The sequence below is a fragment of the Pyrus communis genome, chromosome 6 (genome assembly GCF_963583255.1).
Source record: "Pyrus communis chromosome 6, drPyrComm1.1, whole genome shotgun sequence".
Classification (NCBI taxonomy): domain Eukaryota; kingdom Viridiplantae; phylum Streptophyta; class Magnoliopsida; order Rosales; family Rosaceae; genus Pyrus; species Pyrus communis.
In genome coordinates, this window is record NC_084808.1 from 11,059,420 (window position 1) to 11,131,508 (window position 72,089).

At 37.2% G+C, this 72,089-nt stretch overlaps 6 protein-coding genes, 1 long non-coding RNA gene, 1 other non-coding gene and 1 pseudogene across 8 annotated transcripts; 4 read left to right on the top strand and 5 right to left on the bottom strand.

The window, feature by feature from the left end:
- The first annotated feature begins 7,438 nt into the window (after nt 1–7,438).
- LOC137738339 (peptidyl-prolyl cis-trans isomerase FKBP17-1, chloroplastic) lies at nt 7,439–9,175 on the top strand. The gene is made up of 4 exons (XM_068477976.1): nt 7,439–7,720; nt 8,047–8,169; nt 8,491–8,607; nt 8,940–9,175. Exons 1-4 carry the CDS (start codon nt 7,439–7,441, stop codon nt 9,060–9,062), a joined length of 645 nt encoding a protein of 214 aa, XP_068334077.1. The 3' UTR covers nt 9,063–9,175.
- An 8,299-nt stretch (nt 9,176–17,474) lies between these two features.
- Nucleotides 17,475–17,569, top strand: LOC137738533 (small nucleolar RNA R24). Its single transcript, XR_011068976.1, has one exon. It is a non-coding gene; the product is annotated as a small nucleolar RNA R24 (small nucleolar RNA).
- Nucleotides 17,570–21,131: 3,562 nt separating this feature from the next.
- On the top strand, nt 21,132–22,522 carry LOC137736026 (uncharacterized). The gene is made up of 3 exons (XM_068475372.1): nt 21,132–21,203; nt 21,440–21,791; nt 21,987–22,522. Exons 1-3 carry the CDS (start codon nt 21,132–21,134, stop codon nt 22,520–22,522), a joined length of 960 nt encoding a protein of 319 aa, XP_068331473.1.
- Nucleotides 22,523–24,775: 2,253 nt separating this feature from the next.
- Nucleotides 24,776–26,015, top strand: LOC137736457 (beta-1,3-galactosyltransferase pvg3). The gene has a single exon (XM_068475722.1). The coding sequence runs from the start codon at nt 24,880–24,882 to the stop codon at nt 25,834–25,836; it is 957 nt and encodes a 318-aa protein (XP_068331823.1). The 5' UTR covers nt 24,776–24,879; the 3' UTR covers nt 25,837–26,015.
- A 6,923-nt stretch (nt 26,016–32,938) lies between these two features.
- Nucleotides 32,939–33,562, bottom strand: LOC137736027 (secreted RxLR effector protein 161-like). The gene has a single exon (XM_068475373.1). It carries the CDS (start codon nt 33,560–33,562, stop codon nt 32,939–32,941), a length of 624 nt encoding a protein of 207 aa, XP_068331474.1.
- A 5,496-nt stretch (nt 33,563–39,058) lies between these two features.
- Nucleotides 39,059–40,801, bottom strand: LOC137736439 (uncharacterized). Its single transcript, XR_011068748.1, has 3 exons — nt 40,632–40,801; nt 39,768–39,944; nt 39,059–39,686 (listed from the first exon to the last, which is right to left on the bottom strand). It is a non-coding gene; the product is annotated as an uncharacterized lncRNA (long non-coding RNA).
- Nucleotides 40,802–42,028: 1,227 nt separating this feature from the next.
- On the bottom strand, nt 42,029–45,366 carry LOC137737759 (uncharacterized). Its single transcript, XM_068477313.1, has 3 exons — nt 44,946–45,366; nt 44,362–44,459; nt 42,029–42,533 (listed from the first exon to the last, which is right to left on the bottom strand). The coding sequence occupies exons 1-3, from the start codon at nt 45,226–45,228 to the stop codon at nt 42,480–42,482; spliced, it is 435 nt and encodes a 144-aa protein (XP_068333414.1). The 5' UTR covers nt 45,229–45,366; the 3' UTR covers nt 42,029–42,479.
- A 4,718-nt stretch (nt 45,367–50,084) lies between these two features.
- On the bottom strand, nt 50,085–56,012 carry LOC137737013 (adagio protein 1-like). The gene is made up of 2 exons (XM_068476355.1): nt 55,557–56,012; nt 50,085–52,129 (listed from the first exon to the last, which is right to left on the bottom strand). Exons 1-2 carry the CDS (start codon nt 55,805–55,807, stop codon nt 50,518–50,520), a joined length of 1,863 nt encoding a protein of 620 aa, XP_068332456.1. The 5' UTR covers nt 55,808–56,012; the 3' UTR covers nt 50,085–50,517.
- A 1,067-nt stretch (nt 56,013–57,079) lies between these two features.
- LOC137737690 (pentatricopeptide repeat-containing protein At2g18940, chloroplastic-like) lies at nt 57,080–59,849 on the bottom strand (annotated as a pseudogene).
- Between the last annotated feature and the right edge of the window lie 12,240 nt (nt 59,850–72,089).

Genomic DNA, 72,089 nt, shown 5'->3' on the forward strand with positions numbered 1-72,089 from the left:
TCGCCTTAGTCAAAGTGTCAATGCCGTGCTCCAATTTGTATTATTATCTTAACATATTAATTGGAAAGATAATTAATTGGAAAGACAGTTCACTTCCCAAAACAATCACCTTACTTTTTGTAAGAATCCGTATCCCCCACATGTTGCAAATGCCTATCCAATTTGCAATTCCAATTCATCCCATCTGCAAGTTACCCATGCATACATGAAGACCACGTATCCCAATTCTGATCAAATTGTATTGCCACCTTATCACCACCACGTGTAAAATCTTTTCCCATTGTTCCACGTGGCTTTGTACGCAAGTCCATTCAACCATAGACCCCATGCAACATACTAGATACCAAGCTCACATCCATCACCTAACCTTATTAGGTTGCCTATTCGCCATTATCTTCGGCTTGCAGATCCATGTTAGGCCACCTGGTGTCCAAGAATCTGTATAATTTATTTTGTATAAGAAGATTAAGATAATTTATTAAAAGATAATTATTATGATTAAGAACCATGCTTACTCAACGGCCTCGATCGCTTGAGCCGATGGTGTAAAATCAGGTCCAAACACATGCACAAAGTGTTGAAATTGTTTTTGTATTTTTTTTTTTCCTTTAACTAGTTTTCTAATTTTTTTTAGTTATATTTTCCTTGAAATCAATTCTTCATTTTTCAAGGGGAAGCGACTTTGAGCCATCAAACAACCTCAAGTCAAGAAGAACAGGAGTAGACGTTGTACACAACTCGATTTGGAGCTCCTACTCTGGCTAGTCCTATTTACCTCACTTCGGAGGGAGAGCACTTATTCGACGTAGACTAATAAGCCTCACTTTTTGATTTCATAAACAATTACGAAGATTTGAAATAACTTCATCCAACTTGTCGTCAAGTGACGTAATGAGAATGGCAAGTAACTCGATTTTTAGGAAAACTTTTCTTTCTAACTAAAAGGGGCATTGAGATCACTATGCATCTCTTTGGGACTATTGTGAAGAGCTAAAGAAATAAAAGCTAGGGATAATAGTTTTGGTTAAGTGTTCATGCCCTAAAAATGAGTCAAATGCGTCGCTAATTAATGACGCCAAAGTTCGAATCCTCGCTCCAATAGGATTTTAATCGAGAGCCCCACTCTCAGAGAAAGTGTCGGCAGGACAGAATCCATGAGGGATAGAACTTTAGTTGGAAGAGTCAAGATCTCTGTCCGATAAGCTTGTGTTTAGTTAGGCAAACTTACGTCTTTACCAATATTATCTCTGACGCCAAACCCAAAAACCAAGATCGAGAGCTTCACAGTAATTTGGACAGCCTTGTCTTCAGGCCATAGAACTCAAGGGTGAGAGGTTCCTTCCTCGGCTGCAGTCGTTTGTTTTGAAGTTTACTGCAACGCAAACCTACATCACACTATACGATATGCATGCACTTCAAATGCGAAGTGCCAAACATAAATGGTTTGTTCTTCTTAGATTTGGTAGTCCGTGTAAAATGGAAATGACAACTTAAATAGACAAAATATATTACCTAATGTAGTCAACTAATACAATGTATTAGCTACGGATTCAATTTCTTTCTCTACAAAAAATCTCCAACCAAGGTAAAGAAAGCCAAGGAAATGACCCAGTTACTTGCATGTAGCTTTCGTTTTGCTCTTCCTCGACTTTTGTCCATCAGTTGAAAACCTTGGGAGACTATGGAAGCCAAGAAGACCAGAGGCAGGCAAAAGACTGAGATAAAGGGGATAGAAAAGGAAGATGATTGTCTAGTTGTCTTTTCAAAACGCCGATCAGGAATATACAAGAAAGGCTACTGAGTTAGGGACGTTATGCGGTGCACAAGTAGCAATTCTAGTGTTTTCGCCAACGGCAAAACCTCATTCCTTCGGTAATCCCTCTATTGATTATGTATTGAACCGGTTTTTACATAACCAGCAGGAACCTATTCTGGAGGCTTACCGGCGGGAAAAAATCCTCCAGGCCATCGAGAACTATAATGAGTTGGTGGAGCACCTTGAGGTAGTGAAAGAGTGCTGCAAGGCACTCCGACAATCGGAATGACAAAGGGGAAGGGGCGAACAGAAAGTCTGGTGGAAAGCTCCTATAAAGGATCTTGACTTGCAAGGACTCAAGCAAAAGCATGATTCTTTTAAGCGTGTCGCGGATCATGTGTGCAGTAATCTCAGGTTCACACAGAGGCACGGTAGTCGCTTTGACAGCGGCACTGCCACCACTTCTGCAGCAGCCGTATCCACTGCCACCACTTCTGCAGCAGCCGTATCCACTCCCAATCCCAATCAATCCCATTAAGCGCGATTTAAGACTTGGTGCAACACAGTGTTTGTAGTGATAGCAGCCAATATTAATAAGGGAGCTTTAATGAAAGGGACTTGAGTCAACAAATTTTAAATCAAAAACCATCGTAAAGTGTTATTTAGTCAAAAGGGCTCAAAGTTTAATAAAAAATCATCCAAAATTATTGTCTACCTTTTTCGTGGCCTTATCCTCATCTTCCTCATCATCGTCCTCATCCTCATCCTCTCTTATCTGCACCACGAACAATTTATAATGTAAGTATCTTATTCCAATCAGATCCAATAAGGACCTACGATCCCGGTGATGTACGTACATATCAGACGTTTGTAAATAGGAAAAAAAAAAAAAAACCAAAACATAAAACTGTTTCTGGATAACCCAAAACATAACACTGTTTCTGGAAAAAAAAAATCAGATACAGTGTTTGTTTTTTCTATGCACAAACAAACACTGTATCTGGAATCTAAGTCACTGTTATGTTTTAACCTTCGATTGTTTCTTTTCTTTCCCACATCAGTTGATTATATTTAAGAAACAGGATACTTATTTTGCTTTGAATCCAAATACAATGAATTTCACTATTTCTTTTCTAGCTTACATTTAAGAAACAGTGTGTCTATTTCATTTGAATCCAGAAACAGTGACTTAGATTCTAGAAATAGTTTATTTTTACAGTCCAGAAACAGTGACCCGTCATTATTATTGAATAACATGCATATCTCAAATTTATTTTCTGGAGAAACAAACGATAAACTCCACTAACGAAGAAAAATTGAAAAACAGTACCTTGAATATTTTATGAATAATAACGACGATCACATTTCAACGAAATAATACAAAATATAAATTAAATAGCATGAGGATCTTTTTTTTTTCTTTTCAAAGAATTACCCCAATTGTACTGTGTACTTAATTGATCTTTTCTAGTGGGGCTTATGTTTAGCAAAGAGTCCGTGGTATTTTCAGGTTCTTGGATGTTGAATTTTTCAGTTAAATTAGTATCGACCTGTCCAGTAATGGTTTCAGATTAATTAATCAAAACACTTTCTGCAAGATAAATTCATCTGAGCTCCAATTTGTGAAAATAATTAAGGTTGTAATTACATTGATAATCTACCTTATATCCAAATTTACAAATTTCTCCAAAACATGAACAAAAACTATAATGACAAAGTATATATATAGCTAAAAGATAAAGACAATTTACAAAACAATCCCGAATGTCATCCCCTAAACAATGCCTTGGAAAATTTCTCCTACTTTCAAAGAATAAATATTACAAAGAATCAAAATATAGTAACATAAGTTTACATAATTAAAAGTATTAAAAAAATAAATAAATAAAAAATAAATAAATTAAAAAAAAAAAACAAACAAACAAACAAACAAACAAACCCCTATGATGATCATAAAATTTCAATGGAGACCTTCTTGAAAAATAAAAAAAATAAAAAATTCACTGCCTAGCTTCACCATCAACACCAATCAAAGTGATCAAGGAGACTTCAATTGTATTGTATTTTTTTTTTTTTTTTTTTTTTTACATTCATGCTCCTACAATAATTATTATTAATTTTACACTCAAATAAAAAAAATACTATTCATGAAATTTGGAGGGTTTTCAAAATCTAAACGACCATCCAACCACAGTCTAAGCATAAAGGATGCATTCACGAGCATTTATATATGATTTCATGACACACCCTGACCTAAATCGAGGCATGCTGGTCGTCATGTGATGGTGACGTAGCCATGTGCACAGTGCAGAAGTGACAGTGATATGAAGATGTGATAAATCAAAAACCAATTAACTAATGCACACAAGACAAGTAATAAGTGTGGGAAGAAATGTTAAAGTGTAGATACACATAGTCAGAGCGTAGGTGTCAAGGTGCAGTCCAGCAAGCTAAATACTAATTATACAGGGTATGAAAGAAAACCCTACATTGATGGATGTCTATCAGAACCGTCATAGAGTCCTCTTGAGCCACTAACACGCACTTCTATCTAGAACCTGGAGGGGCGGAAAACAAAAAACGTGAGTGGGCAAAAACAAAGCTTTTCAAAACCATTTCTCTTTCCAAAAGTAATAACCCATCACCGTAAAACCCATATAGTTTCCCAGAAAATAAAAATACATATGTATATAAAAATCATGCTCGAGAGTAGTGACAATCAAATATATGCCATATCAAGTATCCCAGTATGGAAATAAGTAGCCAGGTGAAATAAATCAATGTAAAATGATATGTCAGTCAGAGTCACCTAATGTGACATGTACAGCTGAACCTATAGTTCAACAGATATGCCTGCACACGAGTCGGAACCACCTATTGTGGTTTGTACGACAAGGCTGGATGCAAATAAGTACGCTCAAGTGATACAATCACGTGACGGCTGTGTAAATAATCGTAGGTCACCTACGAGTCGGAACCACCTAATGTGGCCTGTAAGACAGGGCTGTGCACCAAACTTGGATCCAAAGTAAGCATGCGGTGCGGGAGGTGAACATCACGTGAAGGACTGTGCCCTGGCCACGTGCGGGAGCACTAGGACTAAGGTGCAGGATAATGAGCTCTAAATGCATCTAGGTATAATCACAAACAATGCATCCACTATCATCAATATCTACTCACCTAAAAATTACCTAGGTGTTCACATCATCAAGCAACAATATGCATATCTATACTAATGCATACTCTAAAGCATAATGGAATTGACATGGCATTTAAAACGTAATTTCATTTAAAACAAATTTTTGGGAAAACGCAACGCATATATATGTATCTATAGAAAACCAAAAGCCCACTCACTGGTCTGTAGCTAGATCGTAACCCCCGAGTCTTGCCTGACAACGCTCGTCCTCCGAAAACATCCCACCTATATGTGAAATCACTATTTTAACATTAATTTTAAGTACATAACCAAAATCATGTAATAACTTCTCATATGTTACTCAATTGGGGTGTTTGAATATACCATCGTGGCCTACTCAACACCACGAGCATATCCCCATATTTTTAGAATAATTTTCCAACGTCCCACGCACCCTCACCCGCCGGCCAAGCACGTGCCTGGGACACGGACGAAATTTTAAACGCCGTTAGAGAATATTCCGCTAAATAATAGAATATTCTGTTAATTTTACCTGACGCCTTTAGTATATTCCGTCAAAGTTGACGGAATATTCCCCTTCCTTCTCCGGTGGTTCGCCAGATTCCGGCGCTGATCGACGCTGCGTCGTCGGAAACCGGAAAAATTTCAAATTTAAATATCTCACTCAAATCTCAACCAAACTTCACAAACTTTACATGGATTTGAAGCCCTGAACAAGTATAACATTTCTTACTACTTCAAAGTCCTAAAACCGACAGGAAATAGTCAGAAAATCCTTCGATATTCTGGTCAAAACTGCAACTCGAGGAACTGACCTATCCCGACGTCCAAAACCTTCCAAAACTTCTCTATGATCTATGTGAAGTTGTTTTAAGACTCCCTTGAGTCCTAAAACTCCGTGAAACGTCCACGATCACGATGGAGTAGCAGAGCACCTTGCCAGAGCTCGCAAGTTCCTGGATTTCCGAGGTTCTTTCACAAAACTAAGGGTATGATTAGGTTCCTAACCTTGCAAGGAACTCAAAAGTGACCTCAACTAGTTCAATCTGTGCAAGATGAAGATGGTTGGGTGTGTGTGGACTGTACGGACGAAGGAAAGATCAAGAGAAAGGATGAGGGTATGTACGTGTGTGTGAGTGTGTGCTTGTGGTCCGAATTGGGCATAGATAAAAGGGATCTTAAGCCCTTATTGGGCTGTATGTTTAGGGCTAACAATTGACCCCAAAACAAACCTAAAATTCTAATTGGACCCAAGAAAGTAGGAGGTGTGGTGATTGGTCCATTTCCTTAGCCCAATTACACAATCGTTTATTCGTAACATTTTCGTTACGAACCCAACTCGGCCCTAGATCACGTCAACACTCTCGTGACATTGAGTATGATTTAATTATGTCAACAGGAAAATAATTTAAAACCATATACGTACATTCACGTCACTACGACTCGAGGGTATAATCGTCATTTTCACACATTCGAGGATAAAATATTTAATTCGGGACGGGTCGTCACATTTCACATTTTTCAAACTTGTTAATGATTATGAATTTTATTTATTTTGAACTTCCTTCAAAATACTATTCATGACAGCATGTATGTTTTTATTTCTAATGTACTTTATAATTTTTTAATCTCACTCTTTGCCTATAGTATACTTATAAAAATAAATAAATAAAACTTAAATTTTTTAATTTGTATAGGATAATAATACAATAATATATATTAAATATACAATATATACATATACACTATAGCTATTGTATTTTATAGTAAGTTTTTTTAGTAGTTTGAAAAATTAAAATCATCAAAATAACTTTTTTCTTAATGCGTCAAAACGGGTTACCCGCGTGTCACCTTTGTGTAAACCTGTTTAGGTCCTGTCATTAACAGGTTCTTATCGAGTGACCCGATAACAACCCATTTAGTTATCGTATTGACTCAAAATCCATTATTTTCGTATCATGTAAACAGAACGTATAAAAAATTGTCAGGTCTAATAATATGAAGAATGGATGATTTTCTTAATATTTTATGTTTCCTCTGATTAATTTAGCAATTCAATTTGAACTCTCAACTTCCTAGTTGATTTGTTCCTAGTCTGACTAAGAATTTGGTTGACGAAACTTTAAAACGGGCCCGGCCTAGTCCCTTTAAATTTGAATCCGACTCGGCCGTGCCCCGTAGTTACCATTAAAGTTGGTTATAAATAAATCGCTATATTGAAAGAAAAGTTATATATAAATTGTCACTTAATAGTACGGTTTAGTGGTATTCCTCTTCATTTATAAGAGGTTTTAAGTTCGAGTCGCACCAAAGATGAATTTGAACCATATTATTACTAATCTATTTTGAGATTAAGCCCACTCTAATAGCCTTGGTGTACATAATACTATTTATTAAAAATAAAAAAATGGCTGAGGGCATAAATGTATTTGTATCATTCACAAAAACACCAACACTTTGCAAACAAAACCATAAAATAAAGACGATCCCCATACCATACATCTGAAATCTGAACAAGAAATATGATTCTCAAGTGCTTCGCGCCACTACAATGCTTCCATGTTCCCCACCATCCAACCGTTCGTTTAGTTCATCCCAACGTCACCTCTCCAACCCCATCCTCGTTAATCACAACTAGAAGGGGAGCATTATCCACTACTTTAATCTCCACCACATTATTCACGCTGACACCTCCTTCAAAGTCCGCCACCAGAACCGAATTCTCAGAGCTTCCAAACTCCGGCGGGGTCAAGGCTCTGGACCTTCGCCTTGGTGATGGTCAAGTACCCGCCGATGGCGACCAGGTTATTTTTCTCTCCCTTGTCCATAATATGTGTATGTGTGAATATGTGTGTATATTATACTTATAAGGTTATAACACTGAGATAAGGGGATGTTGCGTATGTGGCTGTATGGCAATGACAACCTGCACGTTTTGTCTTTAAATATTTCTTATTTGGGCTATAATCGTAGCAATATTTCCCTATACCACAAATTTAGTTTTAGTCAATGTAGTCTAATAATAGTTGTTCTTGTCCTCGAATTATGTTCTGTGCTGCACTTGTGGTCCTTTTCACAAGTTTTGGATTGGATACTAGGATATCTAAATGTTTACAATTTGATTGTGAAGGTTTCTGTTCATTACTATGGAAGATTGGCAGCAAAACAAGGATGGCGATTTGATTCGACATATGATCATAAAGATGAAAATGGTGAACCGATTCCTTTTGTGTTCGTGATTGGGTCCGGCAAAGTAAGTCCTCGTCATGTCAATATGATATCCTTGTGTTAGTATTACTACCACCTTTGGATTATATTCATCTGTAAGATTAATCTCACTGTGATCTTGACAATTAATAGAGTTGTTTCAGTGCTGCAGCTTATATTCATTCATGTAATTTGATATTTCATATAAGATTAAAATAAGTAGGTCTCTTGAATTTGGGAAATCCTGTAAATCAGGAAGCCCGAAGGGAAGTTTCGTTGACATATTCTATTGGATATTGTACTGTGATTCAGTTTCTACTATATACTTGTGCAGATAAATGTGTTGATCTTTGAAAAGCATGTTCAGGTCATTTCAGGGATTGAAACAGCAGTTAAATCTATGAAGGTGGGTGGTGTTCGTCGGGTTGTTATACCGCCATCCCAAGGGTATCTGAGCACGTCACAAGAACCTATACCACCTAATGTAATTCCTCTGCATCTTCAAGATTATTTCCTTTAGTCTGTTCTCTTGGTAAATTTGTTCTTAAACAGGTGTATATACATCTTAGTCAAACAAAATAAAGACTACTTACGCAACTCAGAAGACCTTATGCTTGTTTGTTTTGATAGTCTGCTATCTGTGTGTGTGTGTGATATACTTGACGCATCATATATATACGTGTTACTTTGAATGAGTAGATGGATAGATAAACAACGACTTGACTACTTTGTACTGCGATTAAAATCCAACGATTCCAACCTAATTCCGCCCTTGTTACTCAATTCTGAGGGTTTGTTTTTTTTGTCTTTCCTCAGTTTTTTGACAGACAGAGACTGTTTACAACCATTTTTAATCCAACTCGTCTTGCTAATGGAGAAGGATCAACATTGGGGACTCTCGTGTTCGATATTGAGTTAGTCAGCCTGAGGCATCAGTGAGATCAACCTTTTATTCCGAGCAGTACAAATAGAATTTTACGGCTTAATTCTTATGTATTGCATAATTTGATATATAAGTACATATAGTCCTTAGCTTCTCCAAGGAAACAAAAAAGGACACAAAGAAATATCCTTCCTAATAAAGGACTCTAATATTTACACAATATTTACATTCCCATTTCCCTAAAGATTACTCACGATAATACTCCCTCTAAAGTTGGAGCATAGATGTCACACATGCCCAACTTGATAAGTGAGTTACCAAAAACCCTATTACAAACGGCATGAGTGAGAATATTTGCAAGTTGTTCTTCTGAGTTCACAAACAGTAGTGACACAATCTTCTTCTCCAAATTTTCCTTAATGAAGTGTTGATCAACCTCCACATGCTTCCTTCTGTCATGCCGGATTCTCTGCGATCTCTCTTGTCGACCTATTGTCACAGTACAGATTCATTGCCTCTTTTGGTTTGAAACCAAGACCCCAAAGCAACTTATGCAACCAAAGGACTTCACACACTCCATGCGCCATGCCTCTAAACTCGGCATCCGCAGAAGACCTAGACACCACCTTTTGTTTCTTTCTCCACCAAGTAACTAAATTTCCTCTAATGAACGTAAAGTATCCAGATGTATAACGCTTATCAGTCACATCACCTGCCTAATCAACATCAGTAAACCCCTCAATTCTTAGATGACGATGATTCTTGTACAAAATTCCCTTCCCTAGAGAAGACTTTAAATATGCTAAAATCCGCACAACCGCAACCATATGATCCACACTCGGTGAGTGCATAAATTGACTCACCACACTTACTGCATAGGCTATATCTAGACAAGTGTGAGCTAAATAAATTAGTTTCCCTACCAATCTCTGATATTTGCCTTTATCCATTGGTTCCTAATCCGGATAAATTCGTAAGTGATGTTTCTCCACAATAGGAGTATTCACAAGCTTACACCCAAGCATACATGTTTCCTTTAACAAATCTAGAACATATTTTCATTGAAACAAGAAAATACCTTTGGATGAACGAGCAACCTCGACTCCAAGAAAATATTTTAAAATCACCTAAATTCTTCATCTCAAACTCGGCAACAAGGTTTTTTTCCAGTTTGACAATCTCATCTGAATCATCACTCTTGTTATTATCATATCATTCACATAAATAATTAAGGTTGTTTCTTTACCCTTTCTCCATTTCACAAATAACGTATGATTAGAATAACTTTGATAATACCCATTCTTTCTCATGGCCTAAGTGAATCTTCCAAACCATGCATGAGGTGACTGCTTAAGTCCATAAAGCAACTTTTGCAATCGGCACACTCCATTTTCCCCCCAACATTATACCCCAGAGGAAAATCCATATACACTTCCTGCTCCAGATGTCCATGAAGAAAAGCATTTTTTACATCAAACTGTTTTAATGGCCAATCCAGATTTCTAGCTAATGAGATAAGAACTCGTACCGTATTCATCTTAGCCACCGGAGAAAAAGTTTCGTAATAATCAACACCATACGTTTGAGTATATCCTTTTGTTACCAACCTTACTTTGTACATGTCCAGTGATCCGTCAACCTTGTATTTAACTGTATAAACCCATCAGCACCTAACTGGTTTTTTTCCCTTTGGCAGTTCCACTACTTCCCATGTATTATTTTTCTGTAGTGCCATCATCTCTTCGTCCATTACTTCAGTCCATTTTTTATTCTTCAAAGCATCCTCCACACAAGTTGGTATTTGAATTGCCTCCACATTGTTCACCCAAGCTTGACGTTCAGGTGAAAGATTTTTACATGACACATAATTGGCCATTGGATACTTCACTTTTCCTTCTGGAGAAAACCTATCAGGAAGTACACCACGATTTTGCCTTGGTGGCAACTTATATGTACTTATAGCATCATTAGTTACATGAGCATCAATAGTACTTACCTCAGGGATATTCAGAGAAGACGTATTAGATTACGACACTATTGAGCTATAAAGAGAGGGGAAAACAGGCTTGGCAAGAGTCTCAGTAGTACCAGTACTAGGCTCGACAGCAACCTGTTGTGGAGTTGTTTCCTCTTTGGCAGAAGCTAGCTAAATGCCAGCACATTCTTCATTGGCAGACAGCTGTTGAACATCTGCAGCAGTCTAGGCAGATGGCTACTGAACACCTATAGCGGTCTCTGCAGGAATGAACCAAGGCTCTGTTGCACCAATTTACACGGGTTTGTCACGGTTTACTCCCCTGAAGCGATTATCACGTCATCCTGGACATCCAACTGTTAAAGGAAAAGAAATTACACGATTTAATTGAGAGTGATTGTAGCTTCTGAAATTGTCAACTCGTGGGATAGAGTGATTATAGGAGTAATTAGCTTTATTATAGGATCTGTTTACTTAGAATAACACATAAGTTCTATATAAAATCTTACCTTGTGTACCAATATTCATATCAATGCAATATACAAATTCTCAATTTAAGTTGGCATCAAAGCACCGATCTTAGTGACTTTATCATGCTTCCGCCACCATAACCACCATACCCTTCCATAACCACCACAAATCTCTCACAAACACCATTGCCAACACCATGACAGAACCAACCAAAAACATGAAACCAAATGAGAATCCCATGGAATTCTCAGACCCATACACCATACACTACTCAGATCATACTGGGTTCATTGAACAAGATTGGGTTCATTGATGGAACCATTAAAGCTCCATCACTCTTGGACGCAAAATATGCAGCTTGAAAAAGATGCAATGACATGGTAACACTGTGGATTTTGAACTCAGTCCACTCAAACATTGCTGATAGCATCATGTACACTGAAACTGCTGCTGCAATTTGGAACGATCTCAAGGACAGATTTTCAAATAGCAGTGACTCAAGGATCTACCAAATTCGAGAAGAAATTGTCGAAAATCATTAAGGGCAACTCTTGGTTTCTGCCTATTACACCAAGATGAAAGCCTTGTGGGACGAGTTAGTGTCCTACCATGATCTACTTACTTGCACTTATGTAGGCTTGAGAAGACTCGCTGAATGGGAAGAAAAAGAAAGAGTTATGCAGTTTCTGATGGGATTGAACGACTCTTACTCAACTATACGAGGCTCGATTCTGATGATGAGTCCATTCCTTGACACACACCGAGTCCATGGCCTTATTCTCCAACATAAACGGCATATGGATGTGGCTAGTCGCCGAGATATGGAGACGAACTCTCACGCAATGCAGGTCCAGCGAACCCAAGCACTGCCATCAACCAACACGAAGCCTTCTAACACATCTTGATGTAAGTCACTTAAATGTACCTACTGCGACAGAGATGAAAACTTAGTGGACCGTTGCTACTACATTGTTGGGTTTTCAGAAGGACACAGATGGCATGGCAAGTACGTGAAGCCCAAGAATAAGATATCAATAGTCAACAATGCCGAGGTTATCAACTCTGATGCAACCACCAAGCTTAATGTTTCTAACAGTCCTATGTTCACTACCGAGGAGTATAATTAGATCATTGCCATGCTCTGCAATGGTAATGGACAACCACTTGCAAACGTAATAGGTATTTTCTTGCCTAAATACAATATAGCACAAACAGATCCACACTCAACTCTATATTGGATTATTGATAGCGGAGCAACCGACTATGAATCACATTTACCACCAACACACAACATCGTTAATGCTCAGCATGACTCCGTTGGTTTACCAGATAGAAGGCAAGTGGAAATCAAAAACATTGGCTCTATAAAATTGAAACATGATCTATCTCTTGATAAAGTTCTTTATGTACCAAAGTTTTGTGTCAATTTGTTGTCTGTTAGTGAATTGACAAAAGCTTTGCGCTGTATAGTGACATTCTATCCGGATTTTTGTGTTGTGCAGGACATGGATACGAGGAGGGTGATTGGCCTGGGCAAGCATTTTGATGGGCTCTACTATCTTACACCAAGACAAAACCCTCACCTCACCAACCACATCCATCATACCAATAGCCTATGGCATCGGCACCTTGGGCACCCATCATCCGCACCTTTACTTTCATTAGCCAAGAATAATGTTGAAATAATGTTTGATTCCAAACACATTTGTGAAGTTTGCCCTTTAGCAAAGCAAACTCGTTTACCCTTTCATCATAGTGAAATTAAAACTTCCGCACCTTTTGAATTTATTCATTGTGTTATTTAGGGACCTCACAGAAATCAAACACACTCTAGGGCACAATATTTTCTTATTATTATGGATGATTTCACTCGTTTTACTTGGGTGCATCTTATGAATTTCAAACCCGACACACAAACAATTTTGAAATCCTTTTTCTCTTGGGTCAAAACATAATTTCAACATGACATTAAAGCTCTTTGTGCGGATAATGGTAGTGAATTTCTTTCCATGCGTTCTTACCTAGACTCATGTGGCACCTCGTTCCAACATTCTTATCCTTACACACCACAACAAAACGGGGTGGTTGAACGTAAACATAGGCACCTTTTAAATGTTGGCCGTGCTTTTAGGTTTCAGGCCAACTTACCTTTAAAATTTTGGGGGGAAAAGTATCCAAATTGCTTGTTACCTTATTAATCATCTACCTACACCCTTGCTCTCTCATAAGTCTCCATACTAACTTTTGCATAACACACCACCAACTTATACGCACTTACGTGTTTTTGGATGCCTTAGTTATGCTACCAACCTCACACCCACCACTAAGTTTGATATTCGTGCTCGTCGTTGTGTTTTCCTTGGTTATCTTCCTGGCCAAAAAGGTTAAGGTATATGATCTAGCCGCACATAAATTTTTTACCTCACGTGATGTTATCTTTCATGAGCATATCTTTCCTTACACTTCCTCACCACCTATAGACCAAACCGACAAGCATGTTACTCCCATTATCCATCCAACACATGGCTCCAATACCCATGACCACACCAACTTCAACCTTGCCCACATCAAACGGTGCTTGATTCACCACACACCAAGATCCCCATTTCCCCGACCGACCTCGAGCCTTCGTCACCACTTCCACCAAATATTATCTCTTCCACCCTCTAGCCTTCCTCACACACCTCAAGCCTTCTCATGGCACCTGCCACCGCCGACACACCACCTGAACCCATCACTTCTAACACCTTTCTTCCTCAACCATCAAGATCACAAATACTAGCATTCTCCCCTTGTGATCTGAAGGTGATGATACCAGAGTATAAAAATATTCTGATTTAGAAAAGGTAACATCCATTGTCACATACATGTGTTGAGTTTCAAGGTGGTAGCATTTATAACCTTTTTTTTTGGGATGCAAATCCAATGAAGATACACCTAATAGCACATGGATCCAATTTACTACAATGAATCTTGTGAATATGAACATACGCTACACATCCAAACACACTAGGAGTTAGGGTATTGATGTGAAATATTCTAACACTCAAATTAAAACCCTATGATTGTAGTATATGAAAGTAGGGATCTTTTTAGGCCGGGGATTAGAAGGGATGCTAATCAACACAATTAAGACTCAAAAATACTAAACTAGACTCTATAGACTCTAAACTAACTTAAAACACTCAAAACAGCAACAAACACTCAAAAAGACTCAATTTTAGACCTAATAAGTGTTTTGGACGAAAATAAACCTTAACATGACTCAAAAGACTCAATGAAAAAAAATTTTGACTCAAATAACAAGACTAAATGAAAGGGGGATTGCTTTTTGATGAATTTAAAACTTAAAACAAAAACTTTGTAGAAAACACTTTGTAAAAATGAAATTAGGTGAATTACATGGGTGTAAGGCTAGTTAGAGGGTCCTTCTCCACACATGATATATGCATATAAACCAATTTCCAGTTATTTTTCCTTTAGACTATGAATGACAACACCCCAAGTTAGTTACATCGCACAACTAACCATCAGATTTTCCTTATTTCATTGAATTAGATGGAATACGCATCTAAACCAAATTATCTTTCTCAAGTTCCCTATATGAAATGCATGATAGAGATACATGTCAAAAGTCATTAAGTTCTATGAAAATCATAAGCATTGACAAGGCATTCATCACTATGAAATGCATGAGACTCATACCAAGGATTTACTTAACACGATTGTGACTAGCAACCTCCACTACTTGTGAATATAAGTGAATAACTATTACGTGAGACTCCCTTATACTCTAGCATCAAATTCATGCATGCAAATTAAGTGTCGACCCTTAACCAACATACATCAACAAGTTTTAATAACTTAGATAAGCAAATCACATTCATGCCTTAAAAAAACAATAACTGGATGGAATCAATTCATATAAAACATATAATCATGGCTTCGAATTCACCTCCAACTAAAAAGAAATTAGTTCCACATGTTCGCAAAACAAAGATAATTAAACTTAAACATTAAAAACAAAGATAGAATACACCTAGAAACACTCCAGGTGGCTCCTCCTTCCTTCCTTGCTGCCAACAATGGGGATTTGTGTGAATTTAGGCTCTTGAGTTGTGGTGGATGGTGTGGTGTGAATTTGGGGTAAAGGGTGGTGGTTTATGAGTGTTGTGACATCATGTATTTATAGGGTGAAGGGAAGGCACGAATTTGGGCTGAAAAGGAGAGGAATTAGGACTCCAAATCACCAAAGAACAAGGATACTTTCAATCAGATTCCAAGGAGGACAAGGCTTGTGGCAGATTCTAGAATTTCTAGAAGGGTTACATGTGGCATAAACTTAATGCACGAAAATAGGGCTTCTAGAACTTGATATTTAGGTGATTTAATGTGAAAATGAGTTCTCTTTGAAGTTGGAATTAAGGTAGGAAAAGATTAGGATAGGATAAAATAAGATAAGGTTGGATAAGGTTTGGATAAGATAAGGAGATTTGGATAAGGTTCCTTATTTCTTGCTCTTTCCTTATCTTCTTTGCATTTGGACTTCTTTCTCCAGATTTTTAGCCTTTCCTAGCATCTCTTGACTTCAATTTCGTCCATCCACATTGCTCCATAGTTAAGCTATCCAATCCATGCCCAAAACTGCTCCAAATAGCCTCAAAATGCACTTTCTTGCTCCTTTTGCCAGTAGGACCTAAAAACATACGAAAATAGCTTAAAAGACTAAAATAGATAGTAATTAAGTAACTAAATGCAAGGAAACAACATAACTAAATAGCATAAATATGCTCCTATCAGGTATTGGTGACGGGAACATGTTCTGTCAATACTTGAAGAGGTGTACGGAAGTCCATAACCTGAGATGGCATATGGTTAATCACATACACATCATAGGTAATGGCTTCAAGCCAAAAATGTTTATTCACAAATGCACCAATAAGCAAGGCATGAGCAGTTTCCAAGATATGACGATTCTTTCTGTCAGCAACCCCATTTTGTCGCAGAGTATACGGACATGTAGTTTGATGAATAATTCCACGATCTTATAGAAACCAGGATAACTTAGAATTTATGTACTCTTTACCATTGTCAAAACACAAAACTTTAATATCAGAGGAATACTGAATTTTAATCATCTGTTGAAGCAGAAGAAACACATCATAAGCCTCACTTTTATTTTTCAACACATACAACCACGTCATACGAGTGCAATCATCCACGAAAGTAACAAACCACCTAATTCCGGAAGTAGTACTAATAGGGGAAGGCCCCCGCACATCTGAGTGTACTAGCACAAATGGAGAAGATCTTCTATTCATACTTGGATGGAATGAAGTAGGATGACTTTTGGCTAAAATACATACTTCACATTTCAATTATAAGTCTTCAATACCACTGAACAAATCAGGTGATATATGTTTCAAATAACCAAGTGATGCATGCCCCAAACGACGAGGCATCAAATTAGCTCTTCCAGGAACCATGTCATCCAAATAATATAGCCCATCTCTTAGTGCCACGCCCACTGATCTCCTTTGTCTAAATATCCTGGAGCAAGGAAAATGAAGGATACATAAATATAACACAATCCAATTGTTCAGTGACTTGAGGTACAGACAATAAGTGATGGGATAATGACGGAACCAATAAACAATTATGTAAAGGAAGAGAGGGTGTAAGAGACATTATTCCCACTCTAACAATAGCAGCAGTAGTACCATTTCATGAACTGAAACAAAGTTCTATCATACGTCATATGAGCCATTGCATCGGAATCTAAAATCCAACCTGTATTCTCCATAACTCACGGGACAGTAATACACGACAATCACAACACCACACTAATTACAGAACCACACACTACGAGGAACACAAGCTTCAGCAACGTGTCACGCTGTTATTCAGGTTGTTGGATCGACACAAAAACAGTGGATTGTAGACTTTTTGCACGGACTGTAGCAGTAAGTATACACGGCACAAACCAGCAGCAAAAAAAGACCTCACGCAATAAACAGCAATCCAAGCAGTGATGAAAAGCTAACACGTAAGAAAATATCCCAATTTGTTTGGGAATTCTTAAAGCAATACAATTGTTTTGCTTAACATTTGAGCACTCACTTTTTGCCCAATAATATACAATGCACTAGGCAGCAATTGCAATTACCCAAAAAGAATCCATTGCACAACAGCAGCAACAGGGTACAGGTTGCACAACAACCATTACTCAACATATGACATAGATAAAATTCACCCACAGCAACACGGTATAGGCTTCACAGCAGGCACTACTTAATACATGGGCATAGAGAAAAATTCACCCACAGCTATAAGTTGATCGAACCATCTGATACCAAATAGAATTTAACGACTTAATTCTCATGTATTGCATAATTTGATATATAAGTACTTACAGTCCTTGTTCTCCAAGGGAACAAAAAAGGACAAAGAAATATCCTTCCTAATAAAGGACTATAATATTTACACTATATTTACATTCCTATTTCCCTAAAGATTACTCACGCCAATAGTATTGTGCCTCCCATGCCAAAATATAGCTGTAGAAGAGTTCTTATTCATCTCGAGGAACTATCACTTCAACGGTCTTATGCATCTCGCAAGAACTGCTCTTCTACTGTCGATGTGAATATGTCGTACAAATGTATACTTCATCTGTTATACAAAGACCAAATGATTGCTGACGCCAAAATTTGATACGTGAGAAAACTTTTGTTCTGATATTGTTATTGTTAATTGTAAATGCGTACAATTCTCTTACTTTTGTATTCCTTCTCTATTTATGGTCTTCTGACATGTTGGGTGATTGGAGTGCATGATATGAGATTAACCTAAAGGTTCATAAGTTCTGCAATTTATGCCCTTCTCAATCCCGCAGCGGAGAAGAACATAAGTGAAGGCTTATGTGACGTGGCGGAGTTAGGATTTAACCTAACAAGGGTGTGTGATAAAAAATAAAAAAAAGTTCTCAATTTTTATTAGTAGCTATCCGCATGATTGTTCATGTTTTTTACACTAGTCCATTCACCAAATTCTCATTTTACTTGCGGGTCTACCTTGGTCATTGTGCACTGTTGATGCAACCCTTAATTACTTGCAAGGAAAAAACCAATTGAACATTACTTTCTATTTCTCTAGATATCTTTTCGGATCAAGGGTGATAATAGTAAGTAAAATTATGAGATTATTGGGTTCAAATACAGACATTGCTCCCACCTTGAGTCGGCTCCCAGTTTGTTGTCCCCTTCTGTGTGTCTCTTCTGTGTCTCCTTACTAATATTTTGACAGATATCCTCTAACTTAACTTGTCTCTAACTCTATTAAGTTTTTATTTAACATTTAAAAGTAAAAAATAATCCAAAATAATCTGACTATTGGGTTAACGAGGTATGGAAATCCAAAATAGAATTCTTACCGTGGCTGTTGGGTTACCAGCGTGAGCAAACTTCTTCCCAATTTTTCTCCATCGTTGTACAGCTTCATCAATTCTTTCGAGGCAAGCTTTGGATGATCTTGGATTTTGTCCAGTTGAAACTTAAAACAAGGTGCGGAAAACCCCAAATCAGGCCGTCGTTCGATGACATGGCAGCCAATGGATAGGGTCGAATGCAGGAATTGAATGGAGTTTAATGAAGATGGAAATGATTCGCAGCAGTGGGACTACTGGTTACTGGGTGAAGAGTTGAGTAAGCGAACAGAGGGCTTTATTAATTATCGATTGTATTTATGTTGTTGTTGCTATTGTTGTGCAAAAAAAAATTTAGTTTGAGGTGACTAATGTGGAGCCAAAAATAATCACAAGGCGACACGTGGATTTTTAGATTAAGAAGACAAAAATACCCTTGGGGTGTATCAGGATTCCTATGCGTGAGTAGCAAGCAATCATCCTCAACCAAGTCAGAAATGCCCATAAAAGGTAACAATTCAAAAATTCATCTCATCAAATCCTTCTACAAGGCAATTCCTAAAATTTATTTCACCCCATATATATTTACCTAAATTCCCTTTTTTAGCTAAATCAATTAGCTAATTATTACATAACCTAATTATCTATTTACTCTAAATATTTTGTAACCACCAAAACATTCCCCTTAAGTTTAATTAGCCAATTAATAACTATTAAAATTGGCTAATTAAACCAAAAATTAAACCTAAAAATCCATCTAATGGCCGGCCACTCTTTCTCCAAAGAGGACCGGCCTATCCCTATAAATAGGCTCCCATTTCCACCAAAAGATGATTCCAACACAATTATAAAAATCTCAAATACTCTCTAAACACTTTTTCTCTCCAAATTCTAACTTTGGCATCGGAGGTTCTTCGGACAAACCCCCCCCCCCAAATTCATCGTGGGTGCGTGAGGCTCTTGACCTTGACCCTAAGGTGTTAATTGTTTTGTAGGTGCAATTTTGTCTAAGATCAAGGAGGAAGAAATTTGCATCCACAAATTGGTGCTTTCATTGAGAGCTTGAGATCCATACTTGTAAAAGCCTCTCGCATAAAAAGGTTTTTCTCTATTTGATAAAATGTATAAGAAAAATATAACGGCTAGAAATTTAGAAAATTCCACAAGAGAAAATTTCAATACTCAAGAAATGGGACCGCGAAGATCCACGAGGCAAAATGCGGTCGTAAGCGGAGTGACACCACCACTACAAGGTTCCACCATGGCCCAAGCCGTGCCATCCAAGATTACACGGGCCCGAGCCCAAGCCTCGCATTCGCATGCATCACGCACTGAGCAGCCTACGCCCGTAGCCCAGCCTGTTCCCGTGATCCAGCCTGCTCCCATAGCCCAACCTGCTCCTGTAGCCTAGCTTGCTCTCATGGCCCCCTAAGTAACCCAAGTCGACCCAAGACTATCTCAACCATCTGGACCAATCATTGAGCCGAAGGTATTTTCACCATGTTTCTCCATGGATTTGACATTTCCCAACTCAAATCTCGTGCCCAGGGCCCACCATCTTTCCACTGCCCAAGGAGGTACATTCCATCCAAGCTTTTCCGATCCAAATGGCAAACAAAACTTGTCCCGACAAGTCATAGAATTGACGAGCGCCCTTGCACAACAGACGGCCTTAGTAAATCAACTTTTGCAATGCACCGAGATCCAACGTGCCCCAGATGGGGTGTCCTGAAATAGGACAAGGGCAGACGAGGAACCTCTCAAGCAGCCACTCAACCAAACACAGGTCGAGCACTTGGGCAGTGTACACTCCCAATTGGGCCCCCGAAACAGCATACACACTCGTCTTAGTGGGCGGAGGAGCACACGCTCTCGACTAGGCCCACAGACAAGTATACATTCACGGTCCGATAATCAACATAAGCAGCCTTCTAGGCAAAACGTTCATTCGCGGTTAGGTCAGCGAGAAATATTATCCACATCACATCGGAGAATGCAGCATGACAACCGGAGAGTAATGATCACTCAATTCAGTTCAAGTACAACCAGCAGCTTGCGAAGAAACCCTTCGCCTGCTAAGAATCTATCTCATATACCGCAGTCGCGACATAGACAAGCCGAGCATGTAAAAAGGCAGCCTGGACCAGCAGATCAAGACTTGGGCAGATGAGAACTCTACTACCCCAACAAAGGCAAATCCAAAAAGAGGTAGAAAGACTTTTCAATGAACGATTACGTGAATTCCGACGTAACGAAATGGCTGATGAAGCGCTAAGGCGAGATATGACCAACATAAGCAAGTCACCTTTCGTGGATGAGATTGAGCAGGCAGAGCCTTAACGCAAGTTTAGCATGCCGCACTTCACGTCTTTCAAAGGAGATGGAGATCCAGAAAGGCACTTGAAGCACTACCGAAGCGCGATGGTCCTTTATCAGAACAATGATGCCCTTATGTGCAAAATATTCGCCACCACTCTACAAGGCGAGGCACAAGATTGGTTTCACACCTTGCCACCATGATCCATCCAGAATTTTGATGATCTTTCTTTGGTTTTCACCAAAAGTACTCATCTTACCGCTCGATCAAGAAAAAGTCCGATCACTTGTTCAACATAAAGAAAAACCCAAAGAAGTCACTCCGCGACTACGTGAAGAGGTTCAAAGCAGAGAAGGCGAAGATAATCGGATATGATGACTCAATAGCAAATGCAGTCTTCCAAAAAGGACTCCCAGCAAACCACCCACTGTTCAGAGAAATGATCATGAAAGAAGACCTAACTTTAGCAGATGCCTTCGCCCTAGCAGAGAAACATGCACTTTGGGACGAGGCTCTGCGAGCAGAAAAGGCACCAGAGCAGCCTCAAAAAGAGTCGACAGCTGCTCAGAAGAAGGAGGATAGGAAGTCGCCTAGCAAGGGTAAACAGGAGGTCAAGCACAGGGCCTAACCCACAATTAAAGAAGGCCTGATAACCAAAAACTATTCTAAGTTCTCAATCTCAATCCATCAAATCCTTCGTGATATCAAGAAAGAGCCGTTGTTCAAGCTGCGAAAACAATCAAAAGGAGATACTTCCAAGTTGGACCATACCAAGTATTGCGCATTCCACTGAGGTCCCAGTCACACAACCGACGTTTGCTACACTTGGAAGAACTACCTAGAGAAGCTCGTGAAAGAAGGCAAAGTCGATAGATACTTGGACAAGCCGGATGCGCAGCCAAAGAGGAATGCAAACAAGGAAGAGGAGCCTCCAACCAAGATGATTCGAATCAATGGCATTTTCGCCGAATCCGAACACTTGGGGGCCACCAATAACTCCAAAAAGAGGAACCTCCAGCAGGCTTTACTAATCTCACAAGTCCAAGCAGTCAATACCCAACCTAGACCTATTATTGGCTTCACTAAGCAGGATAAAGAAGGCGTCGATTTCCCGCATGATGATGCACTAGTAGTATCTATCCAACTAGCCCATGCTATAGTTGATAGAATGATGGTTGACAATGGAAGTGCAGTCAACCTACTACAACTCTTAGTTATTCAAAAGATGGACCTGGAAAGCACAATCATACGCCAAGCGGAGGTACTTACCGGATTCAACAGACACACCTTAACTGCCATCGGCCACAACACACTTGACATGAAAACATAGCCAGTCGTCTCAAAAAAAATGTTCACAATCGTAACCGACCCATCTCCATACAATGGGATTCTTGGGAGACCTTGGTTAATAAAGCTGGATGCCGTCACTTCCATCAAATATCAAAAAATCCGATTTCACATCCCGGGATGAGGAGTCGGAGAGATCAAGTCTGACCAGGCCTCATCACGACGATGCACTGTGCAAATGTTGAAAGAAACAAAGAAAAATACCTTTAGCCCCGTAGAGGCTACTGAAGTCCAAAAAGGAGAAGAAGCTACCAAATAGCGATTACAGCAGGCGGATCAAAAAGATGGCTCCCATATCATTATCATGAGTCTTCGTGGTGCTTGTCATTTGAGAGCTCATCAAAGCCTAATCCTTCTTTGGTGCTTTTCATATGCTTTTGTTCCATTGGCTTCATGAGATTCAAAACAGAGTAAGAAAATTATAAATGATTCAAAAAATATACAGACAAATGTGTGTGTGTGTGTGTATATATATATATATCCAATACCTGATTACCTGATTGGATGCTCAACTTCTCAAGGATAAACTATAGAGAAAAAGCAGTACAATGAGAAAACGAACTCCTATAAGAGCTTTCTTCTAGAAAAAGCAGTACAACGATGGAGAATTATATTTTGGATTTGCAGACCTCGTTAACCCAACAATCAGATTATTTTGGATTTCTTTTTTAATTTTGAATGTTAACTAAAAACTTAACAGAGTTAGAGACTAGATTAAGTTAGAGGACGTGTATCAAAATATTAGCAAGGAGACATAAAGGAGACACACAGAAGGGGACAGTAGACCTAAATTCCCTTAACTCTCTGTTAGTACTCCTTGCTATATAGCAGGTTGAGCGACAAACACCGTCCATCAAAATGTGTCATGTTTTATAAGAGTTTAATTTGATTTATAATTAAAATTCTACAACACAAAACAATATTTGCTCTGGTCCATTAACCAAATGTGGATCTATGTTGGTCCTAGCACTGTTGATGCAACCCTTAATTACTTGCAAGAAAAAAACCAATTGAACATTACTTTCTATTTTTTTGAATATCTTTTCGGATCAAGAGTGATAATAGTAAGTAAAAAATTGCGATTGTTGGGTTCAAATGCAGACATTGCTCCCACCTTGATACTGCTAGTACTTGTGCTAAGTGGCAGGTCAAGCGACTAACGCTGTCTATCAAAACATGTCACGATTTATAAGATAAGTTGATTTATAATTAAACAACTTAATCTGTCACGTGGTCAAGAAGTCCCTACCAAAAAAAAAAATCCACAAATGCGATGGCATAATATTAGTTAATAGTACCAATAATTAAAATTGCTTGATTTATACCAATATTGAATGCACTTGACACTCGTTTTTTCTTCAATTCTAGTATAATATAATACTCCATTTCGTTCTTGGATCACTACAAAGCACTTTTGAGGGTAAGCTAAATTGGGAATCATAATTTTGGAGTTCCCTTGACATTTTTTGGGTTGCTTGAAATTCAAGCATATATGGCGAGAGCATTGAAGCCGATCGATACCGTGTACATGCAAGAATACCTAATTATGAAAAGTTGACCAAAATCACTTTTCCCCATGTGCAAGTGCAATTTCAACCTAAAGATTCATGGAAAGCGACTGATACTAATTTTAGGCTCAACTCCACCATCCTGCTCGGTGCCAATAGACCATATTTATTACTAAATTTCCTTGATGCCAGCCTTCTATTGGGGAACTACAAAGCCAACCAAGAAAGACCAAAGCACCATAAGTGGTGGGTTGCCTTGATAGATATGATATTTTTCTTAAACTCATTGGTTTCGAGTTTAAATCCTCTCATTTTCATAGTATAGATAAATTTATTTATTTATTTTTCTTTTTTGAATAAACGATATTATCTATACTAAAGGAGAGGGGGATAGACTAAAACTCACAATGGGTCAATTCGTAATGTGGTTCAAATTTGCCTTTAGCGAGAATCAAACTAAGACTTCTTACTTACAAGTGAAGAGAAATAGACAAATTTAGTTTAGATTACTTTATCAATTTGTCATATAAGATAAAAAACCGAAAAAACCCCTCCACTACCAAGATGAAACACACCATGTTGCTTCTATGTGAAGGACCAAAATCGTAAACTAGTTATTATAACGCTTTTGCCTTTTATCACGATTCACGTTCCTTGCAGCCAGTAAAGTCAAAGTTTTAGTCTCATTTGCACGAAAAATGACAAGTCATGCGTTTAATCTAAGAAAACTTTGAATTTATTAGTATAACTTTCCATTGAGAACCTCTCCATACATGCATTACAACCCTCCATCACAGGCGTCAACACCGTCTCTCTGCCCTCCGCAAGGACAATGAAGACCTCAAGGCCGGACCGGCGTCGTTTCATCATTTATTCCTTCTTCTTCATTTGTTTCCTCTGTGCCCTAGCTTCCATCAACGAGGTTCGATTTGATAGTCTTTTGAAATTCGGTTGCTCTGCTCTTTCCAACATCAACGCTCCCAACAGTACTTCAACAGCAAATGTTTTGCTCGCCCAGAACTCTTCCTCGGACGATGAGATTCGTATACTTTTCGGCATTCTAACACTTCCTGACCAATACCACCGCCGCCACTTCCTGCGTATGATCTACGGCACGCAAACTCCGGTAGGGGCAACAGTGGACGTGAAGTTTGTGTTCTGCAACCTCACGAAGGAAGACCAGAAAGTACTTGTGGCATTAGAAATATTGCGTTACGATGACATTATCATTCTCAATTGCAAAGAGAATATGAACAAGGGTAAGACTTACACCTATTTTTCGAGCTTGCCAGAGATGTTCAACGATACGAAGGGGCCAAATCGGCCTTACCATTATGTAATGAAAACAGACGATGATGCGTATTTTAGGCTGCAAAGCTTGGTGGACTCGTTGAAGCCATTACCAAGACAGGACTTGTACTATGGTTATGTTATTCCATGCCCAAGTATGGATCCATTTGTGCATTACATGTCTGGAATGGGGTATTTGATTTCTTGGGACATAGTGGAGTGGATTAGAGAGTCCGACATCCCCAAGAACCATTTGGAAGGGCCGGAGGATAAAATTTTCGGGGATTGGATTAGAGAAGGGCATCGCGCGAAAAACAGGTACAATGCTAAGTGGTCTATGTACAATTTTCCGGAGCCGCCCACAAGATGCACACATGAGCTTTGGCCAGACACGATCGCAGTTCATTTGTTGAAGAATCAAGAAAAATGGATTACGACGTTGAAGTATTTCAACGTCACTGATAATCTCAAGCCTTCGAAATTGTACCATATACCTTAACTAGGTAATATATATATATACCTGAACAGTTTTCATTTTAATTATTTTCCAATTATTTGCTGAATTCAGATGATCCAATCTGATTTTGATCATTCATTCTTGCTGTAATCTTGTGTTTTTCTTATCTTGATGTGCTCTGTACTACTTAATTGATTTGAAATTCAAATGGGTGATTGACCTCCTACGAAATTGAATGCATGCCAACTGCCTTCAAAATTATTCAGTTGATCAATCAATGTTGCTACATTTTCCCAGCTTCTCCTTTAGAGGAGTGATTGAAATGGGAAGCTATTGTAATTTTTTTTAATTGCTAATAATTTAGTTACCTTAAAGGGTTTATATCACAAATGGTCCCTGAAATCGACCTTTATCATCAAGATAGTTCCTAAAATTGAAAATCGATCAATGTAATCCCTAAAAATAGGTGTCACAAATCAATGTAGTCCTTCTGTCACAATTCTGTCAAATTTTTGTTATGTGTTGATGTGGCACATAAATAGAGCCCACAAGATGTAAGAGTTTTTATCACAAATGGTCCTTAAAATTAACCCACACGATCAAAATGTTTCCTCAGATTGAAAATCGATTAACGTAGTCCCTGAAAATAAGTATCACAAATTAATGTGCTCATTCTGTCATAAACTATCAAAAATTTTGTTTTGTTTTGATGTGGGCCTTAATTAATTAAAAAAGTTGTCAAAACAACTTTTTGCAAAGTGAGATTATTTCAAGGCAAAGCTTGCCATTCTTCATGTCACCAAGATCACAAGGGGAGCGCCCAACAAGCTCTCCAAGATTAAGGTTGTGAGATTGTTGATTGCCCAAATGTTGACGGTGGAGTCACAAAAGTCGTCACCAAAGGTGATCTCAATCCTAGTCCAATTTGATGAAGTGTCGAAGTGTGTAAAGATGGGTTGGGATTAGAGGTAATTGCATGACCAAGTTTCTGGGTTGACAATTTTTTAATTAATTATTAAATTATTAGACCTATTGCTAATTTATTTGTTATTTAGTTTGACTTGTGGGTCCATTTATGTGCACATCAGTAACAAATTTTTTATAGAATTACAACAGAAGGACCATATTGATTTGAGACATCTATTTTAGGACTACATTGATCGATTTTCAATTTCATGGACCATCTTGATGGTGTAAGTCAATTTCAGGGACCACCATTTCTATGCCACATCAACAGATAACATAAATTTTGACAGAATTGTAACAAAATGACCACATTGATTTGCGACACCTATTTTCAAGAACTACATTGATCGATTTTCAATTTTAGAGACCATCTTGATAGTATGAGTTAATTTTAAGGACCATTTGTTATATAAATCCTTACTTTAATTGTTAATAAGACAATGTTTAGTAGAGCATTAAATTAGGATCAAATAGTTGGAATCAGTTAGAATGAGAAGGCTTGGAATCAATCTAGATGTAATGTTCAATCAGAGAACTCACTTTGTAATTTGTTCTAGAATGTCATGAATCAGTTTAAGAATTGTGTTCTAGTTTAATACATCTTGTCTGGTGCTCAAAGTTGTTCAAATCTATCCAGCAAGCAGCTAGTAGCTTAGTTGAATAAGAGGATTTACCTTTTTTATCATAGGACAAGTCTCAACAAGCCTTATCACGTGTGGCAACATTTTAACATGTACTACTGGCTCAAAAACCAGAGTCTGCTCTCCTAATAATAATTGTTAATGTGTACGAGGGAGATGCCGAATTTTGTTTGAACTTGCTTTTCCAATGTATCAACTCAATACATCCATCTAACTCGGTCTTGTCTGATAAAGTTGGCGGACTGTTTTTAAGGGGCCTCACGCGAACAATGTGTAATTTTGTTTATTAAACTAAACCTTTAGGTCGGTTTGTTTCGTTTCTTCCTATAACTCGTTTCGGTTGGCAGTCTTGTATATTTCTGTTCAATACTTACATGTTGTGTGTGTGTTTCACACACACACATATATATGTATTCAAATAATCCTTTCGGTTGGCAGTCTTGTATTTTTCTGTTCAATAATAACTTGGTATATATTTTCAAATTATCCTTTCGCTTGGCAGTCTTGTATTTTTCTGTTCAATAACAACTTGGTGTGTGTATATATATGTGTGTGTGTTTTCAAATTATCCTTTCGCTTGGCATTCTTGTATTTTTCTGTTCAATAATAACTTGGTGTGTGTATATATATGGGATAGGATCAAGAGACAAATATTTTGACAAATATTTTTACACTTTTTTTTAAAACCTTTAGATTACAGAACATCCAAGGGTTCATATTCATTCATTAAATGACATGGATACTTAAGTGGATTTTAACTAATATTAAACATAAAAATAAAATTCAAAACGCATAAAATATGGAAGGTAATTAAAAACAAAATTAAAAAGGAAGAAACCCTAATTTTAAGCATGCAAACAAGAAAGGAGGTAGAACTCCATTGATTTGAAGTATTGTAACCTACATCTCCCTCTTTGCCAATAAGGTCTGCAACCTTCATAGGATTGATATGAAATTTGATGCCTTCTACAACGAATCAAGCTATTAGTCTCTTGAATCTTCATTACATAAGCAAAATGTACAAAAATCCTAAACCGTATATTATTGTTCATATATGTAGGGTGATTGCAAAATCTTTATAGTTTTGTCGATTTAGGTCATTGATGATTTTTCTACTTTTTTTAGCTTTCCGAATCAAACAAACAACTTGATTTCATTCGTCTGCGCTTTTATTCTTTTTTTTTTATATATATATATATAGCAATTTCGTTTCGGCTGAATATTAATCCAATCCCTGGTATCACCTTTTTCTTAATCATTCCTTTTTTGTTATTTATTAGGGTTCATTTTTTATAAAATGAAAGAGGAGATTTCATCCAATCCAAGTCATTTAATGTTTAAAACTCTCCACATCACTCTAAATCTAGACCGTTAAATGTTATAAAATCTAAAGGCTACAAGGAAGTGTACAAATGTTTGTCAAAATATTAGTCCCTTGATCCTATCCCTATATATATATGTACACACACACTTATATGCCCACATGCAAATTGTGTGTGAAATTTTTTACTTTTAGTTTTAAAATTGAAGAGAAAGAAAGAGAGTGAGAGAGGATTTTTTATTTTATTTTATTTTAATTTTTTATTTATTTTTAAATTATTGGTGATTAAATCACCAGTAGGTAAGGCTTAAAAAAGACAAGCAAAATTTTGTTTTGTGAAATTATGTTACTTTCATTAACCTTTTTTATTGTGATAGAAGACAAAAATTAAGAGGAAGAATAATGTACTTTTCTTACAAAACAAAAGATGTATTCGATTTGGACACTTATTAACGTACTAAAATTTCAATTACACCCACCAGATTTTATTGTTCTCTCAATATTCTTGTAATGAATACCTTCAGCTCATTGATGAACCCTAAAATGTATATCAAAAAAGCATGAAAAAAAAGAGAAAGAGCTCCAGAACTAGTCTATATACAGAAGGATTGACTAAGTACAGCAGTAACACGCAAAGCATACGACCACAGAACATCTCGCTAATTGCAAGATTTTGTTTTTTTTTTTATCAAATAGTGTCCAAATCTTCGCATGTATGATGCATCCAACAGCTACCATTACATCTTGGATTAACCAAAACATGGAATTATTTTATCTATCAAGCGCCGATTAACAGGTCATGAACCCATTAAATAACAGTTGGTTTTGAGTAGTAGCACTATTGAGGCTCAAAAATGTCATATGAAAGCCCAACCATGTCTCGAGGTTCAATTGTCATGCGAGCCTCAAGTCAAACCCAAAAACATGCAAAGCTGCAGGATCAAGAAAGGAATATATTCACAACCATGACACACTACGATAATTGAGTCGGATATTTAATGAAGAGAGAGGCTTATTTTACCCCCATTGTAGTCCACATAGGCAAGCATTGAGAGTGAATAGACTTAGCTTACTCTCTTTCCTAGCAAACTAACCAATCCAATTAGAAAGGAACCAAATCATTGCTCTAAGGTCACGTGAAAGCCCAGCAAAACAAACATTTAATGAAGAGAGAGGCTGATTTTCCATTCCCAGCTCACGCAGAAGTCCAACGCGTGAAAGCCATGAGGCAAACTACCAGAAATAGCACCTATGGAAAGCTGACCCAAGAAGGCAGCGCCTTAGGTAGAAGGCATGATGTAGGCTTCACAGGGTGGCAACAGCTAGCCATCTTGCATCAAAATGGGGGTAGCAGAAGAACTAGGGAGAAAGGGGAAAATCAAGCCACAATTAGAGATTCCTTGAGAATGAATCATTCAACTACTAATAGGTCAAGAGCTTTAGGGGAGGGATCCATGATAACACATAGCGGCACAAAGCCTAGAAAGTATCACTCTGTAACCTTAGTATCTTTTCCATAACTCCCTTTGAGCATTCCAACCATCAGAAAATTTGTTACCATCCTAGGAAACCCAGATTATCCAACCGAGAACACCATACAACCATGCGAACTCTCTCTTTTCCATGCTAAATGGATGAACTTCTAGCTTCCACACCATGATTCTCTTCATCAAGTTATTATTTGCCCAATCATGCTATCTTCGAGTCATTGATCTAAGTGGGATATTTCCTAAGACATGCTAATTCTTTCGAGGTACTTGGTACGAAACCGAACTAAGGAAGATAAGAGGACATTCTCAAAGCCCAAGTCCACCTTGTCCTAAAAGTCCCGCAACAACCCCAAAAACTGTTCGAATCTGCCAACATAGAACGCCATTTTCCCAACAATATAGCAATATAGGATCAGTGGTGAAACTAGGAATTGTCAAGAGAATGACAGAATTTAAAAGGGTAAAAGGTCCCCAAAAAATGTAGACAACCATTCAAGGTCTAAGTCCAAAGTCTGCAAGAAAATTAACTAATATTTCATCCAACTCATGACCTTACTTTAATATGAACTATCCAGAATAGTCGAAAGATCTTTTGGACTAGCTAATGTATAAAAATCTTGACAAATTTTCTTTAGTAATTTGTTGAATTTGATGATAAAAGATGAAAAGTGATTCTGAGTTTGTAGTACTTTACAGAATATTTTTTAAAGCTCGTAAGAATTTATAATGAATTTTAAGAAATAATGGTGTATAATACATGGCTTAAAAAACATTTGCAAAGTGGCAAATTGATTGGAGAATAATTAAAAAAAAAAAACAAATCCTATATATAGTCCTTTACTAGCAAGCTAGGTGGCGCAAATTGATTGGACAATAATTAAAAAGAAAACAAATTGTGTGAAATTTAGAGGCCATATGGGGTGGGATCGTAGGAATATGGGAGAGAGAAACTCTCTTCTTTTTCCTCTCTCTTCTACATTGGAACCAAAAACTGCAGAATTGCAGTTCTCCATTCCTTCTTTATCTGGTGAAAAAAAAAAAAAAAAAATTTGATTTCCAATCGTAAAATAATCAGAGTGAAATAATAATGGGCGCACGCAGCATAGCAACGATAACAGCAGCCTTCATTCAAGTATTTTGTCGAACACCTTCCGTGCAAGTTCAGAGGGGCGAATTCCTCGCTCTTCATGGGATTTCTCACAAAAGGAGTGACGATCGCACCTCCTTCCGCCTCTGTGGCTTTGCCATGACATGTGGTCACACTTATTTTCCTTCATCCCACTCCTCCTTGTACTAAACGTCATCCTCGTCATGATGTTGTAGATTACCCCAAATTCTTCAATTTTGTAGTCAACGATACACAGAGCAATAGAACTACGAGGATTCTGGACAATTTTTAGATTGCGAAGAAAGTTGGAGCTTCACCATAAAATCAATTGGCAATATAGGGAGTAGCCTAACTACTTATAAATACATGCAAAGTCCCTTCTTTATCCGATATGGGATTGACACTCTAAACACGCCCCCTCACTTATGAGGAATTTTCAAGCTTAACACGTGAATAACACAAATCAAATATGTAATATGGTTAATAGCGGAAATAAGCAAATCACAAATACAATTAACCACTAACCTTGTGCAGCCATTACAATAGAAAATCTAGAGCTCTTCTACATTTAACACTACTGTATACAATTAACAAGCAATGGGGCTTGTTCTCTCTGTTTTGCGTAATCAGTGTGAATGCAGGGACCTCTATTATATATCCATAGTGGTGGTGTTTGATTAGGTTACTTCCCATCATGTAATCCTAATCAAATTGTATAAACAAATATCATTATCACCACAAACCAAAGTTATCATATCAGAATAGTTAAACCTATTCATACCAAGATTACTTCCAGCTTTATATTCGATCAAATACATTCCCTGATAGCTTTACAAGTCTAGTCTATCTCAATCTCTTAAGACTTCAATCCCTTAAGCACGTGATTAACTAAGTGTGCAGCTCTAATTAGATTACATTCTCCCACTAGAGCCAACACTTGTTTTCACACATGCCACCATATAAGAAATCATACTTCAATGGCCATGAGAATAGGAACATCAAAATCCCAGTAACAAGTTTCTGTCATATGCCAGCATTCACGAAGAACTAAAAGGAGTCATGTCTTTAAAACATAAACACTATCCCCTGAATCACTATCATGAAACTATCATACACATGAAACTCTAACAAGACATGAAAAATTAATACAACATGCATGCTTGAATGTTTCCGTAATGCACTTTGTATTATAGTCCACCTTTAATAAAACTAGTAAACTAGTCTTCTTCATTGTCTCACATTGAGACCTTTAAGTTGCCTTCTGTAATAACAATTAAATATAAATTGTTTTCCAAATAACACATTAAAAAATGTATTGTATCATAACTATAAACTGCAAACATGGGAAACTTCTGCAACCAATAGTTTATTACACGTTATTAGCTAAGATAAACTGTAAACTTTAATGCATGTATCAAATAACTAAGGTTGAAAACAACAACATAATGTAATCAAACCATAGAATCCCACTAGTCCACGATATCAAGGCTTTCTAGAACCCCCCCATCTTGTGTATGTGCTTCTTAAAGACCACCACTAGAATTGGCTTGGTTAATGGATCATCAATCATGGAAGATGTTTCCATGTAATCTATTTTAACCAAGCCCTCTACCACCTTCTAACGAGTAACAAGGAACTTAATATCCAAATTTCTGGTAGCATTGGACCTTTTGTTATTCTTGGTAAAGAATATGGCTGCATTGTTGTCACAATAAAGTTGTATTGGCCTTGAGATCGAGTCAACTATTCTGAGACCTGTGATAAAATTCTTCAACCAGACTCCTTGATTAATTGCTTCATAACATGACAAGTACTCAGCCACCATTGTTGACGGTGCCACTATATCTTGTTTAACACTCCTCCAAGAGATAGCTCCACCACCCATCATGAACACATAACCAGAAGTTGACTTCAAATCATCGGGACAACCTGCAAAATCTGCGTCACTATATCCTTCTAGAACCAGTTGATCATCAATTCTTTTGTAGACTAACATGTGTGATTTAGTCCTCTGAAGGTATCTCAATACTATCTTACCTGCATTCCAATGTGCCTCACCAGCGTTGGACTGAAACCTCCCCAAAACACTAATTGTAAAAGCAAGATCAGGTCTTGTACAACCTTGTGCATACATTAGGCTCCCAACTAGTGATGCATATGGCTTGTCTTGCATGGCTTCTTTCTCTAAGTTATTTGTAGGACACTGTTCATTACTCAATTTGTCTCCCTTGGATATCGGCATTTCTGTAGTTCCACACATTGACATATTAAATCTCTTCAACACTTTTTCTATATATCCCTTCTGCGACAACCCTAGTAACCCTCTCTTCCTCTCCCTTTAATCTCGATACCCAAAACATATGCAGCCTCACCCAAATCCTTCATTTCAAAATGGTTTTGCATGAAAGACTTGGTGTCATCTAAGAGACTCATACTGTTCGTGGCCAATAAAATGTCATCTACGTAGAGCACCAAAATAATAAAGTCGCTCCACTAATTTTCAAGTAAATGCATGCATCAAAGGAATTCTCAACAAAACCATGCTCCCTTATAACTCAATGGAATTTTAAGTACCACTGCCTCGACACTTGCTTTGATCCATAAATAGATTTTTTCAATTTATAAACTAAGTGTTCTTTCCCTTCCTCCATAAAACCCTCTGGCCGAGCCATGTATATGTCTTCTTCTAAATCACCATTCAAGAAGGCTATTTTTACATCCATTTAATGTAAAAGCAAGTCAAAATGCACCACCATTGCCATAATAACTCTGAATGCATCCTTCGTTGATACCAGACTAAACGTGTCTTTATAATCAACCCCTTCTCTTTGAGTAAATCCCTTTGCAACTAGACTCGCTTTATGCCTTTTGATGCTTCCTTTCGAATCTCTTTTTGTCTTAAGCACCCACTTACAACCTATCGGTTTGATGCCCTTAAATGGTTCTACTAATTCCCAAATATTGTTGCTTTCCATGGAACTCAATTAATTTTTCATTGCCTCAATCCACTTGTTGGAGTTGCCACTAGTCATGGCTTCCTTGAATGAAATAGGGTCTTCGAATTCTGACAAGTGTGATTCACTTTCAGCAAAATAAACAAAATCTTTTAGAGTGTTAGACTTTCTTACCCTAGTTGATTTTCTCAATGGAACAATAGGTTGTTGCATTAATGTTTATGCTTGTTGTATGATTGGTTGTGCATGCTGCATGATTGGTTGTGCTTCATTAGTGACATCTGCATGCACTTCAATCTCATTTTGAACCTCTCCATTTTCACCTTCTTCATAATTATTGTGTAGCTGATCTTCATGGTTGTCATCAACATCAATATTAGTCATTTGCCCAGGAATATCAACCATGGTAGTCACTTTATTATAATCTTCAATCTCTGCCCCATTCTCGATAACCGCATCTTCACCTTCCTCGAACACGAACTTGTTTGGTTTGCAAGAAAAGTCATCATTACCTTGAGTGTGTTCCAAGAAGATTGCCCTTGCAGTCTCAACGATTTTCATGCTGTAATTAGGGCAATAAAATCTATAGCCCTTGGATCTGTCTGCATAACCCACGAAGTAACAGCTGATGGTCTTGGAATCTAATTTCTTACCATTAGGATTGTAGACCTTTGCCTCTACGTGGCAACCCCAGACATGAATGTGTTTCAAACTAGGATTTCTCCTAGCCCATCACTCGAAAGGAGACCCTTCCACAGCTTTGCTAGGAACCCCATTAAGAATGTAACTCGCTGTCTTCAGGGCCTCTCCCCACAAAAAATCTGGGAGTTTTACCTTGCTTATCATGCTTCGAACCATGTGAAGAAGTGTTCTATTTCTTCTTTCTGCCACCCCATTTTGCTCGGGAGTTCCTGGAGTGGTATATTGAACAACAATACCATGATTTTGCAAGAAAGAAGCAAAAGGACCTGGATGTCTACCTGTTTGATCATACTTTCCATAGTACTCACCTCCCCTATCAGACCTTACAACCTTAATTTTTCTTTCCAATTGGTTTTCAACTTCCTTTTTGTAAATTTCAAAAACTTCTTGGGCTTTAGATTTTTCAGAAATTAAATAAACATAACAAAATCTTAAAAATCATCAATGAAGGTGATAAAATATTTATTTCCTTCAATAGTTTGTGTGGGAAAAGGACCACAAATGTCCGTATGAATGAGTTCCAAAAGTTGTTTGCTTCGTGTGGAACCTTCCTTCCTAAACTTAGTTAATTTTCCTTTGATGCACTCCACACAAAAATCAAAATCATTAAAATTTTATGGAGGCAAGATTTCATCTTTCACTAAGAGTTTCATCCTTGGTTTTGAAATATGATAAAGCCTTTTATGCCGTAAGTTTAACGACTGAAGTGACTTTGTTTCTTTGCTCTCCGTATTAAAGATAACTTGATTATTCTTAAGTGAAAACTAAAACATGCCATCAACCAAAAATCCGGTACCAATATGGGAAGAAATATAAAAAAAAATATTGAAGCCAATCTTATTCATAGTAAAATAAAACCCTAACAAAACTAATCTTCAAACTGAAACAAGTTTCCCTCTCATTGAAGGTACATAAACGACATTTTCCAAATCTAATTGAAAACCAAAATCCAAATTAAGCCTAACTGTGCCTAGAGCCTTGACTTCAACCCTTCTCCCATTGCCAACGGATACCTTGACATCATCTTTATTTGGAATTCTCTTTGTTATGAAGTCCTGCAATGAGTTCGTAACATGAACAGAAGAGCCAGAGTCAAGCCACCAAGCACTACTAGGTATATCAATCAAATTACTTTCAAAACAAGCAAAAACCTTTTTACCTTTTTTAGCTTCTTGTTTAGCAAGCCATGCTTTATATTTAGGACAACTCCTCTTCATATGGCCGGCCTTTTTACAAAAGTAACATTTGACAACTCCTCTTCATCCTTTTGGAGAGAAGGATGCTCAACCAAATGAAAGCCCAAATTTAAAACAGCAACTGAATGAGAATCTAACGTTATAAAATCTAATTTAAAAAGTCTCTCACACATTTACATAAAACATGTGAAGGTGTTGACCCTAAAAATTACAAAGCCTACGTGGCGCGCAGGCCGAGTAATTAATAAGCTAACTACGTCCTTCGGTCGAATGCGGGGCGTGCCAACTCGTCGGCCGAGCTCGGCCGAGGAGTAAAATTTGTTGATGTTGCGTTGAGCGCGTCGGTGACTTCTTTATCTTGCGATTGCGGCCGAGGAAGGAACAAATCTCGGCCTTTGGATTCTCGAGCCTGAAGACAAGGCTGCTAGTTCTACGAAGTTTAATATCAAATTCGGCTTTTATGGTGCCGAATGTAGTAACCTGGTAACACCTCACTTCGCCGAGAAGGCTAATGAGATGACCTCTGCCAATAAGGATTTGAAAATCCTTCTTGACCGAGACTTGGATAGATAACCAGTCGGCCTCGACGCAGTGCTGTTTATCCAAACTGAAGGTGCTTCGGGAACGGCTGATTCTACGGCAACAGTGCTGTTTATCCAAACTGAAGATGTTCGCCGGTTGCCTTCACAGTGCTGTTTATCCAAACTGAAGATGTGTCGGCGGAAAAAGAAAATAAAAAATCTCAAGATGTTTGAGAGGTTTTGCGCAGGGCAGTTGGGTGTTGAATTGGAGGTCCTCTGAATGGTGTTCGCAGCCTTGTATTTATAGAAGCAGATGTGTGGTGTGGCTTCACTTGTGTAGAAATTGATTTTAATTCAAACTCATCAGCTAGAGTCTAGGTCAAAGACTTCTCAAGGTAAGCAACAACCTATCTTTTAGATATCAAACTTATCTCAACCACTTTATCATCCAACGGTCTAGAACTTTACTCATCTAACGGCCTTGATTGTATGGGCCGATAGCGTAAATTTAGGTCCAAACAGAAGGACAATCAATTTAGAGTTTCAAAATATAAAATACTAAAATGTCCATAAAAGTATTGGGAAACAAAGTTGGCATCTCACCTTCCACAATAGGTCGACAAATCCTTTGATTACGCCTTAGCTTCTTGTTTACCTGAAAACACAAATTCAATGTTCAGAATATCATAATTTCATGAAATGGTTCACCTTTGAATCAAGAAGAACTCCTTTGTTTTATGTATGGTATTGATAACCAACTCATAATATTGGATCTCAATTTATTTCAAACTTTTATGCATTTTTTACTATTCTAGGATCCATTTAGGCAATCTCTTGGACCATTAGTTTGCTCCCTTTGACTAAAGTAAAAAACAGCACATCCGCTTGCTGCTTAGTGACTTGATAAGTCAGTCACAAAGATAACATGTAGAATGCAAATATGGATCAGGAAAAACCAACAGCTATAGAATTGATTATATAGAAGAAGAATACATACTTATTGTGAGGTTATCCCAGCTATCCACTATGACCTAGTATATATAGCAAGTAAAAACTACAGCAGCAAAGATCTCACGTATACAAATCTTACATAAACTTTGTTTTTGTACAGTGTCTACTCCCTTCAATGACAGCTTGTTTCTTATCCAGAAAAATAAAATGAGCAGGTTAATGATACTCACATTTGCAAAATGATAATCCTATGGTCTAAAGTTAACTGAGCTTTTTAGTGTAAAATCCCTAATTTCCAAGTTTCTAAAAAAGGCTAGGCGCTAGTCGAGCGGCGGGCTAACGCCTAACACCAGGCGGCTAGGCGGGCTCTAGGCGGATTTAGGTAAGTTTGTTATATATCTTGTAAATAAGTGCATATTGACACTTACAAAAAATTTTACTTGTATGAAATCCATAAACAAGATAATCAAGGTTCTAAAAAATGTTAGGAGCTAGTCGAGCAACAGACTGGGGTCTAGCACCTAGGCGGAAGCCTAGACGGATTTAATTAAATTTTACTATATATTATATAAATAAACATCAAATAATACTTATATTATTTTTTGCAAGGAAATAACACAATATTTATATCATGTGAGAGTTTAATTTAAAGTGAATATGGTGGAGTCTTAAAATAGAAAATAGAATAAAGAAGGAAAATAAAAGTTACAAAGGATAAATAAACAATCTTTAAAAATGATAAATGGATAAATAAACGACAAAAAGAAAGTTGAGGTCATGAAGGAAAAAATACGGGAAAATGGGTAATCAAATGACAAAAGAAAGGTGGGTTTAGAAAGATTAGAAGAAGAATAAAATGGTGGGGTCTAGATTCTGTACAGTCAGTTTAGAAAACCAATGTATACTAACGAAAAGTAGCAAAATTAATCGACATCTTTTGCAAACGACCCCGTTTAGGTAAAGGGAAACTTCAAGAAGGCGGTTTCGTCTTCAGTGAGTTGTTGCAGCTCTGCACCTCTTTTTTTTTTTTTTTTTTTTTTTTTTTTGCAGATTTCGGTTTCCACATAAATCCGTTTAGCCCCGCACAACTCCACCTAGCCTCGTCTAGCATCGCCTAATCCCGCCTAACTCCGTTCAGCTGCCGTCTAATTAGCTATCGGTTTTTTGGTTCAATTATAGGCAAATCACGTTAGTTGATAGACAACTAGTGCCTACGCGCCGCCTAGGCCACTTCTTAGAACACTGCTAATTTCGTTGCATTTCTATTGGTCACAGTTCGTGACTTGGTAAACTTAATATATCCTTAGACATTTTGAGAACTTGACAGCTTAAATTTTCTTTAGTCACAGATGTGCTCATAAAAGCAAATTACAGTGACCCAATATACACTAAAAACTTGGAAAATAGACTCAATTAGTCAACGAACAGGTGCCTCACCTTTCATGTTAAAGACCAAAGAGAGAAAACCAAGTCGAACTCTTCAAAATTCGTTGGCACACATGCATCATCGGCTCAATTGAATGTATAATGCATACTTAGATACAACCATTCAAACAATTGTTATAGATTGACATAAGCCTCCAAACTTCAAAAAAATTGAAACCTTAAAAAAGTAAAACCTTTTTTCCTTCATATTTGTACTATTTCGATTATTTTATCTCTCTATCACTTGATTCATTATTTCTAAAGGAAGTTCTAATCACTACCAAAACAGCTTAATAACAGTTGATTATATCTAAAAAAAAAAAATAGGGAAAACATGAAATACTAACTGTACTCAAAATCCCAATTGCGTAACACATGGTTCTAATCTAATCCCTGATTCTAAAATTTAGAATTCGACACAAAAAAATCAAAATTGGAATGATTAGCATGGAAATGAGAGAGGGAGAAGTGTGAGGGAATCTACACATGAGGGCTTTGGATCCGAGTCCGGAGCTGGAAGTGGCAGAGGTTGCGAAATTAATAGTATGGAGGAGGCGGGAAGGATTTTCCTCTGTGCTGCCTCATGGCCTTCCCCGTCGCTGGACTTGCTCTGGTTCCTTGCAAAAGCAATGAAAATTAAATAAGAAACTCGCCGGAAACTCGGAAAACCTCGTCGAAAAAACTGGACAGCAACTTACCTCGGATTCACCTTTAACCCGTAACAAATCTTTTCACATTATTCTCTATTGCCACTCGTACTTCACTCAGTACTAATCGATATAGCTGAAAGTCTGAATCATGAAGAATGAGAAGTTGAAGTATACCAAGTGATAAAATTGTCAACAATGAAGAATGGGACATTGACCATGGAGACACTGCAAGAAGCAAAAGTGAGCAAATTAAATAAATACCAGCATCGACCTTTAGAAAAAAGTAAGACCAGCAACTATAAATGAAGAAGGTCCAATCAACAAAAAAAAGCGTATTATAGGAACATGGATCTCATAACTGAAAGACACTTTCTCACCAAACAATGGAAAATAATTGGAGGTGCAATTCAATAAAAAATAAAAAATAAAAAAAAAAGAAGCTAGCACTTGCTTATTGCCTTCCAAAGAAGCTAATGAGTCTATCTGGTTGAAGAAGTTTTTAGCATTGCCAGTAAAAACAACAAAAATCACATCAAATTTCACATTAATCAACTCAATAGCAGCGTACCTTAACCGCTAAATGACGAAACACTGGTTCCTCAAACGAATCGTAAAGATCACAAACACAAATCATGAATTAGAGTTCAAATACGCATCTCCCAATTTGAAACCCTAATGTAATTCCCCAATTGTCAAAATTATTCGAAAAAGAAAGAAAATCTCCAAAACATTAAACCCAAAAACCCACTACTGTAAAAACCCCAAAATCCCGAGATTTATAGCCAAAAAAGAAAGAAAATTTCCTAAAAATAAACCCTAAAAACCAAAAACCCACAAATATGCCCTCCTGAAGAACCATCCGAGATTCAAATCAGAGAAATCGCACAGAAGGGATTGAAGATTGTGTCATACCGACTTGGAAGATGCAATCTTTAGGGTTCTGGCTGCTAGGGTTGAGATGTCAAACCTTCGACTAAGAAAATGACATTGGACAGCGTAGGATGCATATTGCTCCTGCAAAAAAGCAATGAGACTGAGATTAAGAATTCAAAGTGCAAACAAACATATACAATAAAACTAACTTAAATTGTGACGGTATAATGGAATTAATCTGTGAAAGTGCACCAAACAAAGGGTGAGTCTTAGAACATCAATTTTCACTTTGTCCCCTACATTTGATCAAAGATAAACGCATAAATTTCCAAACAAAGCAAAGAAATTGAAATTTTGTCATCAAAACTAACAAACAAATCATATGAAGACATCTTTGCTTGATGTGTGGCAATGCTCTAACCCACTCTGGAATCGAATAGAGGTTGATAACGGACAAAAAGAAATACAAAGTAGGAAATATAATCAATATCATAAGTCAAAAGACTCAAAACTTGCTGCAAAGGGTGAGTGGTCAACCATGTGACTTTTTGCCTCTTAACCTCGGCCTGCATGGACAAACAACGGAAGAATTCATACCCAAATAACACAATAACATAAAATGCACAGTTGAAGATTTGATAAGCAGTGTACAGTACATAACCAAACCTGATAATATATGCCCTTAACAGATACAAAAGACTTTACGCAATTTATGAGTCCGAGATATGTACGCTTGCCATTCGTGACTCAATCTGGTACGAAAGCAACACCAATATTAAGGGAAGATTCCACAAAACGATTTACTCCTAGAAGTAACTAAGCATCATTTCATACTTTACAACTCCTTTTATTTAGAAAAATACAAATATCTACCTTTGACAGTTATGAATGCCTATCTCTATCTCTCTCACTCTTCCTTCCTCCCTCCCCCTTGCCTTTCCACAATTATCAACACGCGGCAGAAATAGACGGTGGCAGCTTCGTAAATAAAGTGAAATTCACTCCAAATCACTGTTCATGTGAACAGTGCAATTCCCTTCCTCCTTTAGACTATAGTAATTGTGTTATGCGAGTTTCCGGAAGCACACGAATTGTTGTAAAAGGATTCTTGGGAAGGGGGCACGACCATTAGAGCTAAGGTTGATACCATGGAAAAAAAAAAAAAAGTACTGCAACTGAGATACAACCATTCCATGCGTAATATTTGATAATTTGACGACCAAGTATTTTTATTTGGTCTAGTGATTTTTCTCTTTCCGATGTATGGAGAGGTCCCCAGACTAAAGTGATACTTCGGAATAATTTATCACCTTCACCACTCGATCATGCACTAAGTTACCTCATCCACCTTGCATGGGAGTGAGTTCAATCGATGTGAGTGGTTAATCTAACATCTAACCCAGCTCTTATGTGACTGACGTTTAGAAGTGAATCAGTGATGACAAACAACAAATAGATCACAATAAAAGCATCTCCTACAATCGCAAGCCACAAATTATGGCTTTCACGAAAAATACAAATACACCAATAAGCCGAAAGTACAGAACCCACAAGTACAACAGCAACAACAATCAGCTGGCAGCTTAAAGGAGTACATACAGAAAAGTTTGGTTGAAACTATGGACTCAGATGGCTTATAAATTGTTAGACAACCAAATTCAGCTGTTGCAGCAGGCAGAGGATTGCATTAACCGGAAACCCAGAAGTTGGTTGGATTCTACAGATTCAGATGCACTTCTACTCCATATATATGTATATATAGTATACTCAAAAGATGTCTGCACGAGCTCTCTCTTGCAATTAATTCTGCAAACCAACGTAAATTCCCAGTTGAAACAAAAAGGGGTATTTAAACATCATGTTATCTTTACCCGTCCAGAAACCATGTTACACGCTCTGCATTTTGCTAGATATCTCTTTTGGTTTTGCATCGTCCTTTTCCTGCAATCAAGTAAAAGCATCAAGTAGTTGGTTACAGATAACAGCAACAAAGGTCATTTGTAATCAAGTAAGCTAAATGGTACCGCTGTACTCAAGTTAGCAAAAACATACCCAAAAATGAAAAACATATGCACAAAATCCTTGGAGATAAGGAAACCAACTTAAGAGTTAGACATGCTTATTTCCAAACAAGTTGGGGGTTCAAGGGGTTATGGTTGTTAGAATAGGCACCCTTACATTGACAACCTGCCCCAGTAAGTTTTCTGGGGGTTATACCGAGGATACGGATTTCAATCAAGGACAAGTATCTGTTATGGTTTCCACGTCACTTCAGCGGTAGGCAACGGCAAACACGGGTTTCCATGTCACCTCAGGATTTATATCAGAATAAGTTGGGAAACAATGCCAAAGATGATGCAGAAATAATAATAATGTAACACAAGTTCATAAGAACAATCTTAAGGATCAGCTGCTATAAGGCTGAATGTCTTACTCACACAAGTTTAGCACTCATTGGTCATAATTTCAATACTTGTATTACATCTCAGACATGTTCTGACATCATAAAACAAAATGGGGACGTGGAGGTTGTTCTTGTAAAATATTTTACAATTGAGTATTAATTTTCCCTTATGACATCGAAAGTATGAGGAACTGATACTACATTATAATGGATCTTTGATATTCTATATCATAAATTTGAATCATTTTAATAGAACAGGCTAGCCTTAAGTTGGATTCTCTTGGACCAACAAGTAAGTATATCCTAATTTTATGTCCTTTCTTTCATCGTTCTACCAATATTCCTTCACCCTTGTAGTATTATGTGGATCAAATTACAGTGACTATTGCGGAATTTTGATCACCATATTTCAAAAGGAATTGTAAGTTGCAGTAAGTCGACATGCATACTCTCCCAGTTGTAAATTTCTAACAAAAAATTAAAGGACATTCTGAAAAAACAAAATAACAACCTTTTTCTAACCAGAGGACTTAAAACCCTTGATTTTCATGGCACTGGTCTTCGTCACTGTTCTAAGAATCCCAGCCTATTGCCGTTTAGGCCCTGCCTAGGCGACTGGCCACCACCCGATTATTCCCTAGGCGTTTGAAAATTAAGAAAGGATGCCTAGACCTGCCTAGCGCCCGCCCAGTACACCTAGACGCCTCCTAGGTCGTAAATCTCACTTAGATAGAAAATAGATAACTTTCATTTTGCATTCTATTTTTTCAATAAATTGTAAGAAACTTGTTGAATACTTGAAAGATCACTCATTATATGCCTGTTCCCATGTTTTCAATATGTCCTAATACTTGATAATCTACATGTCATTCAATTTTGCAATTTATGTATCCCAATCCAATTATGTATTTATTTTCAGTATAAGTAGACATTTAATTATATGTTATATAATAAATTTAATTAAAATATTTAAAAATAAATAAAAAAACCACCCAGGCCCCCGTCTAGGCACTAGGCTCTGCCTGTCACCCAACTAGCGCCTAACGTCTTTTAGAACCTTTGTCCTAGGAAGGCATTTATAAATGCAAAACCGGAACATTAACGAAGAACTTAAACAATAGATTCAATACAAGACAACATATAGATAAATATTGGTTGTATGAGCGTGCGTAATGAAACAAAGACAAGAAAAATAATCCAATGATTGAACTCAGTTGCTTATATCAGCATCAATCAACATCTGCACACTTCAATCTATTAAATGCTCAATCCAACAACAAATCAATCTAAGCCACTAACCAGTACAACATAAAAACGCAACGAAAAGTAAACAAGTATTATGAATGCAAGCAAACAAATGGTTACCACTCCCTTGCTCTGGTAATAATCATCTAGCGCCCACTGATATTTTGACTGATTTAATCCAAACCAGCGTGCCAAATGGTCGTCCAAACTTGAATGAGCTGCAACATAACCAAAGAGCCACCCTTAGCTGTAGTTCACTAGGGAAGAACATATCAGTATAAGTATTCACCAAAACTCTGCCTAAAAGACTTCACAAGATGCAGGATTGGCGAAACTACAAAACAAAATTCAGCTTGCTGAACATTTGTTTTAAGTTTCTGCAAACCAGACACTGTATAATCTCCTATCTAGTTTCTCAGAAACCTAGCAGGGGCTGTAAAATCACCAATGGTCCCTGCGTACTTTCGGCAAGTAAAAAGAAAACAATAAAAACATCAATCCAATGGAAATTTCATCTTCCTAACAAATAAAATTATTTACAAAATTACTTACTCAACAATTCACAATAAAATCTGGTTGGCTTTCTTTCATTAATTTCATGCCAAAATCCCAAATTATCCTTCCTTTTCCTCCACTCCCCCACCCACAACCACAGAACAACCAAAACCCACACAAAAACATAGTAAAACAAAGACACGCATTACCCTTCTGCACTTTGGTGACCGCATTCTTAAAAATCCCCAACACCGAGCCATCGGACAAGGAATCCGAAGATACGGCAATGGGCTTCACCAATTGCTGAGGCGGCGGCTGGACCGGGGGCGGGGCCACCTTCCTGGGGGACTCAAAGACCGGCGCGGCCACCTTCAGGGGAGATTCAAAAACCGGTTCGGGCGGTTTAGGGGTGGAGGGCGGCGTCATAAAGACAGTGTAGGGCCCAATCTTGCCGATCATTGGAGGGGGAGTGGAGTCCCTGTTGATGGCCATCTGGCTTGTGTTTGGTTTGGAGGAAGATGGGAGAGAAAGTCAGGGAAAATCGGGGAAAGTGAGGGATCTTCGTGAGTTTTGAGTGAGAAGGGGAGTGGAGCTGCTTTAAGTTAGAGAGACCGAGTGAAAGTAGTGAGTTGGTGGATAGGAGGGAGGAGGGGTAGTGTCGACTGCACGCAACCCCAAGTGGTCATACCTTTTGTCTTTTGTGAGTATATTTTTAGAAAAGCTAATAAAAAACAATTCGAAGATTTTGAATTTTAATGATAAAGATAAAATGAAAAGTAAAGTGAATAATACCATAATTGACTTTTTAGTGTAAAAATATGATTTTTCGTTAAAATTTTCTATATTTTTATGTGTTATTATTTTGAAATAATTGTAATTTTCCTAGTTGGCAGATGTGGGATGGACTAGTGGGAGTGTACCTATTTGTACCCGTATAACTCGGAGTTTGCTTCCACTTGACAGGCAGCCTTTAGCGTTTGGCAGTGACGTACATGAGTACATCTCTATCTGCTCATACGACTTTGGTTCCTCCAAATAGCCCAAGCCTATCAAAATTCCCTTGTCATCGTCACGGCCATTGTCTAGCTTTGGAGAGTGCTTGTTTGCGGCGCTGCACTTCATGGGGTTTTAGGAGCAACCTCTGCTCTTTCTTTCTCCCTTTTGAGATTGAGTTCCAAGTTCTGGGTTGTAAAATTTAAATTCCGCTAAGTTTCTATGCTGTTTTTTATTTCGTCAACTTCGATTCAATCGTGCTAGGTTGTTATAGCTAGGGTTATTTTCGTAGAAATTGAGATTTTATATAAATATTGGCGAAACTCGTATTGGATTGTGATAAATAAAGTTATGTATGTGTGTTGACCCTACCCTAAAAATTACAAAACCTACGTGGCGCGCAGGCCGAGTAACTAATAAGCTAACTACATCCTTCGGTCAAATGCGGGGCGTGCCAACTCGTCGGCCGAGCCTGGCCGAGGAGTAAAATTTGTTGATGTAGCTTTGAGCGCGTTGCTGACTTCTTTAACTTGCGATTGCGACCGAGGAAGGAACACTCTCGGTCTCTGGGTTCTACAGCCTGAAGACAAGGCTGCTAATTCTGCGGAGTTCACAAATCGTCCGAGCCCGATTCGGTCACTGTGATTATATTCGTGAGAGTATAAGCACGTCGAATCGAGACCAAGGTGTATGGGCACAGGTACTCGAACGTGATATATGTCTTGATGGTAAACGTAGTTCGGCCGTCGGAATGCCGAACCCTGAAACTCACTTGTGAGTATCCAATCATAAAACCACTCGGCAACCAGTACGCCGAGCAATGTAATTCGTAACACCTAACTATGCCGAGAAAGCTTAGCAAGGTGACCTCTGCCAACAAAGGTTCGAAAACCTTTCTCGACCGAGACTTGGATAGATAATCGGTCGACCTCGACGCAGTGCTGTTTATCCAAACTGAAGATGCTTCTTGGTCGGCTGATTCTGCGGCAGCAGTGCTGTTTATCCAAACTGAAGGTGCTCGCCGGGCGCTTCCACAGTGCTGTTTATCCAAACTGAAAGTGTGTCGGCAGGAAAAGAAAAGGAAAAAATCTCAAGATGTTGAGAGGTTTTGCGCAAGGCAATTGTATGCTGATTCGAAGGTCCTTTGAATGGTGTTCGCAGCCTTGTATTTATAGAAGCAGATGTGTGGTGCGGGTTCACTTGTGTAGAATTTGATTTTAATTCAAACTCACCAGCTAGAGTCTAGGCCAAAGACTTCTCAAGATAAGCAACAACCTATCTTTTAGATGTCATCATTATCTCCTCATTTTTAGAAATAATTTTCTTAATAATTCGCCAGATAACATTGTGATTATTAAAATCATAATATTATCTAGACAAATTATTAATCAATTATCTCAACCTTCTTCCAATCCAATGGCTCAAAATTTTACTCATTCTACGGTCTCAATTGCTCAGGCCGATAGTGTGAAATCGGGTTCAAACAATGTGTAACTTTGAAGCAACAAGTTATTGATTTGGATTTCGATGGAGGATAACAGATAAGTAAACGAAAATATAGAAGAAACTGATGATGTACACAAGATGAAATTGGTGCAAGGAGGGCTGAATTTGTGATGCTAAATGTAGAAGATCGATCAGTTGAAACTCAAAGTGAATATGGAGTTTGATTCGTTGTTTAACAATAGTTATGCAAATCGCAGATGGATCCGGGAATATAGTAGTAAAAATGGCAATGGTGGTGAGGGCTTGGTAAGGAAGGAATTTGTTAGTTGCAAACCACGTTCAAGAAGGTGGATGCTTATCCAAACCCAATCGAAAAGGTAAGAGGCCAGACACTAGGATTGACTGCAAGGCAAAAGTTGTGTTGTCGAAGCCAAATGATCATGATTAGTTTGTTGTAACAGTTTTCAAAGAGCGACATAACCACTGTATGGCAAGCGCCTCACACTTATTTAAATCTCATCTTCGAGTTTATAAAGCAAAAAAGGGGATGATTGAACAATGTGTATAAGGCAAAGAAGGTGATGATTGCAAAAATGTACGGAGATCAATATTTCCATAAGTAAACAAGTGGATTTATCGGAGGTACAAAGTGGACAAAGTGGAGGAATCGAAGATATTGGTTGCATCCCTAAGGATATGTTTCATGCCGAGAAGGACTTGCAAGTACTAATTGCCCACTGTCTCGCTAATAAGAACTTAATGGATCTACACCATGTGAGGTTGAGATTGAAGAAACAATGGGGTTGAGTAAGGACGAATAGATAGTTTAATTGTTTTTGGCTAGGATTAACTAATATGTTAATTAATCAAATGAATAAGTTCGTTTTAAATCTCATGTTAGTTTCAGGCCTCAAGGCCCATTGGGCTTTGAATAGTCAAGCCTAATGACTTGAGTTGTATGACAACTTAAATCATAAAAGGGCAAAAGGCTCACTAACACCTAATGGCCGGTCATAGAGGATAATTACAATTCATGCCACTCAAACGTGAGTGGCTATAAAAGAAAATTTGTATGCCAAATTTCATTGGGGTTACATGAGGGAATTGGAGAGAACAAAAATGCTCTCCTTCCACCTCTAGGAGGCCGGCCACTTGGGCGAATTTTAACTAGCATCGAAACCCTCCCAAATCACTCATCTCTTTTTCATTCACCTCATGGATGTGGAAACATAGAGGTTTCCTTTCTTGGGAACTTGGAGAATCCATTCTTCCATCCTCCACCAAGAAATCCATGGAGCAAAGAAATTACGAATAAATGCCCTCTCTCATGGGTGATTAGCATTTGCTTATGCATAGAGGATTCAACAAATGTATAATAAATCTCAACTCCTTTCTTTAATATTTGAGTTGAGTCTTGGGTCACAACTACTAGGCTTTGAATTTAATGGGTAAAGTTTAAATTTGAGTACATTCAAGCATGGTTCCGCCTTTAATTACTAATTGCATGTGTAGATGTTACTCAAATGAACTTAATAAAATCAAATTTTTGCTTCAGAAGGAGATGAACAATTTTGAAGTAATATGTCAGAAGAAGAGTTCAACAACATTGAAAACATGACGGAAGCTTAGAACAGATGACTACAAATAACTAAAAGATAGAAAAGTAGCACAATAATATAACAATGTAAAATCTCCTACAATAGCATAATGCATGACAACGTACAATAATTCAAGTATCAATAAAAAATATAAGCATCATTGTAGTCTTTTACATGAAAAATATCCTAAAATGAAATATAAAAAAAAAAAAAATTAATTCTTTTAAGAAATCCTCCCTGGGGTTTATTTGTACACAAAGCTCAAATTTCCTTATTTACATCATAAAGAATGAAAGTATTAATATATACATACATACATACATACATATATATATATATATATGTATGTATATATATATATATTATAATGACCCAAGTGAACAACCACATAACCAACAATATTTACAACACTCCCCATGTCCACCAGTCAAGGGTTGTTGCATCATAAAAACAGATAGGAAAACCTAGTGGGATAAAACCAAAGCAAAGGGAAATTACTACAAGCTCTTTGTGAATAATTGATAAGGTGTTGGACACACTTATAGCTGGCCCTACTAAAACCTGTTGGATTATAGGATCCCACATTGGTCGTATGAAAAATAGTATACAATTGATATATGGGAGATTTCACCCCTAATATCACTGAGGCATTTTGTGATAAAATTCTTCACCTAGTAATAGGTTGTTAAGTAAGGACAATATCAGTAATGTTGGTGGTGGACCATCTTAACCTAAAATGTTTAACATGATATCAAAACAGATTATTCTCTCGACACATCATGGGCCCAAGTTAGTAGCACGAATCATGCTTCCTCAAGTTCAAATTTTAAAAGTTGCACTAACTCCACCTTAAGGGTATTAATTAAACAATTGGGCCTTTGAAAAAGTTGACATTGGCTCCAGTGACTGAATACTAACCGAGAAAATTGGGTCTTCGAAAAGATTAGCATGGACTCCAAAGACTGAATATCGACCAACTAACCAGACTCTCGAAAAGATTGGTGTTAGCTCTAGTATAATGACTTGAACAGTTCTCAATATGGGAATTGGTTTCTCTTGTGACCCAGTGGGGGCCACTCGTAAAGGGGCATGTTAGAGTATAAGATCTCACATTGGTTGTATGACAAAATAACATACAACTAATATATGAGAGATTCCAAAATATCACCAAGACATTTTGTGATAAAACTCAACGCCTAGTAATACGTGGTTGAGTTAGAACAATATCACTGGTGGTTCAAATTACAAACATGGTTCAACACCTAGTAATACGTGGCTGAACAAGGATTCATTACATATAGAGGAGAGGACTAGCAATACGTTACTATAAACATGCATCATTTTTCACGTTTGGTTCAAATAACAGAACGTAAAACAACACATAAGCATAATAAGACTAGGCCTACATATATAAACCTACCTATCCACTATGTACTACTAACCTGACCAAGGAAGAATAATTCACTCTCCGTACTGAAGGGTAGTCACACAAACCTCACTAAAAACAAACATGGTTCCAAGTCACTCATGAAATTATTGAAAGTTCATCTCGAGCCAGGACAATTCCATATAAGAAACGTGCACTACCACTAACACCCAAAACAAGCCCCGACTAAAGTAACTTTTGTCAAGAGCTATTAGCGACTGAAGCAGCAACCTCTGCCTGGCCGATTCCTCAGAATGAACCCCAATCTTGCACTTGAAGGCTAATGTGTGGTTACAGCGTGTTCCCACATACTCTTAATCAGATTACAGAGTTTGCCAGTGAAAGCTCATGGAGTTCACTTAGCATCCACTCTTCTCCAGTTTGACCACCAAGGACAATTGCCCTTGTCCCTCCAACAACACAAGTACTATGTCCCCAGGCGAATCTTGGGGGCCGCCCAGGTACATTCAATATCCTCCATGTAGGTTTTTCATCCGTTGGATCTAAGAGATAAAGTTGCGACGCAGAGTGAAGACCAGCAACAGACCCTCCAAAGATCAGTATTCTCCCACCTGGAAGGCTCACAGCTACATGATCCAGTCTAGGAGGAGGAGCCATGCCCCCTGGATTTCCAGAACCGGGCATTCCACTCCCTGTAACACACCTCCAACACGGTTCATCCTCACTCAGATCCATTGTGAACACATCACTGGAACGAAAACGAAGTGGACCACTTTTGGCCAGGCCCCCAAACATCAAAATTTTTCTACCACCATATACAGACAGGGTGTGGCCCAATCTTGAAGGGGGCTTCCATGCTACTGGTATCTCTCTCCACACAGGTTTCTCCATTGAGAGATCAAGCAAAAAAGTATCACTTAGGAGTACTCCAGAATCTGCACAGCCACCTGAAACTATCAACTTGGTGCCATCAAGAGTGCAGGAACTGTGCCATGATCTAGGAAGCGGAGGAGCCAACCCAGATATTTCACGCCAAGTTGGAGGCTTTGCGTCCAAATCCAGTACGAACACATCATTTAGCAAGCCCTGCCTTCCACAGCCTCCAAATACCACCAAATGGGACCCATTCACACAAGATAGTGTATGGCCCCAACGACCAGGTGGAGGAGAGCTGACTTGGACATGCTGCCACTCTGGGTTACTGGCATTTAGATCCAATATGAAGGTGTCATTCATCGGTTGCATATTAACCCCTTCACCACCAAAAAGGACAACACGATTTCCAACTGCACAAGCACTAAAGTTACAGCGTGAGGGTTCAACAGAACCTCCAACAGTCACCTTTCTCCATGTCGCTGCTTCAAGAGTAGTCAGCTCCCGTGCCAACCTACCCCAACCTAGCCTCTTCGCACCAGGCACGGCCTCTAAAACCCGAGTTGTTTCACTACCCCATGCATTTTGGCAGACCATTCTCCAAAGGTCTTCATTCTTCGAAAGCTCATACAGCCGCCTACAGACTGAACCAATAGATGCAATGTCTCTAGGTGCCAATTTCGATAGAATCTTGAGAGCAAGTACCTCATCACTCAATTGCAACATTCCACAAACCCCACGACACATATTCCGCTCCCCCAGGAAGGCAGCAGGACGGAAAGCAGAAAGACAAGAACGAAACCGATCAGAAAATTTTGCTGACTCCTTGATTGAAGTGCCGGGCACAGGACCTAGATCAATGTCTACCTCCGTGAAGAACTGAATCCCGATGACGTGTGTTATCACATCATCATCCCCATATATTGGTGTCAGCCGCAATCTATTCATCATTGGAGATCCATCTTTCCTAAAGTTTAATAACTCGCCTTGGAATTCAATACCCTCCTCCAGACATCTTTTAATTTCTGCAACTACTGCAGAGTCTACTAGTGGATGCCTTCTTTTTGCAAATGGCCCTCTATATTGCAAAAACCGGCTGCAAAAAAAAAAAAGCACCTACATCAGAACAAAGCAGAGGAAGGAAGAGAAAGAAAGATGCACTATTTCTTTAGCTAACATCCAACTCCAACAAAAGAGAGCCCTCAAACTAAAGGAAACACAAAGACTATTTGGTTTGTCTCCAAATATAAAAATAAAAAAAAAAAATTACACTCTAGTATATAGCAACAAAATCATATTTTTATTTATGCTTTGCCTTCAATAAGGTTAGGTTTAAACACAATAGAACCAAATGTCAAAGATGTAGCAAAGTTTATACTGACCTCCCCAAAAATTAGGATATCTTACAGCAGTAAACTTTGTAATAACTCGCATGTTGCAGCTTTGCTATTGTAATTTTGACTCAATTACTGTCATTGTTAACTTAATCTCAATTTTGCAATACTATAAAGTGAAAGCAACAATTTTATCAGATCTATAAATAATAATAAAAGTTTAAAACTGTCAAAAGTACCAAAAATTATGAAACTTCAATCTTTTGTTTCCCCTCAAGGTGAATCGGCTACTCATATAATGAAATCAATCTTTTCTCCCATGGTTTGAACTTTGGAGTACACACTCCATGTGATTCGTAAGGCCCCTGATGGATCAAATACTAGGAATCACAAGGGCAAATAAATTATTATTGTCATGACATATGGCCATTAGATATTACTATCCTAAGCTCAGGGCAAGGCAATAGGTAAGGTCATTTATACAGTGACCATAATTTCAATGATTCAACTCAGGTTCAATTGAATGCTAGTTGCATCCAGTACAAGAGAGCCATTGATTCAACTCAAGTCATTGATACAGTGCCCATAGTATCAAAATATTCAACTCAGATTCTATCGAGTGTTCTAGTAGTTGGTTTTTTTATTTCGGTTATTCTTTTCACATATCCAAGTGTGGTTCTCTTCTGACAAGAGTGAAGAATGTGTTGCATTCACTGTGGATGGCCAACCCTATAAAATAGCCAGTAGATGAACAATTAAACGTGTCTAGTACTAATACTTAAAAAGACCAAGAAAAGAAAAATAAACAAGCATTTAGCAATAAAACTTGAAGCACTATCCTCAATGCAATGTTACATGTAACCAAACAATAACCCTAGCACATAATTTTTCCTTCTTTTTATACACACACACACGCACATGTACATAAATACATATAGTCCTCATCTTAAGAGGGATCTATTTCAATAAGAACCAAAAGGGGTTGCATTGGCAGGGTCACCCAGCAATGTGGCCCAAGGGTCCAAATTGACTAATTTTTAGATTTCTTTATAACTTTCCCATTTAAATTTTGATTTTGTTGATTTTCCACATAGATACTTCCTAAATGGAAATCCAAATTAAACACTTTGCATCATTGGACAACAGTGTAAAGTGGGACCCAAAATTACAATCCCTTTTACATCAAGTTTTTATATTCGTAAGCAATCGAATACACACCAACTCGTTCTTGATTACAATCCTGATAGCTTAGTTATACCTAAATGTGATGATCAAACATTCTTAGACTGGATTAGATCATTTTTAGAGCTTGTTCAATATCTTCATAACCCAGTTAAGCCACAAACACCAAGAAGCTCACAAACAGAAACATACGCGAATTTCAGAATGCTCAGCTCCTTAGTAGTCAACACTTATATTTTATGACTTAAATGAGCCAATACAATGGTGCAATAAGAAAAAACATTTTTCTTATGCTTTACAGCTGAGCTTCGATGACTAACACCTTATGATATGCATAAGATTGCACTATTCCAAGTTATATAAATAAAATGAATACAACAACAACAACAAAACCTTTTCCCACTAAGTTGGTCACGCAAATTTTTTTGTAAAACAACTGTTTCTATTATACATACTTTGTTAAAACCCCGAGGGGAACTTTGAAGGAAAATTTACTTCAATCAAGTTGGATATGTACAACCTCCAACAACTCAACTTTGGTGTAGAATTTAGGTAATCTTCCCTACCGACACAATCTCTATGCTCAAACAGGTTTATCAAATGACAATTTAGTGGTGAATATTTAAGCTTTATCCTACTTCAAAGTGGCCAATTATGGTGCCTGTAATATCATAAGAGACTTATGCTCTTTCTTCTTTATCTGCTTGTAATCATGGAAAATCTAAACACTTTTGAGCGACATTAGGCACTTCACTACTCAACTAATTAGGACAATGAAAGAAAAATAGATGGACCATATCAGATACCATCTAGCATATGAATCTTCAAAAGTTAACTTGAAGCTTGCAATTGATGTTTTCATTGTATGACATTTACTCATGATGCTACAACCAGGAGACAAAACCATAAAAAAATAAAAAAAAATAAAAAAAGCATGATCCCCTTGCATAATATGCAAAATATTTCAACTAACAGGTAAAGCACCAAAAAACATACCCACAACATAATCTTTCATATTATGACTAACGGAAAGAAAATAAAAGCATTTAATTCAACAGTATTATAGATTTTAGCTAAACAAACCTACTATACAACTCGTGTCAATGAACTTACTAATAGATTTCAAGCACTATAGTAGCAACAATCAAATTCCCCAAGCTTACACCCTAGATTAGAGGCGGAGAAGACTTTGTATTAAAATACACATATTCAGAAAATAAAATAAATTTTGAAGATACAAAGGACAATTAGAGTTTTCATTTGGGAGAGCCAGACTTTTGGCCTCCTTGAGCACTCTAGAGATGTATTTGGTGTGGTTCATCAACTACAGTGGAGTTCTGTATCGAGTGTGGCTTGTTTTATTCCTTTCATGTATTGTTTTCTAATTGGGGTACCTTGAAGGGCTACTTGTCCATCCCATTTACAATTATTTTTTAATTTATATGAATTTCTCGTTTCTTATGAAAAAAATTAAATTAAAAACTTCAATAAAATAGAGCAACAAGGCAACACCCAAACACACAACAGAAACCTGTCGCATCAAATTTTGTTATAATTATATCCTGATATTATCATTTGCTTTGACATCTACACCATGAGAAATTTGTATTGGTCGTACAGGAAGTAACACTAAACACAACACGCCGCCACTAGTCTCATGACTGGGTTTATGACCACAAAGAATCAACAAAACAATTACTTCCAGCTCCAATTTGCTTAATTTTCATCCAATTTCCGAGCACATACAAAACCCTCGAGAACTCACAAACCCAATGAGCTGCCCAATACCAACCACAATCACCACAGAAAAAATCTATTCAATCCAAAATACACATCACGCAGCTTCTTTAATAACGCAAAATACAATCCCCACGGTTTTCTCAACAAAAATTAAGTATTTCTGAGAACCCCAAATCAATCCCCCACCAAAAGCACCCAAAACAAAGACGCACCAATAAAACCCCCATTAAAAACCCTAATATCAAAATCCCAAGATAGAAAACTGACCAATTGCGACCAAGAACCTCCTCGGCACGGTACCCCGAGACCATTTCAAACACAGTGTTGACGTAGATGATGGGGTGGTCAGGGTCGAGAGCGTCCGTCACAACGAAGCCACACGGCGCCGTTTGGAACAAATTCTCGACGGGGAACGGAAGCGGACCCGGGACAGAAACGTCGTCGTCGTCAGGGAAAATCAAGCTCCCATCCTCGTCCTCCTCCTCGGAGCTCAGATCGGAATTGCTATCCCACTCCATAGATATTGCTTTCAATCGGCCAGAAGAATTTGAATCGTCGTCTTCCTCCTTCAACCCATGGAAAGTTCGATTGGAATTGTTGTTGGCAGAGATGGAAGGGGAACGGAGGAGGTGGGAGGTGGGAGGTGTGGGTGTGGGTGTGGGTGTGTGTAAAGGTTGAGAAATACGAGTGGTGGCAAGTGTTTGTGGAATTTAGCTTAAAGCCTAACGGATGGTCGGCTGGACTTTTAACTGCCTTGATCGTAAAAATGGAAACCCTCTGGACCGGCTGGAGTTTGTTGGGAGCCGGGTCGGGTTTCACCAGTGCGCGCAAAACAGATCAAGTAATATCACAAAGTTAAGAAACGAAAAAGTGAGATAACCTATATAATGGGATGCACGTTAATTTGAGAATAAGAAGTTAAGAAAGTCAATATAGTTCGAAAACAAAGCAGGATGAATCTTTAAATGAGGGGAGTCATGTCATACCATAACTTGAGAAGACAAACCCATGTTAACAAAATTGTCCGTAACATTTCCTTAGCAATATATGTGAAAGATGTAGAAAGTTATCTTTTAAATGCAGTCCAAACAAATAGACTATTGCATTCAATGAGACCAATAAGGATCAAAATCAGTAAATCGAGAGAATAAAAGTAATATTAGAAGAATCACTTTCTAGCCAAAGACAATTTTGAAATTGACCCCCGGATTCCTAGGGCTTTCAGTGTAGATGCCTTTCCGAGTATTAAATCCTTATCACTCTTGATTATTCCAATTGTTACCAGCTTGTGGTCTAATTAATAGGCACATTAGAGCAACTCCATTTTACTATCTTTTAAGTGAAAACGGCACCAACGCCCTTATGTACCTAGTATCTAATGACGGCTTCAGCCAAGATTAACCTTTTCTTGACCTGCGTTGAAAATTTTCGATCAAATAGTTCCCTCCGAAAGCTTTATTTGATCATGTAACTCTTTCAGAATTGTACAACGCTTATCAGCTATGTACTGATAAGTAAAATCCCTTCCCCATCTGTCTTTCGCCCTTGTGCCTTTTCCACTCATTTTTTGACATGTGGACTCCACTTACACATTCATCTGAAAATAAATGTTTAAAAAGGTGAGTGGGTAGGGCAACGGTTTCAAATTCGGAAATAGTATTTACAAACGCTTGTTGTCACAATGAAAGCACCATTTCTTACATTAAGAACTTCAAACTTTGTTGGTGGCTAATCTAACAAAATTCATTAACAAAAAAAAAAAAAAAACAAAGACAACAAAGCAACAAAGGTTTGAAACAGGACAGCCAAATAGGTGATTTTACATTCTTTTACAATTACATTAGCCTTGGAAACCCTATATATGACGGTGTTAAGCCAAAAAGAAACCAACGGCGAACAATCAATAATTCATGAATACAAATTGCCCCGAATGCGAGAAGCAAGTCTTTGCACATATTGATCATCAAAAGAAGTATCAATTTCCTTAATCTTCGACAGAAAGTCCATGGCTTCTTTATATTTTCTCGCTTTACAATAACCATCCACCGCAATCTTGTAGCTTAGCTCATTTGGCCTGCAATTGTTCTGCGTCATATAGCTAATCACTTCATCCATTTCTGATAACATTCCCTGCCCTGCATAGCCTGTGATGAAAGTATTGTAGGTGAAAATACATGGTCGAATCCCTCTAGTTGTCATCTCCGAGAGAATTCTTATGGCCTCCTGCATGTACCCTTGCCTGCAAAACCCTTTGATGACTGTGTTATAAGAGACGAGGTCTGGTTTCCCACCAGATTTTTGTAGGGTCATGAGGATTTCTTCTGCTTTCCAACACTCTCCCTTTCTGGCGTACATGTCCATCAAGCTATTGTAAGTTACGAGATCTGGCTGAAGGCAGTTTTCATGAATCATGTACAGCATGTCATTGGCCCGGTCATACATGTTGTTTCTAGCAAAAATTGACAGCATAGAGTTGAATACAACCAAGTCAGGTTTGTATCCGTTGTTTTGCAATTGATGGAATGCCCTCTCCATGCCGTCCAGTGCTCTGCACTTGAAATTCGCAACAATAAGAGTTCTCAAAAGAATCCAACTGGGGAAAATATGATAGCCATAAATTTCTCTCTCAATTCTCTCAATCCCCTTGGCATTCCCTCCTTTGGCATGACAGTTGATCATCAATGAATATGATGTTTCATTAGGCTTGAAGCCCTTATTTCTCATGTCTAGCATAACAGCTTCTGCTGCTTTCCAGTCCCCTATCCGAGCCAGAGCATTTAGAAGTGCATTGTAAGTTATAACGCATGGAGTAAATCCTGCTTTGATCATCTCATCGTACATCTGTGCAGCGTCTATTTCTGATCCACACCGTCCATATGCACTGATTAAGGTATTGAATGTGTCTCTGTCTGGCTCAAAACCACAATTCTTCATTTCTCGAAACACCTGGTTCACATACTTGTGCCTACCCTTATCACCACACATGGCAAGCATTGTGTTCCATGTAATACGGTTGGGGGCCCATCCACTTGACTTCATTTCACAAAGTAACTTTATCATCTCCTCGGGCAGTGACTTCTTTCCCAGCATTCCGAAAACAGCATTGTATGTGCAAACATTAGGAACACAACCTGTCGCCTTCATATGATTGAACAACCTTAGAGCCTCTTCCTCCTTTCCAGCTTTACCGTATGCATTTATCACAGTTGTGTATGTAACAGCATTTGGCATTGTTCCTTTTTGGGTCATCGTTTCTATGACAGATGCACCTTCCTCAAAGAATCCTGCCCTCACATAAGCTGCCACAAGCTCATTGTAAGTAACAGCATCAGGTGCGCAATTATTATCCTCCATTTCTTTTAATATGCTCAAGGCCTCCGTAAATACCCCAGCCTTGCCAAAAACTTGTAACAAAGCATTATAGGTAACAGTTCCAGGTACATAGCCTTGTGACTTTAACCCGACAAAGAACTCATTTGCCTCGTTCAACAAACCCTCACGCCCACAAGCAGATATCACCGTACTACAAGTAAACTCATCAAATTCAAAATCCCTTCCTCCTCATCTTATCCAAGAGTCCTAAAATCTTATCCCAAGATCGACCCATCTTCCCATATACATCAAGCATGACATTGTAAGTCACCAAAGTTGGTGAGATACCAATTTCCATCATTTTGTCAAACAAGTCAATTGCACTTTCGTACTTACCACTACGAGAGTGCGCATGAAGGATAGTCGTGTAAGCTCGGACATCCAACGAGTATTCTTCTATGGGAATTACATTGAACAGCTTCGATGCAAAAGTATGCTGCGACTCTCTCCCAAGAATTCTAACCATTAGTTCAATCATCTGGTTATTTGATTTCAAATTTTCAGAGCTTAAGTTGGACAGAATCCATTCAAACAACAAAATGGCTCTTTCCCAATTGCCAGAAAGATCTAATGCTTTCAACAAACTAATTAAATCAACTTCAAATAACTCAAACTTCACAGAACCAAAGAAATCATCCAAGCCGTGCAAAGGCTGCTCTACAATGGAATTGAACATCAACTTACCCTTTATAGTCAAAAAATCAAGAACCCCATCTCCCGATTCCACCAGCTCTCGATCGTCCTCGAAATTTGGGGCTAAAACTGAGGTGGGTTTCTTCATTTGATGCTGTTTGGAGGTCGAATCCGCCGAAATTTGAAGAGAAAGGAGACTGCCATTGGTTTGGTGAGGTGGGTTTAAAGGCTTGAGCTTGTGGGGAGTGTTGGGAGGCGAGGAGAGGCTCAGAAGGTGCTGCAGGAGAGAGTCTATAGGAAACGGCAGAGCTCTCGACTGAGGAGGCGGTGGCAGCGTCGTTGAGTTGAATTTCACAGGAGGGTTTGGCTGCGTTGGTCTGTTTGCTGGGATGGGATATACAGGTCGAGATGGAAAGAGAGTACCTTCCATTGTTCCAGAGAATTGGGATATCTGGGTTTCGTTACAGTGGAGGAGATGAAGCTACATGGGTGTGGAGTTGAAGACGGGCCAGAGGAGATTGGATTTGGATAGGAGGGATTGCTGAGGAGAGCATTTCTGTGATGGTTTTGATGGTTAGACTCCATATAAAATTCATGTAGAATTATAACCACCATTTTTATGTTTATGATAATTATAACTAAAAGTAGAGATAAAAGTACTAATATACGGCATAGTAGTATTCTTCTTCACTTAAAAATGAGAGGTCTGGGTTCGAATCTTGTGATGTCAATTTTGATACTAAATTAAGTTGCCCATGGTGTGGCTTAACCGAATGCCCCATCCTCCTAATGTAAAAATAAATTAGACTTTGGAAATACACAAGGTTATGTAGATTGGTTATAATTATCATAAATTTGAAAAAGTAACTAAAATTCTATACCACATTCAAATTTTGATTATTTATCCAAATTTCCTCATATAACCTTAACTAACTATATGTAATTTAAATTTTAAAAGGAAAACTAATGAAAATGGCTTGAAAACTTTGAGTTTTAACTATAAAGATAAAATAAAGGGTAAAGTAAATTGTACCAATATGATTTTTTGTTATAAAGGTAGTTTATAAAACGAAAAAACAAAGAAATACAATTAATCTATGTTACATGTAGACTATGCACAAAAACCTAGTGCATAGGCAAATAAAAAATACAAGTCATTTAGTATTACGGTTTAATTATATTCCTCTTCACTTATAAGTGAGAAATTTTAGATTTGATTCTCACCAAAAATGAATTTAAACCACATTATTGTTAGCCAATTGTGAGGCTTAGCCCAATCTCCCACCCCTTAATGTAGAAATATTGTTTATTAAAAAAAAAAATTACAAGCCACTTAGTACTATTGTCTAATGGTATTCCTTTTCATTTGCAAATAAGAGATCTTAGGTTCAATTCTCGATAAAGGTGAATTTGAAGACACAAAAACATAGAAAACTGATACTAGAGGTAGCTTCGAAATTTAACGTCTTATCGGGCGGTATGTTGTTCCCAAAGATCCTTATACTCAGCTGAGTATAACAGATCTTATGAGACCCCGTATTTAAAATATATATATATATATATATATATATGTGTGTGTGTGTATGTGTGAGACCCTGTATTTAAAAAAAAAAAAAAAAAAGATATATATATATATATATATATATCATATTAAATATCTTTTGTTTCATATTTATGTTCTATGTATTGTATACGTATGTATGCATGTATATGTATATATATATATGTGTGTGTGTGTATGTGTGAGACCCTGTATTTAAAAAAAAAAAAAAAAAAGATATATATATATATATATATATCATATTAAATATCTTTTGTTTCATATTTATGTTCTATGTATTGTATACGTATGTATGCATGTATATGTATATATAACAAACCATAGTAGTCTTGATATCTTTCGTTTCATGCATTAAGGTTAGTACACCTCCTACATGCAAGTGTCGGACCCTGCATCAAAGATCAATGTTGTTTGTGGTTGTTCACGATGACACTTGTATAGCAAGTGTCGGACCCTGCTATTAACTGAGTCATCCATATACCCAGATGTCCACTTCTTATGTGCACCACCATATTGACCATCCAATCATTCATTCCAATCTTATTTGCATAGTCATTACATTGGAGCTTGAGGTGAAAAATGATTTTCGACGGATTCTTTTCCTAGGAATCTTAGAGATTTTGTGATCGTGATCGTTTATCGTATATCATGCTGTCAGTTTTCGTTAGGTACTATTTATATTTAATTTTAAATTTTAAATTTTGGAATGATTTTTTACTGCACGATATACGATGAACAGTCACGATCACAGGAGACGCTTGAGGTTTCTTCGCGTGTACCATTCATCCTCTGTAAGTGACACCTATTTATCCACTCGGCAGCCAACACTAATACCCTAGCAAGTGTCAATTTCTCATACCTTATTATCCAATAATATTGGACACCTCCTGCTGTATTGCCGACTATATATATATATATATATATAGAGAGAGAGAGAGAGAGAGAGAGAGAGAGAGAGAGAGAGAGAGAGAGAGAGAGAGATTTGAAAAGGAAAGAGAAAGGGAAAGCTAGGGTTTGAGGGGTGCGGAGATGTTAGTTGGGTTGTCTTCTTAAAGCTCGGATTATCAAGATGAGTGGTTAATGTAATGTGTTTTAAAATATTTTTATTTTATGATAAATGAAAAGCACGAGCTATAGTGGGTTTTGATCTATTTACAAATATCTATATATTTCAAGTCAAGCATATTGTATTTTGTGAAGTACCTTCAAAGTTATTATGTATCTGGTCAGTGGAGCATGAGAATTTTAGTGTTGCATTAATCCGAGGGATAAATGTAAACTGCATACGGAAACATTAGGGAAGGAAGGCCATTAGGGGTCACGTAGCGAATTACAATTTATGAATGATATAATGAACACATAAAGGGATGATGTGATATGGGATTATGTGGCTAAAACTTTATATTATTCTTGTACTTTCTAGCATGTGTAAAACAACATCGCTTGACTGACATATTTCATATTCTACTTATTGAGCGACAGTGGTTGTTGCTCACCACTCACCTTTTATTTTATAGATGAGTTATTTGGCAAGACAGGTTGTAGATGAGTTGCGGTTGTGTTAGAAGATGGATTAAAGTTTATAATTTATTTTGTAAACCTGTAAGGATTTTGGAGCTATTTTTATAAGAGATGTTTTGTATTTCATTTTATTTTTACATTTATTTGCGCGCCGGGCGCATGGTTAATTTTTCCCCTGACCTTGGGTCCAGGGCATGATAGATCCGTGTAGAACTGAGTATGGTGCGCGTTAGTGGAAAGAGATAGAAGAATAGCGGAGAGTGCCGGTTGGTTGAAGGTTACATTCATTCACTCGAGCACTAACTCAACTGCGATCGAATTAAAACTTGAGAATGAAGAAGCCAAAATCCTCCTTTCCAAAAGAAAGAGTTTTCATTTGTCCTAAGCAACCTGTGGTCACCTCAAATCCTTGTAATAGTTGGAGATATTCTTTGTCAAGAATTTTCCATACAAGTAGGCAAATACAATTAACTTGTGATATAGATTAATTTTAAAATTAAAAATAAAATTTATAAATGAGGTTCGGAACAAAGAACAAGAAATAACAAAGAAAAAGAAAAAATTAAAGAGATAATTAGAAAGAAATTAATTCTTATAGTAAATCTTATCAATAAATAAAAAATTAGTGATAATAAAATAAGCCTAAAACAAGTACAAAATAAAATTAGAGGAATGGTAGCTAGTTTTTCCATTTGCCTTCCCTAACTTGCTTTTCCCACACAATAGATGTTATGTGGGCTAATCTTATACCTAAATATATATTAGTTGTGTTTAAAACGTCTTACTTCTCTTTTCACTATTAAATCTCCTATGTCAACTAAATCATTAAATTATCCACCAAAATTTGACAAATCTAATTATATTTAAGGAAAACTTGATATAAGCCCGATTTTTTTAAACCAATATTAGAAATAGTCCATTTTATTAAAATAAGTCAAATCCCATATGTTTAGGATTATTTCTGACACACCCTGACCCAGAATGTCCACTTGGACTTTGAATCGAGCTGTTGTTGGCCGACACTTGGAAGGTGACGAAGCCATAAAGTGTAATGATGTGGAAAATGTGAATAAATTTAAACTTAAAAGTGTCTAAATATAAGAGTGCGATGTTAAGCGGGAATGAACCCATTTCATTCGTGATGATAGAGCATAAGTGAAGTATAGTAAGGCATGATAAGGATTATACCATCATGGGTAGCCACCTATACTGGGATTTACAAAGAATCCTTGTTGATACGAAAGCTCAGCTATTAAAACCTGGAGGAGCGAAAAATAAGGGTGAGTGGGCCTGAAAATAAAGTTTTATAAAAAAAACCTTTTTGAAAACATTGTAACCCCTCGCCCTAAAACAAGTATAGTTTCTAAAATATACTTACTGAAGGAAAATTTGTGAAAAACAAGTTCATTTGAGCAACATCAATAACATGCAATTAACAATTAAAATGCGGAATCATGTTTATATGCACTCAAAAACAAAACTTAACCCATGAACTTCAAAGCCTAGTAGATAGGTGAACCAAGACTCAACTCAAAACAAAGTGAGTTGAGAAATCAATACCTTTGTAGATTCCTATTTGCATAAGCAAAGGCTAATCACCCAAAGAGAGGGTCTTCATTCCTTGCATCTTAGATCCATGGATTTGGATGGATGAAAAGGTTTCTCCAAGTTCCCAAAATTGAAAACCTCTAAGTCTCCACACCAAGGCATATTGTAGAAGAAATGAGTGACCTTGGAGGAGTTTGATTGCTAGATGATCCCTCCAAGGTGGCTGAAATTTTAGAGAGAAAAGAGAGCTTGTGTTCTCATCCTTTCCCCCAAAAATTACCCTTAATGAATTTTGGCTATAAAGTCATACTTATTCCTTAATTCATTTGAGTGGCAAACTTGTAAATAAGTCCAAAACCACTCCTTCTTTAACATGGAATTTATTGGGCTATTTGGGCCTTTGTGAATCATTATTCATTAAGTTGTCACACAACTTAAGTCAATGGACTTGACGTTCGAAGCCCATTGGGCCTTAAGGTCCAAAACTATCCCGAGGTCTTTTAACGAACTTATTCGTTTGATTAATAATCATATTAATTAATCCTTGCCATAAATAATTAAACCATTTAATTATTCTTACTCATCTCCGTTGAATCTTCAATCTCTACCTTACACGGTGTACGATCCATTAGGTTCCTTTTAGCGAGGCAGTGGGCGATTCAAACTCTTTCAAATCGATTGTGAATTGGAACTTACTTTCAATTCTCCCGTTAGTGATAATACACTTTTAGGGCTTCCATAAACCATGGTTGACGCCTAGCAGCATGTCATGGTTACCCAAGCTAATCAGAAGAGGTGGAGAACCTATTCAATTTTAGGATTACAAATGCAATACGGTCTTTCTCTAATACAATACTCTTGACCACATTGTTTGGTTTGATAGTTTATTCATGTCTACTATCCAATGTGAGTCTTGTGCTTATAAGATTACCTTGAATGTGATTTGGAACACATTCCTAAATCTCATTCATACTTTGGCCAAAGATTCTTAATCATATCATAGAGTATTCTCCCTCAAACAGTTTGAAGGTTAGAGATCCCTTGTTACGCATTCACTTGCCTCCATGGCTAAGTGGCTTAACCCCAACGATGCCGTGGACACCCTCCTGATGGAGTGACTTTGACATAATCAAAGATTAAGGACCTAACCACAAGACAACTATGATGCCTCAGGTCAAAAGACTAATTTGCATTATCCCAACCATGAGTTCTCATGTGACATGAATATGAGAACTCTTCGTTGATCGTGTTCAGTGAACTCATTCTCTATTGAGCACCTACGTACTTGTCTTGATGTCACACACACCAATGACTCGAGACTAGTCACTCTCCCTGAGAGAAAACATAGCACGTACTGATCTTAACAGACTGTCAATGCCCAATTGACAATCCTATGATCAGGAACGTTTAGGATGTGTCAACGAAAGAATGGTCTCATGAATCTAACTTTTTTAGATCGCATTCTTCCAATCACATATTCCTTGGACTTATCGTTTAAGCATATAACATTTATATGAGACGGCTCAAACAATAATGTTTGCCCTTAATATTAAACTAGATTAGTTTAACATGTGAAATGTCCATAAAGTATCATCATATGATTGGTTTTAGGGCACATTTCCAACAATCTCCCACTTGCACTAGAGCCAATCAGCTTAGTCATCAGTGATGATACCTCTTCTGTAGTCATTTCATAAATGGCTGAGTAGTAGGCCTAGACAATGGATATCTATATGTTATCCATAGAAGCAACCTTGAGAATAACGACGTCACCATTATTCATGATTCCCAATCATGTGGTTCAGTCTCTCATTTGAGTTCGGACCTTGATGAGACCTTGATTCCCTGGCTTGAGCTATCGCCCCATTAGTGTCATACACTTTCTGGTTGGAACCGAATAGAGAGTTCATAAATGAACTTTCCCATCCAAACAACATTGTTGTAAACTTCTATATGGCAATATATTTTGCATTCATAATGGAACACACTAAAGTCATTACTTTAATGTTTCCATCCAAATATCCTTTTAGTCATAATAAAGAGATATCTGTTTATCTCTTCATTCATAATGAAGAAATATCCAATGATGGATTAGATTCATAATCTAATACATTTACGCTTCCATTACGTTACTCTAATTCTTTCTCAATTATTGAGTAATATATACTTTAGTATTTCTCAAATACTTAAGGACTCACTTGACAGTTGCCATGGTTCTGATCCTGGGCTTGCACTGATATTGTCTAGTACCTTTCTAGGTACATCTTATATCAATGTTTTTCATACAATATGAAATACATAAATCACCTTTCTGCTTATGCATAAAGGATTCTATTTACGCATTATTTCTTTGGGAGTCAAAGGGTACATTCCCTTTGAGAAGAACAACTTCCTAGTCTCACTAGAATTGTCATTCTAATTGAAGTTTTTCATCAAATGAGAAACTTCCTAGCATCTCTTGTCTATTTTAGGGATTGATATAATCCAATTATATAAGATAAATTACAATATAAACAATATACATTAAAAATAAATAAATAAAAAAGAATTAGTCTCAACCGAAAAACCTATTATAACTTTTTAATGGCAGTTCCAAAAAAGCGCACCTCTATTTCAAAAAAACATATTCGTAAAAATATTTGGAAAAGGAAGGGATATAGGGCAGCATTGAAAGCTTTTTCGTTAGCGAAATCTCTTTCTACCGGGAGTTCAAAAAGTTTTTTTTGTGTAACAAATAAATAATCTGAATCGTTCTAATAACTAATAAAGTGATATAATTTTGTTTATAGTGCTTGAAATATATCATTATAGATTTTCATTCCATTATATAGACTATATCTCCCATATACATTCTATCGTTTATAGAATAACTTTAACGAAGAAGTACTCTTTTCATTTCCAAAAAATTAATATATCATATATATATATATTTAAATTTAGGAATACGATTAACTCCCACTAATCTTTTGTAAACCTAGTAAACAAAAGATTCATTTACATCTTTATGAGAAATCAAACAATTGATCTTTTCTCATAAGACGCTTATAGCTCCCACTAGCTTGCTAAGATCTATGATGGATGGATCTCTACAACTAACCTGTCTTGTGATTTATAGTTTTAGACATATATTATCAAGACTATCTTAATAATGGTTTCGGAAACCCATATTATGTCCAAACATTAAATCACCATTTAGTTGTATCTAGCAATCTTCGAATTAATTGAAACCAAGACTACGTCAAAGATGGTTTCTTCAAAGTCAACCATTCTCTTTGAGTGTAGTCACCTTAAGCTACCAATTAGCTGTGAAGGTTTCATTATTTCGAGTCAAATGGTACTTTACCATTTCCTTGAGTATATATCGTATATACACTCAATGTAGTCATAAGGATTTTCATTCTTATTTCTTTCGAATTAAGAGGTGCAACTCTATGACATAGTCATAAAGTTCAAACCATTCAACTGAGACGGTTTATAAATCCTTCTAGACTACCTTGGAGCTTGTGGTATAGGAACTAGGTTGTCTTAGAAGTATATATCATATATATATGGGTAATTGATAATGTCCAACGAACTAAATCTTATTCATGTTCATTCTTCTCCTAATGGAGAAATTCATTATCTTACGATGCTACTTTCCTTGATATTTTTCAAGGAAATTAATCTAAAGTGTTACTTTTTCCTTGGATCAAATCTAAGGAGGTAAATACTTTAGACGTCTTACTCATTTACTTACATTTCTTGAATTCTTTGAAACCTTTTGCAAAGTATTCGGACTTGTGTTTATTCAAAATAAACTATAGTCCAACCAAGAGTGATCTTTGGTGAATGTTATACAACATGAGTAGTATTATGTTGTGGACAAGTGCCACTAACATCTAAGTGAATTAACCTTAACAACTTTGTGATTCTTTCTTCTTTCCAAAAGAATAAAGATTCGAACATTTCGCCTCTATACAATTTTAACAAGAAGGTATTGGATCCGGATCTAACGATCCAAAGCATCCATCTATGACCAACTCGTAACTTATGTTTTAGAGGTATCACAACTCAGTTGGGATTAGTCACTACCTTGCAACCTTTTGGGTTTTAAGCATCATCGTATTCTAAACAGTTAAACTACCACATCATCTCTACTATAGAGACAACCAATTAAATTACAATAATCTAATTATTGATTAATAAAGAACAATGTTTTGTCAAACAAAACATTTATCCATCTCTACTATAGTGACAGATTTAAGTTCCTTAAAATTGGAATGTAAAGACAATCTTTAGTATTTTCCAATTTCTTTGGTAGTTCATATGAGGAAGTAAGTACAATCCGCTTTCGCAGAGATCTATATTTTATTCACTTTCCGAATGTGAAGTACTTTCTCTTCTCTCATTAATCTTCTACTTTTTATTAGCACACTTTTACAACAATTGTAAAACATAGTTACTAATACAGGATCAAACTTTCAAGTAGAAGAACCAACTGTTTTGAACTATTCAAGAACATTTTACAACACCTTCGAAAGGTGCGTTCTTGACACTTGCAAGACATTTCTTGCAAATACCCCTTCCAATGTCCATCCTTTCATAAAGAAAGTTTGTTCCCTTGGAGTTATTTTGCCTTCTTCATTTGACTTCTCCTTTGACTACAATAGTCATGGTCCCTAAACTCCCACTATCTCTCTTGAAACTTATTTCAATTGTGTTATACACATCAAACAATTTGGAGAGCGTGTGGTTATCGTTCATTATATAGTTTACAATAAACTTAGTGAACCATTAGGATAGGGACACAAAAGTGAAGTCCTTGCCTAGTTTCCGTCTCGTTAAGTGGTTTAACACTTCAACACTCAATGATTCAAAATCATTATAAGTCCATGTTGATGGACTATTTTTGTCAACCAACCATTATGTTCTAAACACAATTACAAACTTTCAAGAGTTGTTCAAGGCAACTCTCATTTCTTCATACAACAATTTGTAAGTGAAGAATCATGGCACATAAAGTGTCCATGCCCTTGTGCTTACTTCAAAAGTTCCTTGTTTATGTAACAAAGAAACAAGCACTAATGTTTGCATTGATTAAGGGTTGTTCAAAGCAACTCTTATTTCTTCATACAACAATTTGTATTTGAAGAATTATGACATTAAAAGTGTTGTCCTCTTTATGATAGACATATCTAACATATTCTTCCAATGATACATTATCAATAGGAAGATTGTGAGGATGAGACTACTTAGTTACATCTACAAGCCATTAAAGACAATCTATGGGATTGTATAACTAAGTCCGGAAATTAAAGCATTCGGCTTTTCTTTGTCAAGTTTTGGATATCGTTTGCAAATATATTGGTAAACAAATACATAACGAATATAAATTGATTGATTTTAAGCCATTTGATTCGGGTCTTTAAATCAAATAGCACCACCCACTATTTTTGGCAAATTCCATATCCCTCATCGGAATTCGAGAGTTTTGGAGGAAACTCTTAGTAGGGTATGGGAGGCTCACTATTACCAAGCCCACCTCACGATGATACGATATTGGCTAGCATTAATAATAATGAGAGAGTACGCTTACTCATTTGCATCTCTTGCAAGTACCCATCTTATTTGGCCTCTAGAGAATGTTGCCTCACAATGATATGATATCGGCGCCATTGCACTTAGTTAAGTTATTCCCACCATGCTTAGTTCATGAAGGGGTTCAAGAATAGCCTCACAATGATATGATGTTGGCCATCCTCGTTGCCTACACTCACCTCATCATATGCGTATAGACTCCTCCTGAGTGTAAGCATGCACTTTGTACTCCCCCATGATAGGGTGAAGCCGGTGTACAAGTCACAAACGATTGGAGCCTACCACGGTGGAAGGCCACGAAGAGATATTCAAAGCATCTCTCGCTTATCAACTTAATAATGGTTTGGTTGAGGGTTTTAGGTCTCATCACATAAATATTCATTTTAATCTAATTAAAACAATTTTGATCCTATTACAACTATTGGTCCATTTGATTGATTTAGTTGTATATAATACTCCCACTAAGCTTTTAAAACGGTTTTTAAAGCAAGAGTATATGATACTACTAACATAAGATTTGCATTCATTGATGGACTATATAGTTGCCTTAGGGCCTTAGGATGACTATGAACCTTTGATTCGATTCAACACGAGCCTAGTGTTGAATCTCGGTCTAGGGATGGTGATTGATTTTAGTTACGCGTTTAATCACATTAAGGCGTGTTGTCTTACTGGGCGTTGGACCCAACTACTCCAATTTCATGCATATCGAATAAAACAAGAAAGGAGTACTTCAAAGTAAATAAGAGCTTATGCTCTTTTACAACAATTGATCAAATCAAATTACTTTAAAGTAAAGAAGAGCTTATGCTCTTTTACAACAATTGATCATATCAAATTACAACCAAAATTTAATCTACACATTCCCATGATTCAAACAAATTTGAAACGGCCTTTCACATAGCTCAATTATAGTAGGCTTAGGTTCATAATCACCCTTTCTTTAATTAATTAACGCTTTAACTAATTAAACTTGAATGCAACATTTTCATTTAGTTTTTGTATCCATAGAATTGATTTAAATGGAGCTAAATGAAATGAAAATCCAATTCTCATTTAAAGAGACAAAACAATTTTGTTCTCTACCTAATTTGGGCCATTTTGCAAAAACTTGGGTCACTTTGTAAAAAACACAAAAGTCCACTACTTCATGTAATTACAACTAGAACCCAAAAATTTCCACAAAAGCTAAAACTTCATTAAAGGAGCAAAACAATTTGTCCTTTTAGTGATTTTGGACCTTTATGTAAAAACGTAAACTTTTGGGTCAAAGTACAAATACACAAAAGTATCAAAACTTTATGTAATTGCATAAAAGCCCCACAAGGACCCTAATTGAGTAGGGTGGCCGGTTTTGAAGCAGAGTAATAAAAAAAATTTCAAAGTTTTTGTAAGTGGGGTGGGTGAAATGGAATAAATCATTACACACCTACCCACTAAAATTTCTTTAATTTTTCAAAATAAATATCTAATATATTTAAACATAAGAAATATTTCAAAACAAAAACTTTATGAAATAAATCAAAACTTTGAATCAAAACACCAAACCTTTTGTTCTTGGCAAGAACATATCAAGAACAATGAAGAACATCCATGAAAACCCATAAGAGCTCCATGAACATTCTTCACCCAAAAACATACCAAAACCACTCAAACTTAAGGGAAATAACATACAACCATACTAGGGTACATAGGGGTTCCAAAAGTCACTTTAAAACACTTTTAACAAGTCAAACAAGAACCCAAAAATCCACCCTTTGGATTTGGCCGAATTTCCCCAAAAACATGGCACCAAAATTTAGCTCCAAAATTCATGCTCATATGAACTACATCTACAACATTTGAGATGGCAAATTTTCTAACAAAATTTACATTCAAAAAAGCAAGAATAAAGCTTGTAACAATTACAACATTCAAATCACAAACTATGAACTACAAAACCCAAAAGGATTCACCAACTACTAGACTTAGGCTCTGATACCACTTGAAGGAAGATTTGTGAAAAACAAGTTCATTTGAGCAACATCAACAACATGCAATTAACAATTAAAATGCGGAATCATGTTTATATGCACTCAAAAACAAAACTTAACCCATGAACTTCAAAGCCTAGTAGATAGGTGAACCAAGACTCAACTCAAAACAAAGTGAGTTGAGAAATCAATACCTTTGTAGATTCCTCTTTGCATAAGCAAAGGCTAATCACCCAAAGAGAGGGCCTTCATTCCTTGCATCTTAGATCCATGGATTTGGATGGATGAAAAGGTTTCTCCAAGTTCCCAAAATTGAAAACCTCTAAGTCTCCACACCAAGGCATATTGTAGAAGAAATGAGTGACCTTGGAGGAGTTTGATTGCTAGATGATCCCTCCAAGATGGCTGAAATTTTAGAGAGAAAAGAGAGCTTGTGTTCTCATCCTTTCCCCCAAAAATTACCCTTAATGAATTTTGGCTATAAAGTCATACTTATTCCTTAATTCATTTGAGTGGCAAACTTGTAAATAAGTCCAAAACCACTCCTTCTTTAACATGGGATTTATTGGGCTATTTGGGCCTTTGTGAATCATTATTCATTAAGTTGTCACACAA

Excerpts from the sequence above, each read along its gene's own strand:
- LOC137738339 (XM_068477976.1), top strand. The coding sequence starts at position 7,439 with ATGATTCTCAAGTGCTTCGCGCCACTACAATGCTTCCATGTTCCCCAC. Across the intron at positions 8,170-8,490 it reads TCGTGATTGGGTCCGGCAAA|GTCATTTCAGGGATTGAAAC; the intron begins GTAAGTCCTCGT and ends AAGCATGTTCAG. Across the intron at positions 8,608-8,939 it reads AAGAACCTATACCACCTAAT|TTTTTTGACAGACAGAGACT; the intron begins GTAATTCCTCTG and ends GTCTTTCCTCAG.
- LOC137736026 (XM_068475372.1), top strand. The coding sequence starts at position 21,132 with ATGGCTGATGAAGCGCTAAGGCGAGATATGACCAACATAAGCAAGTCA. Across the intron at positions 21,204-21,439 it reads TCGTGGATGAGATTGAGCAG|TACTCATCTTACCGCTCGAT; the intron begins GCAGAGCCTTAA and ends TTTCACCAAAAG. Across the intron at positions 21,792-21,986 it reads TAGGAAGTCGCCTAGCAAGG|GTCCCAGTCACACAACCGAC; the intron begins GTAAACAGGAGG and ends CATTCCACTGAG.
- LOC137736457 (XM_068475722.1), top strand. The coding sequence starts at position 24,880 with ATGAAGACCTCAAGGCCGGACCGGCGTCGTTTCATCATTTATTCCTTC.
- LOC137736027 (XM_068475373.1), bottom strand. The coding sequence starts at position 33,562 with ATGCCGATATCCAAGGGAGACAAATTGAGTAATGAACAGTGTCCTACA.
- LOC137737759 (XM_068477313.1), bottom strand. The coding sequence starts at position 45,228 with ATGGCCATCAACAGGGACTCCACTCCCCCTCCAATGATCGGCAAGATT. Across the intron at positions 44,460-44,945 it reads GGTCACCAAAGTGCAGAAGG|CTCATTCAAGTTTGGACGAC; the intron begins GTAATGCGTGTC and ends GTTATGTTGCAG. Across the intron at positions 42,534-44,361 it reads ATTACCAGAGCAAGGGAGTG|GAAAAGGACGATGCAAAACC; the intron begins GTAACCATTTGT and ends ACTTGATTGCAG.
- LOC137737013 (XM_068476355.1), bottom strand. The coding sequence starts at position 55,807 with ATGGAGTGGGATAGCAATTCCGATCTGAGCTCCGAGGAGGAGGACGAG. Across the intron at positions 52,130-55,556 it reads GAGGTTCTTGGTCGCAATTG|CCGGTTTTTGCAATATAGAG; the intron begins GTCAGTTTTCTA and ends TTTTTTTTGCAG.